The sequence below is a fragment of the Ascaphus truei genome, chromosome 8 (assembly GCF_040206685.1).
Source record: "Ascaphus truei isolate aAscTru1 chromosome 8, aAscTru1.hap1, whole genome shotgun sequence".
Classification (NCBI taxonomy): Eukaryota; Metazoa; Chordata; class Amphibia; order Anura; family Ascaphidae; genus Ascaphus; species Ascaphus truei.
In genome coordinates, this window is record NC_134490.1 from 73,418,683 (window position 1) to 73,490,607 (window position 71,925).

At 51.5% G+C, this 71,925-nt stretch overlaps 3 protein-coding genes across 4 annotated transcripts in view; all 3 read right to left on the reverse strand.

Annotated features, from left to right (window-relative positions):
* Positions 1–5,877: 5,877 nt before the first annotated feature.
* P3H3 (prolyl 3-hydroxylase 3) lies at positions 5,878–27,687 on the reverse strand. 2 transcript variants are annotated; one of them, XM_075612643.1, is made up of 15 exons: positions 27,286–27,687; positions 24,438–24,590; positions 24,170–24,347; positions 23,756–23,887; positions 23,414–23,541; positions 22,825–22,914; positions 16,612–16,664; positions 11,582–11,613; positions 11,175–11,299; positions 10,737–10,826; positions 8,738–8,885; positions 8,445–8,562; positions 8,251–8,326; positions 7,939–8,079; positions 5,878–7,058 (listed from the first exon to the last, which is right to left on the reverse strand). In XM_075612643.1, the coding sequence occupies exons 1-15, from the start codon at positions 27,670–27,672 to the stop codon at positions 6,852–6,854; spliced, it is 2,058 nt and encodes a 685-aa protein (XP_075468758.1). In that variant the 5' UTR covers positions 27,673–27,687; the 3' UTR covers positions 5,878–6,851. The 2 variants fall into 2 exon arrangements, with proteins under 2 accessions (XP_075468758.1, XP_075468759.1); XM_075612644.1 differs by lacking the exon at positions 10,737–10,826.
* Positions 27,688–29,958: 2,271 nt separating this feature from the next.
* Positions 29,959–47,049, reverse strand: LOC142501977 (tumor protein p63-regulated gene 1-like protein). The gene is made up of 5 exons (XM_075612645.1): positions 46,125–47,049; positions 44,522–44,613; positions 33,715–33,891; positions 32,145–32,301; positions 29,959–31,996 (listed from the first exon to the last, which is right to left on the reverse strand). The coding sequence occupies exons 1-5, from the start codon at positions 46,302–46,304 to the stop codon at positions 31,802–31,804; spliced, it is 801 nt and encodes a 266-aa protein (XP_075468760.1). The 5' UTR covers positions 46,305–47,049; the 3' UTR covers positions 29,959–31,801.
* A 7,716-nt stretch (positions 47,050–54,765) lies between these two features.
* GPR162 (G protein-coupled receptor 162) overlaps positions 54,766–71,925 on the reverse strand; it is a 30,894-nt gene continuing 13,734 nt past the window's right edge. Inside the window, exons 3-5 of the mRNA XM_075613061.1 lie at positions 67,940–68,129; positions 66,538–66,722; positions 54,766–55,579 (exon numbers count right to left, since the gene is read on the reverse strand). Of these exons, the coding sequence (XP_075469176.1) occupies positions 55,064–55,579; positions 66,538–66,722; positions 67,940–68,129 (891 nt within the window). The 3' untranslated portion in view covers positions 54,766–55,063. The remainder of the gene's footprint in view (positions 55,580–66,537; positions 66,723–67,939; positions 68,130–71,925) is intronic.

Below are 71,925 nucleotides of genomic sequence, written 5' to 3' on the forward strand. Positions count from 1 at the left end.
CTTATGGTTTGACTCCCACTTAACATTCGGGATGCACATTGATACCCTGACAACCAAGACCTATGCCAAACTAGGGGTACTTTACAGGAACAAATCCTCCCTAAGTCTCCTGGTCAGAAAGCGTATTGCACAGCAGATGCTAATGCCAATTATTGACTATGGAGACATAGTATATGGCTCGGCTCCTCAAACCCACCTTAGCAAACTTGACACCCTCTACAATTCAATTTGTCGTTTTGTTCTCCAATGCAACTACAACACACATCACTGCGAAATGCTCAAAGAACTAGATTGGTCATCACTAGAGTCTAGGCGCAAAGTTCACCTTTCCTGTCTCACCCTCAAATACTTTCTGGGCAAGCTACCCAGCTACCTGAACAAGCTCCTCACCCCTACCACATGCAGTACCTATCACCTGAGATCAGACTCCAAAAGACTATTCATGGTCCCAAGACTCAACAAAGTATCCGGACGTTCCTCCTTCTCCTTCCGTGCACCCCAAAACTGGAACAACCTACCAGAGACTCTCACATCCACCACCAGCTTAAGTTCTTTCAAATCTAAGGCTGTCTCACACTTTAATCTGGTCTGTAACTGTTTCATAAGCTCATAATATATATTTTCTTTAACTGTGCATGCAATGTCTTGTATATAAATGTATACCTTGTTCATTTATGTAACTGTATTTGTAACCATGTATTATTTGTTTTACTCTGTGCCCAGGACATACTTGAAAACGAGAGGTAACTCTCAATGTATTACTTCCTGGTAAAATATTTTATAAATAAAATAAATAAATAAATTTCAAGACAGCAACACCGATCCCTAAGCTGCCGTCTGTAGCCCCGCCCCCTCCCCTCCTGAAAAAGTCTGCATGGAGCATGTGCATGCTCAGTATGGGCGACAAAACTACAACTCCCAGCATGCCTGGCAGCCCGTGTCTCTCTCTCTCTGTGCCCCCGTGTCTCTCTCTCTCTGGCACTCTGCGCCCCGTGTCTCTCTCTGGCACTCTGTGCCCCCGTGTCTCTTTCTCTGGCACTCTGCGCCCCCGTGTCTCTCTCTCTGGCACTCTGTGCCCCCGTGTCTCTCTCTCTGGCACTCTGTGCCCCCGTGTCTCTCTCTGGCACTCTGCGCCCCGTGTCTCTCTCTGGCACTCTGCGCCCCCGTGTCTTTCTCTCTGGCACTCTGTGCCCGTGTGTCCCTCTCTCTGGCACACTGCGCCCTGTGTCTCTCTCTCTGGCACTCTATGCCCCCGTGTCTCTCTCAGGCACTCTGCGCCCCCGTGTCTTTCTCTCTGGCACTCTGTGCCCGTGTGTCCCTGTCTCTGGCACTCTGTGCCCGCGTGTCTCTCTCTCTGGCACACTGCGCCCCGTGTCTCTCTCTCTGGCACTCTGTGCCCGCGTGTCTCTCTCTCTGGCACACTGCGCCCCGTGTCTCTCTCTCTGGCACACTGCGCCCCGTGTCTCTCTCTCTGGCACACTGCGCCCCCGTGTCTCTCTCAGGCACTCTGCGCCCTCGTGTCTCTCTCAGGCACTCTGCGCCCCCGTGTCTCTCTCTGGCACTCTGCGCCCCCGTGTGTCTCTCTCTGGCACTCTGCGCCCCCGTGTGTCTCTCTGCGCCCCCGTCTCTCTCTCTGGCACTCTTTGCCCCGTGTGTCTCTCTCTGGCACTCTGCGCCCCCGTCTCTCTCTCTGGCAGTCTTTGCCCCCGTGTGTCTCTCTCTGGCACTCTGCGCCCCCGTCTCTCTCTCTGGCACTCTGCGCCCCCGTGTCTCTCTCTCTGGCACTCTTTGCCCCGTGTGTCTCTCTCTGGCACTTTGCGCCCCCGTCTCTCTCTCTGGCACTCTGCGCCCCCGTGTGTTTCTTTGGCACTCGGTGGGTGAGACTGCCCCCCGCCATCCCCTCGGTGGGTGAGACTGCCCCTAGTGGGTGAGACTGCCCTTGCTTTCCCTCACGCTCTCTAAGACACTCTGATCCAGCACTAAGGCCTCGTTCAGGCTGCTGGCTTCGGAGGGAGGGTGCGCTTACGTGCTGGCGGCCATCGGAAACAATGTATTAAAGTGACTTGCGGTTGTCAGGGTAGCAGCTGCCCTGTCTCCGAAGCCCGGAGTTGACGCTGGCTGCAGTTTCAATAAACAGCCCAAGTTGTTTTTTGAACCTGCAGCAGCGTCACTGGGACCTCGGCAGCCAATGAAATCATTCTTGAGAATGATTTCAAGACAGCAACACCGATCCCTAAGCTGCCGTCTGTAGCCCCGCCCCCTCCCCTCCTGAAAAAGTCTGCATGGAGCATGTGCATGCTCAGTATGGGCGACAAAACTACAACTCCCAGCATGCCTGGCAGCCCGTGTCTCTCTCTCTCTGTGCCCCCGTGTCTCTCTCTCTCTGGCACTCTGCGCCCCGTGTCTCTCTCTGGCACTCTGTGCCCCCGTGTCTCTCTCTCTGGCACTCTGCGCCCCCGTGTCTCTCTCTCTGGCACTCTGTGCCCCCGTGTCTCTCTCTCTGGCACTCTGTGCCCCCGTGTCTCTCTCTGGCACTCTGCGCCCCGTGTCTCTCTCTGGCACTCTGCGCCCCCGTGTCTTTCTCTCTGGCACTCTGTGCCCGTGTGTCCCTCTCTCTGGCACACTGCGCCCTGTGTCTCTCTCTCTGGCACTCTATGCCCCCGTGTCTCTCTCAGGCACTCTGCGCCCCCGTGTCTTTCTCTCTGGCACTCTGTGCCCGTGTGTCCCTGTCTCTGGCACTCTGTGCCCGCGTGTCTCTCTCTCTGGCACACTGCGCCCCGTGTCTCTCTCTCTGGCACTCTGTGCCCGCGTGTCTCTCTCTCTGGCACACTGCGCCCCGTGTCTCTCTCTCTGGCACACTGCGCCCCGTGTCTCTCTCTCTGGCACACTGCGCCCCCGTGTCTCTCTCAGGCACTCTGCGCCCTCGTGTCTCTCTCAGGCACTCTGCGCCCCCGTGTCTCTCTCAGGCACTCTGCACCCCCGTGTGTCTCTCTCTGGCACTCTGCGCCCCCGTGTGTCTCTCTGCGCCCCCGTCTCTCTCTCTGGCACTCTTTGCCCCGTGTGTCTCTCTCTGGCACTCTGCGCCCCCGTCTCTCTCTCTGGCAGTCTTTGCCCCCGTGTGTCTCTCTCTGGCACTTTGCGCCCCCGTCTCTCTCTCTCTCTGTGCCCCCGTGTCTCTCTCTCTCTGTGCCCCCGTGTCTCTCTCTCTCTGGCACTCTGCGCCCCCGTGTCTCTCTCTGGCACTCTGCGCCCCCGTGTCTCTCTCTCTGGCACTCTGTGCCCCCCTGTCTCTCTCTCTGGCACTCTGCGCCCCCGTGTCTCTCTCTCTGGCACTCTGTGCCCCCGTGTCTCTCTCTCTGGCACTCTGTGCCCCCGTGTCTCTCTCTGGCACTCTGCGCCCCCGTGTCTCTCTCTGGCACTCTGTGCCCCCGTGTCTCTCTCTGGCACTCTTTGCCCCCGTGTGTCTCTCTCTGGCACTTTGCGCCCCCGTCTCTCTCTCTGGCACTCTGTGCCCCCGTATCTCTCTCTCTGGCACTCTGCGCCCCCGTGTGTTTCTTTGGCACTCGGTGGGTGAGACTGCCCCCCGCCATCCCCTCGGTGGGTGAGACTGCCCCTAGTGGGTGAGACTGCCCTTGCTTTCCCTCACGCTCTCTAAGACACTCTGATCCAGCACTAAGGCCTCGTTCAGGCTGCTGGCTTCGGAGGGAGGGTGCGCTTACGTGCTGGCGGCCATCGGAAACAATGTATTAAAGTGACTTGCGGTTGTCGGGGTAGCAGCTGCCCTGTCTCCGAAGCCCGGAGTTGACGCTGGCTGCAGTTTCAATAAACAGCCCAAGTCGTTTTTTGAACCTGCCGCAGAGTCACTGGGACCTCGGCAGCCAATCAAATCATTCTTGAGAATGATTTCAAGACAGCAACACCGATCCCTAAGCTGCCGTCTGTAATCCCGCCCCCTCCCCTCCTGAAAAAGTCTGCTGGGAGGATGTGCATGCTCAGTATGGGCGACAAAACTACAACTCCCAGCATGCCTGGCAGCCCGTGTCTCTCTCTCTGTGCCCCCGTGTCTCTCTCTCTCTGGCACTCTGCGCCCCCGTGTCTCTCTCTGGCACTCTGCGCCCCCGTGTCTCTCTCTCTGGCACTCTGTGCCCCCTTGTCTCTCTCTCTGGCACTCTGTGCCCCCGTGTCTCTCTCTGGCACTCTGTGCCCCGTGTCTCTCTGGCACTCTGTGCCCCCGTGTCTCTCTCTGGCACTCTGCGCCCCAGTGTCTCTCTCTGGCACTCTGCGCCCCCGTGTCTCTCTCTCTGGCACTCTGTGCCCCCGTGTCTCTCTCTGGCACTCTGTGCCGCCGTGTCTCTCTCTCTGGCACTCTGTGTCCCCTGTGTCTCCCTCTGGCACTCTGCGCCCCAGTGTCTCTCTCTCTGGCACTCTGTGCCCCCGTGTGTCTCTCTCAGGCACTCTGCGCCCCGTGTCTCTCTCTGGCACCGTGCCCCCGTGTCTCTCTCTTTGGCACTCTGTGCCCCCGTGTCTCTCTCTCTGGCACTCTGTGCCCCCGTGTGTCTCTCTCAGGCACTCTGCGCCCCCGTGTCTCTCTCTCTGGCACTCTGTGCCCCCGTGTCTCTCTCTCTGGCACCGTGCCCCCGTGTCTCTCTCTCTGGCACTCTGCGCCCCGTGTCTCTCTGGCACCGTGCCCCGTGTCTCTCTCTGGCACTCTGCTCCCCCGTGTCTCTCTCTCTGGCACTCTGCGCCCCCGTGTCTCTCTCTCTGGCACTCTGTGCCCCCGTGTCTCTCTCTGGCACTCTGTGCCCCCGTGTCTCTCTCTGGCACTCTGTGCCCCCGTGTGTCTCTCTCTCTGGCACTCTGTGCCCCCGTGTCTCTCTCTCTGGCACTCTGCGCCCCCGTGTCTCTCTCTGGCTCTGTGCCCTCGTGTCTCTCTCTCTGGCACTCTGTGCCCCCGTGTCTCTCTCTCTGGCACTCTGTGCCCCCGTGTCTCTCTCTGGCACCGTGCCCCCGTGTCTCTCTCTGGCACTGTGCCCCGTGTCTCTCTCTCTGGCACTCTGTGCCCCCGTGTCTCTCTCTGGCACTCTGTGCCCCCGTGTCTCTCTCTGGCACTCTGTGCCCCCGTGTCTCTCTCTGGCACTCTGTGCCCCCGTGTCTCTCTCTGGCACTCTGCGCCCCCGTGTCTCTCTCTGGCACTCTGCGCCCCCGTGTCTCTCTCTGGCACTCTGCGCCACCGTGTCTCTCTCTGGCACTCTGCGCCCCCGTGTCTCTCTCTGGCACTTTGCGCCCCGTGTCTCTCTCTGGCACTCTGCGCCCCCGTGTCTCTCTCTGGCACCGTGCCCCCGTGTCTCTCTCTGGCACTCTGCGCCCCCGTGTCTCTCTCTGGCACTCTGCGCCACCGTGTCTCTCTCTGGCACTCTGCGCCCCCGTGTCTCTCTCTCTGGCACCGTGCCCCCGTGTCTCTCTCTGGCACTCTGCGCCCCCGTGTCTCTCTCTGGCACCGTGCCCCGTGTCTCTCTCTGGCACTCTGTGCCCCCGTGTCTCTCTCTGGCACTCTGCGCCCCCGTGTCTCTCTCTGGCACTCTGCGCCCCCGTGTCTCTCTCTGGCACTCTGCGCCCCCGTGTCTCTCTCTGGCACCGTGCCCCCGTGTCTCTCTCTGGCACTCTGCGCCCCCGTGTCTCTCTGGCACCGTGCCCCCGTGTCTCTCTCTGGCATGCTGATTATTCCCTAATATAGACGTTTGTGGCGCTACCTTCTCACTCCCGCAGGCTTCTCGCAGACAAAACGCTCATTGTGTGTAGTACAGAACCTGAGCTTTCGCAGACACGGCTGCACTGCAAGAGTTGAGTTACCTTCACATGATACCTCCAGGGCACATACACAAAAGAGCAGCATTTTATTGTCGAAGCCAAGCAGATAAAATTACACCGGACCATTAACCCCGTCACTGCCAGGGACCTCCAGAGCATTATTCCATTAACCCCGCAACTGCCAGAGACCTCCAGAGCATTATTCCATTAACCCCGCAACTGCCAAAGACCTCCAGAGCATTATTCCATTAACCCTGCCACTGCCAGAGACCTCCAGAGCATTGTTCCATTAACCCCGCAACTGCCAGAGACCTCCAGCGCATTGTTCCATTAACCCTGCCACTGCCAGAGACCTCCAGAGCATTGTTCCATTAACCCCGCTACTACCAGAGACCTCCAGAGCATTGCTCCATTAACCCCGCCACTGCCAGACCTCCAGAGCATTATTCCATTAACCCCGCTACTACCAGAGACCTCCAGAGCATTGTTCCATTAACCCCGCTACTACCAGAGACCTCCAGTCCAGAGCATTGTTCCATTAACCCCGCCACTGCCAGAGACCTCCAGAGCATTGTTCCATTAACCCCGCCACTGCCAGAGACCTCCAGAGCATTGTTCCATTAACCCCGCCACTGCCAGAGACCTCCAGAGCATTGTTCCATTAACCCCGCCACTGCCAGAGACCTCCAGAGCATTGTTCCATTAACCCCGCCACTGCCAGAGACCTCCAGAGCATTATTCCATTAACCCCGCTACTACCAGAGACCTCCAGAGCATTGTTACATTAACCCCGCCACTGCCAGAGACCTCCAGAGCATTGTTCCATTAACCCCGCCACTGCCAGAGACCTCCAGAGCATTATTCCATTAACCCCACCACTGCCAGAGACCTGCAGAGCATTATTCCATTAACCCATACCAGGGCTCTGCAGAGAGTCGTTCCATTAACCCCTTTACTTCCAACATCCCGCAGTTAGCACCGCCGGCAGGGGCTGCCTCTGGCACTCACACCCTAAGCAGTCACTGAACATCATAAGCTGTCTCTTAAAGTTCATCTTCAAACTTCCTGGATGCTCTCTTTTTCTGTCTCCGACCTGATGTCTCTTCCCCTGTTGCAGAGGTCTCTCTCCCGCTCCTTGTGGTCTCTCTCCCGCTCCTTGTGGTCTCTCTCCCGCCCTCGGCTGCATCCTTCTCTGTATTCTCCTTGTTACTGTCACTTTCTCCCATTAGAATCTTTGCCTGTGAGCGCTCCTATCAGCGAGAGAGCAAAGACGCACAATGAGACAGCCGCGAGAGCAGAGACGCACAATGAGACAGCCGCGAGAGAGCAGACGCACAATGAGACAGACGCACAATGAGACAGCCGCGAGAGAGCAGACGCACAATGAGACAGCCACGAGAGAGCAGAGACGCACAATGAGACAGCCAAGAGAGCAGAGACGCACAATGAGACAGCCGCGAGAGAGCAGAGACGCACAATGAGACAGCCGCGAGAGAGCAGACGCACAACGAGACAGCCACGAGAGAGCAGAGACGCACAACGAGACAGCCGCGAGAGAGCAGAGACGCACAATGAGACAGCCGCGAGAGCAGAGACGCACAATGAGACAGCCGCGAGAGAGCAGAGACGCACAATGAGACAGCCGCGTGAGAGCAGACTCACAATGAGACAGCCGCGACAGAGCAGAGACGCACAATGAGACAGCTGCGAGAGAGCAGAGACGCACGAGACAAAAACGAGAGAACAGAGACGCAAAATGAGACAGCCGGCGAGAGAGCAGAGACGCACAATGAGACAGCAGCGAGAGCAGAGACGCACAATGAAACAGCATCGAGAGAGCAGAGATGCACAAGACAGCAGCAAGAGAGAGCAGAGACGTGCAATGAGAGAGCAGAGACGCACAAGAGCAGAGACACATAATGAGACGGCAGCGAGAGCAGAGACGCATAATGAGACGGCAGCGAGAGCAGAGACGCACATCGAGACATCAGCAAGAGAGACATCATACACAGACAGCACAGTGACAAACGTGACAAAAGTTTGGCAATGCCGACTGGGAGCCTGTGCTCGCAGCTGGAGAAGCTATGTAATTCTCCCATGTCAAAGGCCAGTCCCCCCACTCAGTGTTACCTGCTCCGCGTGCTCCGCTGACTCCGTGAACCACAGCACGATGGCGTATCCCCTCCCCCGCGTCACTGCGCGCACTCCGTAAGCGTTCTCTCCCCCCGCGCTGAACAGCACCAAGCGGCCACAACGAGGACGCAGCTCAGCCTGCGCGGACAGGAAGTGAGGTCAGTGTCACCACAATCAAGGAAGCGAGGCCACACAATCATCATAACAGAAAGTGACGTCCCAATAGAACAGGAAATGAGGTCACAGTCTGTACAAGACAGGAAATCGGGAAGTGATGTCATGCTCATCAGGAAGTGATGTCACACTCACGGTGACTGTTGTGCCGTCAAGCTCTGTGAAGAAGAGATCTCCGCCCTGGAAATCGTCATTTAGGTACAGGATCCCACTATGGAGGGAGGACAGGTTATACAGAGACCCCACCGAGCACCTCACCCGAGAGCAGCCCGCTCACCCGAGGGCTACACATCACTCTGACACACGCCCCCCCTCCCCCCCCCCCATACCTGTAGTCCCTGTGCACATATGCGGGGGGCTCTTTCCAGCACTCCTTCTCCTCAGTGTCTAGCACACAGTTATCAGCATGGACGGGGTGACTCAGATCCACACGCTCCTCCTGCTCCCCTAAAATATCGGGGTACAGAGGAGAGGCAGAGAGAGGCAGGGAGGGGGAGAGAGAGAACAGCAAAGTGATATAGAGACGGTGAATTATTATATCGCTCTTTGTATGTTGCTATAAACAAAGTGACACAGAGTTGCACAGAGACAGTCAGAAAGAGCAGCAGAGAGCTGGCATTACCTTCGATGGCGGAGCGACACACGAGATGCGTGTCGGAGAAGTGCAGGGTCTTCGTGTCAAAGTAAGACTGCGCCAGCACACGGGAGCGCTCACTGGCGTGATAATACAGACGCGCGTGCGAGGGATCCACAGTCCCTGAGGAGGCCATCTGTGCATAGAGACACAATGTGATAGTGACAACACGCGGGGGCACACGCAGCGCGACGCCACACGCAGTGTGACAACACAGTGATGTCACCATGTATTTGCGCCCAGTGTTAGGCGGGGACAAAGTCACTGCAGGCGAGACGCGCCCTACATACCACTGTGTGATCTGTGTGACATCCCGAATACACGTGTGTGCAGGTTTAGAATGATCCTGTGACAGTGGAAATTCAGGGAATGCCCTGACGAAGTTCGCGGTCGCGGACGAAACACGTAGGGCTGACGTCACCGATACGCCAGTCACAGGCTCGCGCCAGTCACAGGCTCGCGCCAGTCACAGACTCGCGCCAGTCACAGGCTCGCGCCAGTCAGACTCGCGCCAGTCACATACTCGCGCCAGTCACATACTCGCGCCAGTCACAGGCTCGCGCCAGTCACAGGCTCGCGCCAGTCACAGGCTCGCGCCAGTCACAGGCTCGCGCCAGTCACAGGCTCGCGCCAGTCAGGCTCGCGCCAGTCACAGGCTCGCGCCAGTCACAGACTCGCGCCAGTCACAGGCTCGCGCCAGTCACAGGCTCGCGCCAGTCACAGGCTCGCGCCAGTCACAGGCTCGCGCCAGTCACAGGCTCGCGCCAGTCACAGGCTCGCGCCAGTCACAGACTCGCGCCAGTCACAGACTCGCGCCAGTCACAGACTCGCGCCAGTCACAGACTCGCGCCAGTCACTTGATAAATGACAGAATTATTTTGGTGCAGCCCCGCTGTGCCCTGGATCACCTTCTTTTTGCAGTATACAGGATCTCTCCAGATAGGTTTTTCCCTGAACTAGGTGCACCGGTACCAAACACCGGTACCAAACACCGGTACCAAACACCGGTACCAAACACAAGTATTATACGGCTGTCTCTGTGTATTTCATTGGTGTGCAGCACTACTCTCTTTTTGCAGTGGGGAAGACAAGACAGGCTTTTGGATATAGAGCTCTCATCCCGTTCTGGGTGCAGCGCCTCCGTTCCCAGCAGGCCCCATCAGTGCCGGGTGCAGTCCCTGCAGGAAAACCATCTTGCAGTCCCCCTGATAAACTGCAGTCACAGGCAGGAGTATAAAAGCAGCAACGGGTCTTTATTGAGTACAGCCGTACACATCAGCACTGCCTTTTCTTCTGGTCCCTGGACTCAACCCCAAGGGCTTGAGGCCCCAAAGGTCTATCCCTGGCTCCCATGCTCCCTGGTGGAGTATGGGGTAGTTGTTCCCACTCCCCTGCGGGAGGGATTCCTCTCGCTTTCCCTGAGGAAGGAGAACGCCATAAATGTGAATCTGCAGCCCCTTTTGTACCCAGGGGAGGGTCCTAGGTCTGAGCTCCTGATAGGGGGTGGGGCTAAGGCTTGTGTACTGCCCTGTCACTCAAGGGTGTTGTTTACTGCTACAGCAGCAAGGGCATAGATATGAACCCAACACTGCCTGCGCTGGTACCAGGGCTTTGGTGTTAGGTAGGGCAGATTAGTAACCCAGGGGATACATGGCTACATATAACATTTGTTTTTTCAGCCGCACACACTTTGCTCCTGTTACATAATGTCAAGTTAGAGCAAGTGCTCACAAGATGCATTATGTGTGTGAGTAGTTGTGTGTCTTTGTGTAGTTATGTACCTGAAGCACACTCTGCACACAGCGAGAGTGGATTCAGTGCCCGAGTGTGCAGAGTTGTGTAATGGTGTCGCGTGTAGTTGTGTACTTGCAGGGATCTCTGCACGCTAGGCTATGGATACTCTCTTGGATGTGTGTAGTTTTGTGTAGCGATGCACAATTGTGTGCAGAGGAGTTTTGTGTAATGGTGCCTGTGTGTAGTTGTGTACCTGCAGGGCTCGCAGCACGCCCAGGACCTGGATCCTCTCTCGGGGGGTGTTAGGTGACCGTCTCCCTTTGTATCCATCCCCTCCAGCCGCCTGGGGGAGCAGAAGGGACACCGTAACATTCCCCCTCTCACCTGTGCCAGTCTTAACAGGTCCCCACACTCCTCTCTCTCTCTCTCCCCCCCTGCCCCCTCCCTCTAACAGATGCCAGTCGTAGCAAGTCCATACACTCCTCTCTTAATTTCTCCCTCTATCTTTTCTGTACAAATCTCAGCAGGTACTCTCTCCTCCTTCCCCCCCCCCTCCTCACACACTCCATCTCTCCCCTCTCTCTTGCTCCGTCACTCCCCCCCCTCACCTGTGCCAGTCTCAGCAGCTCCTCACACTACTTTCTCTCTTCTCTCTTGCCCCTCTCTTCCCTCTACCCCGCCCCTCTCTCACCTGTGCCAGTCTCAGTAGATCCTCACACTCCTCCTCAGTCATCACTCCATCCAGTGTTACTCTACTCGTCCCGTTCATCTGTTTAGGGGTCAGTGTCACTGTCACTTCCTCGTAGGGCAGGTCACCTGCGGAGCAATAAGTGGAGGGGCAGAGGCATGGAGGGTTACTGCACTTGCTCACCATGCAGAGCACCTCCTATTTTCCATGGGAATTCAACGGCTGTGATTACGGGCAATGTCCCAAATTATCCCACCGCGCCAGCGGCTGCAAGAAACCCTGCTACACCTGTATCTTCCTGACCCTGCCCACTATTGGCCGAACCCACCATCTGCTCCCCTTTCACAGGCCGCACCCGGACTCATTAACAGGGACATTGGTCACAAGGTCACACAGCGAGTCAGACTTACCCCCATTCTGCCCCTCTGCCTCTTTCTCCATGCTGGGGGAGGGGAAGAAAAAAACCTTGTATTATCATCATTTATTGGTATGGCGCCAACATATTGCCCAGCGCAGTACAATGTGGGAGGGGGGACAATAGCAGTGTATGGCAAGAGTACATGTATGTTAAGACAAACCGAGACAAGAGGAGGGATGTCCCTAGCCCGAGAAGCTTACAATGTAGAAGGAGAGGAAACACCAGGAATGGCGCGCGGGCGTCTCCGCGAGCGTCTCCGCGAGCGTCTCCGCGAGGCCGCCTTGCAAAGGTGTATTTACGGAACATTTAAATATACATACGGTGAGGGAGAGTTGGATTGGACGTGGTAGAGTCACAGGGTTGGGCGGCAGCACGGGGAAAGCCGTGGAGACGGGGAGTGAGAGGAGGGAACAAGGGAGGGGCAGAGGCATTGATCAAAAGCAGAACGTAGACTGCGTGTGGGAGAGTACTTGGTAAATGGGTGGGATGTGGAAGGGGAGGGATGTGTAAGGGGAGGGATGTGGAAGGGGAGGGATGTGGAAGGGGAGGGATGTGGAAGGGGTGGGATGTGGAAGGGGAGGGATGTGGAAGGGGAGGGATGTGGAAGCGGAGGGATGTGGAAGCGGAGGGACGTGGAAGCGGAGGGACGTGGAAGCGGAGGGACGTGGAAGCGGAGGGACGTGGAAGCGGTGGGATGTGGAAGCGGAGGGATGTGGAAGCGGTGGGACGTGGAAGCGGTGGGATGTGGAAGGGGAGGGACGTGGAAGCGGAGGGATGTGGAAGGGGAGGGATGTGGAAGCGGTGGGACGTGGAAGGGGAGGGACGTGGAAGGGGTGGGACGTGGAAGGACGTGGAAGGGGTGGGACGTGGAAGGGGAGGGATGTGGAAGGGGAGGGATGTGGAAGGGGAGGGATGTGGAAGCGGTGGGATGTGGAAGGACGTGGAAGGGGTGGGACGTGGAAGGGGAGGGACGTGGAAGGACGTGGAAGGGGTGGGACGTGGAAGGGGTGGGATGTGGAAGGGGAGGGATGTGGAAGCGGAGGGATGTGGAAGCGGTGGGATGTGGAAGGGGAGGGATGTGGAAGGGGAGGGATGTGGAAGCGGTGGGATGTGGAAGCGGAGGGACGTGGAAGCGGTGGGACGTGGAAGGGGAGGGACGTGGAAGGGGTGGGACGTGGAAGGACGTGGAAGGGGTGGGACGTGGAAGGGGAGGGATGTGGAAGGGGTGGGATGTGGAAGGGGAGGGATGTGGAAGCGGTGGGATGTGGAAGGGGAGGGACGTGGAAGGGGAGGGACGTGGAAGGGGAGGGACGTGGAAGGACGTGGAAGGGGTGGGACGTGGAAGGGGAGGGATGTGGAAGGGGAGGGATGTGGAAGGGGAGGGATGTGGAAGCGGTGGGATGTGGAAGGGGAGGGACGTGGAAGGGGTTGGACGTGGAAGGACGTGGAAGGGGTGGGACGTGGAAGGGGAGGGACGTGGAAGGGGAGGGATGTGGAAGGGGAGGGATGTGGAAGCGGTGGGATGTGGAAGCGGAGGGACGTGGAAGCGGTGGGACGTGGAAGGGGAGGGACGTGGAAGGACGTGGAAGGGGTGGGACGTGGAAGGGGAGGGATGTGGAAGGGGTGGGATGTGGAAGCGGTGGGATGTGGAAGGGGTGGGACGTGGAAGGGGAGGGATGTGGAAGCGGTGGGACGTGGAAGGGGCGGGATGTGGAAGTGGAGGGATGTGGAAGTGGAGGGACGTGGAAGCGGTGGGACGTGGAAGGGGAGGGACGTGGAAGGACGTGGAAGGGGTGGGACGTGGAAGGGGAGGGATGTGGAAGGGGTGGGATGTGGAAGGGGAGGGATGTGGAAGCGGAGGGATGTGGAAGGGGAGGGATGTGGAAGGGGAGGGATGTGGAAGCGGTGGGATGTGGAAGGGGAGGGATGTGGAAGGGGAGGGACGTGGAAGCGGAGGGATGTGGAAGGGGAGGGATGTGGAAGGGGAGGGATGTGGAAGGGGAGGGATGTGGAAGGGGAGGGATGTGGAAGGGGAGGGATGTGGAAGGGGAGGGATGTGGAAGGGGAGGGATGTGGAAGGGGAGGGATGTGGAAGCGGTGGGATGTGGAAGGGGAGGGATGTGGAAGCGGTGGGATGTGGAAGGGGAGGGATGTGGAAGGGGAGGGATGTGGAAGCGGTGGGATGTGGAAGGGGAGGGATGTGGAAGGGGAGGGATGTGGAAGGGGAGGGACGTGGAAGTGGAGGGATGTGGAAGGGGAGGGACGTGGAAGTGGAGGGATGTGGAAGGGGAGGGATGTGGAAGGGGAGGGATGTGGAAGCGGTGGGATGTGGAAGGGGAGGGATGTGGAAGGGGAGGGATGTGGAAGCGGTGGGATGTGGAAGGGGAGGGATGTGGAAGCGGTGGGATGTGGAAGGGGAGGGATGTGGAAGGGGAGGGATGTGGAAGGGGAGGGATGTGGAAGGGGAGGGATGTGGAAGGGGAGGGATGTGGAAGGGGAGGGATGTGGAAGGGGAGGGATGTGGAAGGGGAGGGATGTGGAAGCGGTGGGATGTGGAAGGGGAGGGATGTGGAAGCGGTGGGATGTGGAAGGGGAGGGATGTGGAAGGGGAGGGATGTGGAAGCGGTGGGATGTGGAAGGGGAGGGATGTGGAAGGGGAGGGATGTGGAAGGGGAGGGATGTGGAAGGGGAGGGATGTGGAAGCGGTGGGATGTGGAAGGGGAGGGATGTGGAAGGGGAGGGATGTGGAAGGGGAGGGATGTGGAAGGGGAGGGATGTGGAAGGGGAGGGATGTGGAAGGGGAGGGATGTGGAAGCGGTGGGATGTGGAAGGGGAGGGATGTGGAAGGGGAGGGATGTGGAAGGGGAGGGATGTGGAAGGGGAGGGATGTGGAAGCGGTGGGATGTGGAAGGGGAGGGACGTGGAAGGGGAGGGACGTGTAAGCGGAGGGACGTGGAAGGGGAGGGACGTGGAAGGGGAGGGATGTGGAAGCGGTGGGATGTGGAAGGGGAGGGACGTGGAAGGGGAGGGACGTGTAAGCGGAGGGACGTGGAAGGGGAGGGACGTGGAAGGGGAGGGACGTGGAAGCGGTGGGACGTGGAAGGGGAGGGACGTGGAAGCGGTGGGATGTGGAAGGGGAGGGATGTGGAAGGGGAGGGATGTGGAAGCGGTGGGATGTGGAAGGGGAGGGATGTGGAAGGGGAGGGATGTGGAAGGGGAGGGATGTGGAAGTGGAGGGATGTGGAAGGGGAGGGACGTGGAAGTGGAGGGATGTGGAAGGGGAGGGACGTGGAAGCGGTGGGACGTGGAAGGGGAGGGATGTGGAAGGGGAGGGATGTGGAAGGGGAGGGATGTGGAAGCGGTGGGATGTGGAAGGGGAGGGACGTGGAAGGGGAGGGACGTGTAAGCGGAGGGACGTGGAAGGGGAGGGACGTGGAAGGGGAGGGACGTGGAAGGGGAGGGATGTGGAAGGGGAGGGATGTGGAAGCGGTGGGATGTGGAAGGGGAGGGACGTGGAAGGGGAGGGACGTGTAAGCGGAGGGACGTGGAAGGGGAGGGATGTGGAAGCGGTGGGATGTGGAAGGGGAGGGACGTGGAAGGGGAGGGACGTGTAAGCGGAGGGATGTGGAAGCGGTGGGATGTGGAAGGGGAGGGATGTGGAAGGGGAGGGATGTGGAAGTGGAGGGATGTGGAAGGGGAGGGACGTGGAAGCGGTGGGACGTGGAAGGGGAGGGATGTGGAAGGGGAGGGATGTGGAAGGGGAGGGATGTGGAAGGGGAGGGACGTGGAAGCGGTGGGACGTGGAAGGGGAGGGATGTGGAAGGGGAGGGATGTGGAAGGGGAGGGATGTGGAAGGGGAGGGATGTGGAAGTGGAGGGATGTGGAAGGGGAGGGACGTGGAAGCGGTGGGACGTGGAAGGGGAGGGATGTGGAAGGGGAGGGATGTGGAAGGGGAGGGATGTGGAAGGGGAGGGATGTGGAAGCGGTGGGATGTGGAAGGGGAGGGACGTGGAAGGGGAGGGACGTGTAAGCGGAGGGACGTGGAAGGGGAGGGACGTGGAAGGGGAGGGACGTGGAAGCGGTGGGACGTGGAAGGGGAGGGACGTGGAAGGGGAGGGACGTGGAAGGGGAGGGACGTGGAAGGGGAGGGACGTGGAAGGGGAGGGACGTGGAAGGGGAGGGACGTGGAAGCGGAGGGACGTGGAAGGGGAGGGACGTGGAAGGGGAGGGACGTGGAAGGGGAGGGACGTGGAAGGGGAGGGACGTGGAAGCGGAGGGACGTGGAAGCGGTGGGACGTGGAAGCGGAGGGACGTGGAAGGGGAGGGACGTGGAAGGGGAGGGATGTGGAAGCGGAGGGATGTGGAAGGGGAGGGATGTGGAAGGGGAGGGATGTGGAAGAGGAGGGATGTGGAAGGGGAGGGATGTGGAAGCGGAGGGATGTGGAAGGGGAGGGATGTGGAAGGGGAGGGATGTGGAAGAGGAGGGATGTGGAAGGGGAGGGATGTGGAAGCGGAGGGATGTGGAAGAGGAGGGATGTGGAAGGGGAGGGATGTGGAAGGGGAGGGATGTGGAAGGGGAGGGATGTGGAAGCGGAGGGATGTGGAAGAGGAGGGATGTGGAAGGGGAGGGATGTGGAAGTGAGGGACGTGGAAGCGGAGGGATGTGGAAGTGAGGGACGTCACCTTGTAGCTGAGCACGAGTGTCTTGAATTGGACTCTGTAGGGCAGAGGTGACCAGCTCCAGTCCACAAGGACACCCACAGGTCAGTTCCCTGCTCCAGCAGTGGTGGCTCAATCAAGTCAGACTGAACCACTTGTGCTGAAGCAGGGATATCCAGTTTTGGGGTGCATAATGGCGCAGCAGAGGAGGAGCGGCCAGTGAGGTAAATGAGACCGGCCATAACATTTAGAATGGAATGTAATAGCCATATGGAGCAACACAGGGGCGTAACTCTCCCACCCTCGGAGCCGCACAGAGGGGTCACTTCCCACCCCCAGGGGGGCAGTACATGGGTTATTCACCTTATTTTCTCTCTCAGACTCTCTGGGATAACTTCTTCAGGTGTCCAAGAGTCCTAAGAGACAGAGATATATATTACCACACATATTATATACACATCCATACTAACACACACATATACACATACAGTGAGGACTGTGTATAGATAGACAGACACACACATATACACATACAGTGAGGACTGTGTATAGACAGACACACACATATACACATACAGTGAGGACTGTGTATAGATAGACACACACATTCACATACAGTGAGGACTGTGTATAGACAGACACACACATACACATACAGTGAGGACTGTGTATAGACAGACACACACATATACACATACAGTGAGGACTGTGTATAGATAGACAGACACGCACATATACACATACAGTGAGGACTGTGTATAGATAGACACACACACACATATACACATACAGTGAGGACAGTATATAGATAGACACACATATACACACAGTGAGGACTGTGTATAGATAGATAAACACACACATATACACACAATGAGGACTGTGTATAGATAGACACACACATATACACATACAGTGAGGACTGTGTATAGATAGACAGAGACACACATATACATACAGTGAGGACTGTGTATAGATAGACAGACACACACATTCACATACAGTGAGGACTGTGTATAGATAGACACACATATACAGTGAGGACTGTGTATAGATAGACACACACACATATACATACACACACACACACACACACACAGTGAGGACTGTGTATAGACAGACACACACATATACACATACAGTGAGGACTGTGTATAGATAGACACACACATACACATACAGTGAGGACAGTGTATAGATAGACACACACATACAGTGAGGACTGTGTATAGATAGACACACACACACACACACAGTGAGGACTGTGTATAGATAGACACACACACATACAGTGAGGACTGTGTATAGACAGACACACACATATACACATACAGTGAGGACAGTGTATAGATAGACAGACACACACATATACACATACAGTGAGGACAGTATATAGATAGACACACACATATACACACAGTGAGGACTGTGTATAGATAGACACACACACACACACACACAGTGAGGACTGTGTATAGATAGACACACACATATACACATACAGTGAGGACTGTGTATAGATAGACAGACACACACATTCACATACAGTGAGGACTGTGTATAGATAGACACACACACACACACACACACACACACACACACACACACATACAGTGAGGACTGTGTATAGACAGACACACACATATACACATACAGTGAGGACAGTGTATAGATAGACACACACACACACACATACAGTGAGGACTGTGTATAGACAGACACACACACACAGTGAGGACTGTGTATAGATAGACACACACACATACAGTGAGGACTGTGTATAGACAGACACACACATATACACATACAGTGAGGACAGTGTATAGATAGACAGACACACACATATACACATACAGTGAGGACAGTATAGATAGACACACACATATACACACAGTGAGGACTGTGTATAGATAGACACACACACACACACACACACACACACACACAGTGAGGACTGTGTATAGATAGACACACACACATACACATACAGTGAGGACTGTGTATAGACAGACACACACATATACACATACAGTGAGGACTGTGTATAGACAGACACACACATACACATACAGTGAGGACTGTGTATAGACAGACACACACATATACACATACAGTGAGGACTGTGTATAGATAGACAGACACACACATTCACATACAGTGAGGACTGTGTATAGACAGACACACACATACACATACAGTGAGGACTGTGTATAGACAGACACACACATATACACATACAGTGAGGACTGTGTATAGATAGACAGACACGCACATATACACATACAGTGAGGACTGTGTATAGACAGACACACACATATACACATACAGTGAGGACAGTGTATAGATAGACAGACACACACATATACACATACAGTGAGGACAGTATATAGATAGACACACATATACACACAGTGAGGACTGTGTATAGATAGATAAACACACACATATACACACAATGAGGACTGTGTATAGATAGACACACACATATACACATACAGTGAGGACTGTGTATAGATAGACAGAGACACACATATACATACAGTGAGGACTGTGTATAGATAGACAGACACACACATTCACATACAGTGAGGACTGTGTATAGATAGACACACATATACAGTGAGGACTGTGTATAGATAGACACACACACACACACACACACACACACACACACACACACACACACACACACACACACACAGTGAGGACTGTGTATAGATAGACACACACACATACAGTGAGGACTGTGTATAGACAGACACACACATATACACATACAGTGAGGACTGTGTATAGACAGACACACACATACACATACAGTGAGGACAGTGTATAGATAGACACACACATACAGTGAGGACTGTGTATAGATAGACACACACACACACACACACACACACACACACACAGTGAGGACTGTGTATAGATAGACACACACACATACAGTGAGGACTGTGTATAGACAGACACACACATATACACATACAGTGAGGACAGTGTATAGATAGACAGACACACACATATACACATACAGTGAGGACAGTATATAGATAGACACACACATATACACACAGTGAGGACTGTGTATAGATACACACACACACACACACACACACACACAGTGAGGACTGTGTATAGATAGACACACACATATACACATACAGTGAGGACTGTGTATAGATAGACATACACACACATTCACATACAGTGAGGACTGTGTATAGATAGACACACACACACACACACACACAAACAGTGAGGACTGTGTATAGATAGACACACACACACACACACACACACACACACACACAGTGAGGACTGTGTATAGATAGACACACACACATACACATACAGTGAGGACTGTGTATAGACAGACACACACATATACACATACAGTGAGGACTGTGTATAGACAGACACACACATACACATACAGTGAGGACTGTGTATAGACAGACACACGCATACACATACAGTGAGGACTGTGTATAGACAGACAAACACATACAGTGAGGATTGTGTATAGACAGACACACACATACACATACAGTGAGGACTGTGTATAGATAGACACACACATATACACATACACTGAGGACTGTGTATAGATACACACACATACACATACAGTGAGGACTGTGTATAGACAGACACACACATATACACATACACTGAGGACTGTGTATAGATACACACACATACACATACAGCGAGGACTGTGTATAGATAGACAGACACACACACACACACATATACACATACAGTGAGGACTGTGTATAGATAGACAGACACACACATATACACAGTGAGGACTGTGTATAGATAGACAGACACACACACACACACACACACACATACAGTGAGGACTGTGTATAGACAGACACACACATATACACATACAGTGAGGACTGTGTATAGATAGACAGACACACACATATACACACAGTGAGGACTGTGTATAGATAGACAGACACACACACACACACATATACACATACAGTGAGGACTGTGTATAGACAGACACACATATACACATACAGTGAGGACTGTGTATAGATAGATAGACACACACATATACACACAGTGAGGACTGTGTATAGATAGACAGACAGACACACACACACACACACACACACATACACATACAGTGAGGACTGTGTATAGACAGACACACACATATACACATACAGTGAGGACTGTGTATAGATAGACAGACACACACATATACACACAGTGAGGACTGTGTATAGATAGACAGACACACACACACACACACACACATATACACATACAGTGAGGACTGTGTATAGACAGACACACATATACACATACAGTGAGGACTGTGTATAGATAGACAGACACACACATACACATACAGTGAGGACTGTGTATAGACAGACACACACATATACACATACAGTGAGGACTGTGTATAGATAGACAGACACACACATTCACATACAGTGAGGACTGTGTATAGACAGACACACACATATACACATACAGTGAGGACTGTGTATAGATAGACAGACACGCACATATACACATACAGTGAGGACTGTGTATAGATAGACAGACACGCACATATACACATACAGTGAGGACTGTGTATAGACAGACACACACATATAGACATACAGTGAGGACTGTGTATAGATACACACACATACACATACAGTGAGGACTGTGTATAGACAGACAAACACATACACATACAGTGAGGACTGTGTATAGACAGACACACACATACACATACAGTGAGGACTGTGTATAGACAGACAAACACATACAGTGAGGACTGTGTATAGACAGACACACACATATACACATACAGTGAGGATGTGTATAGATAGACACACACATATACACATACACTGAGGACTGTGTATAGATACACACACATACACATACAGTGAGGACTGTGTATTGACAGACACACACATATACACATACACTGAGGACTGTGTATAGATACACACACATACACATACAGTGAGGACTGTGTATAGATAGACAGACACACACACACACATATATACACATACAGTGAGGACTGTGTATAGTCAGACAAACACATACACATACAGTGAGGACTGTGTATAGACAGACACACACATATACACATACAGTGAGGACTGTGTATAGATAGACAGACACACACATGTACACATACAGTGAGGACTGTGTATAGACAGACACACACATATACACATACAGTGAGGACTGTGTATAGATAGACAGACACACACATATACACACAGTGAGGACTGTGTATAGATAGACAGACAGACACACACACACACACATATACACATACAGTGAGGACTGTGTATAGACAGACACACATATACACATACAGTGAGGACTGTGTAAAGATAGACACACACATATACACATACAGTGAGGACTGTGTATAGATAGACACACACATATACACATACACTGAGGACTGTGTATAGATACACACACATACACATACACATACAGTGAGGACTGTGTATAGATAGACACTCACACACATACAGTGAGGACTGTGTATAGATAGACAGACACACACATATACACATACAGTGAGGACTGTGTATAGACAGACACACACATACACATACAGTGAGGACTGTGTATAGACAGACACACACATACACATACAGTGAGGACTGTGTATAGACAGACAAACACATACACATACAGTGAGGACTGTGTATAGATACACACACATACACATACAGTGAGGACTGTGTATAGACAGACACACACATATACACATACAGTGAAGACTGTGTAAAGATAGACACACACATATACACATACAGTGAGGACTGTGTATAGATAGACAGACACACACACACACACACACACATATACACATACAGTGAGGACTGTGTATAGATAGACAGACACACACACACATATACACATACAGTGAGGACTGTGTATAGACAGACATACACATACAGTGAGGACTGTGTATAGACAGACAAACACATACACATATAGTGAGGACTGTGTATAGATACACACACACACACACATACACATACAGTGAGGACTGTGTATAGACAGACAAACACATACACATATAGTGAGGACTGTGTATAGACAGACACACACATATACACATACAGTGAGGACTGTATAGACAGACACACACATATACACATACAGTGAGGACTGTGTATAGATAGACACACACATATACACACATACAGTGAGGACTGTGTATAGATAGACAAACACATATACATATACAGTGAGGACTGTGTATAGATAGACAAACACATACACATACAGTGAGGACTGTGTATAGACAGACACACACATATACACATAAAGTGAGGACTGTGTATAGACAGACACACACATACACATACAGTGAGGACTGTGTATAGACAGACACACACACATACACATACAGTGAGGACTGTATAGACAGACACACACATATACACATACAGTGAGGACTGTGTATAGATAGACACACACACACACAGATTGAAACAGACAGATAGCAGACCGAGACATAGACACAAAGACAAAGAGCGACAGAAAGCGACAGCCAGGCAAAATAAGACTCACACGATCGTGAAATGAGATGCCAAGATTCTCCATGGCGTAATAAAGCAGTCTCTTCTCTGAGACCGCTCGGCGCACGTACGAGATGATGCTCTGCAGAGTGACAGAGAAACAAGAGTGTGGAGACAACACGAGACAGCTCCGATCCTTCAGAGCTGAGACAGACAGAACAGACAGAGGGAGAAAGAGACAGACATTCAGAAATCCCTCTACAAAGAGAAGCTTTAGCTTCTAAAGAGCGAGAGGGGGCGGGAGAAAGGGAGAGCACGAGAAAAGGGGGAGAGCGTGATAGAGGGGGAGAGAGGAAGAGCGAGAGGGGGGAGAAAGAGCATCGAGGGGCAAGGCAGTAAGGGCATGGGGGCGGGAGGTAGACAGAGAAACGCGTGGGGTGGGAGTGGGGGTTGGAGAAAGAGAGCGTGTGGGGGCGTCAGAGAAAGAGAGCGCCCGGAAGAGACGGAGGTGGAGGAGAGTCAGCTGAGGGATGTGCACTGGTGTTAGTTTGAAATATTTCCAGACTAATTATTCCCCCTTTAAAAGAAAGAGACACCCTCTCATGCCAGGAGGGGCACTCGGGCAGGGCTGGGGCAGTTACCTCCCGCGGTTTGCTCCTGTCCTGCAGTTTCCCCTCGTACTCCTGCAGCCTCTCTCGCATGGTCTCGTTCTGCGGATGGAAGAGCAGGAGGCACCGGGCGATCTGAGCAGCGGCTTCCCAGTCTCCGACTACAGAGAGAAATACCCCACGGGGCAGTTACAGGCATGCTATACACCCCCACCCACCTCCCTCCCTTCCAGTGTACATAGATGATTGTTACCCTTTGTCTACATGATGGGGGCAGCAGAGGGAAACGTGTTACCCCTGGAAGGGCAGTATCAGGCAATACTGGGAGTCTCATGGCAGCAAGAGGAGGTTCTTGCCCCGGTGGGGGTGACTCACGTCTGGCGTAGCCGTCTTGTAGCAGGGAGAGGCGAGACTCGATTATATCCTCTTCTGCGCGTTTCTGTCCCGGCCTCACGGAATCCTCTAGGACACAGCGCTGCTTACACTGCAAGACTTGTACGTAATACTCTAATAGAGAGGGGGGGGGGGGAGAGAAATGACGGAGTAAGAGAGATGGGAGAGGACCAAGATAGAGAAGAAGGGCAAGAGGAGAGAGGGAGGACGAGGAAGTGAGAGAGGACGAGTTTTTGGGAGAGAGGGGGAGATAAGAGATAAAGGAGGGGGAAATAAGAGATAAAGGAGGGGGAGAGAGTGGGAGGGGAGAAGGAGAGAGATGAGCGTGAGATACGGGAGTAAGGCAGGGGAGGCAGTCTCTTGCCCCCTGGGGTATCTGTGCTGTTGGACATATACCTGCGATCACCTCTGATAAATCCCTGTGCGTCTCGTTTTCACTCTCTCGTGTCCCCTCGCACAGAGTGCGACACTCTTCCAGTGCAGAGAGCGCGAGGGACAGTGACTCCTCCAACCGTGAGACCGCAGGGCCAAACTTGCCCTCAGAGAGTAGCGAGACCGCTTGAGAGTAGAGAACCTGGGGAGAGAGACACCCTGGATGAGAGAATCCAAAGAGACAGCCCCCTTAACTAATCAGAGAGACCACAGCGTCTGTATGTTGTGTTACCCGGTGTGACGGCTCCTCCAGGTCCCGGAAACTCTGCGCTCTGACCCGCTCCATTCCGCGGTATCGCTGGACATCCTGCGTGATCTGCTCGTGCCACGGGTTCCTCACGTAGAAAGTGAACGCAGCCGCGGCAGCTTCATCCAACTCTTCCAACTGGGAGGGGGAAGCAGCCTGTCAGCACCCGCTGCTTCCTGCACGTGTCACCTGTCAGGACCCGCTGCTTCCTGCACGTGTCACCTGTCAGCACCCGCTGCTTCCTGCACATGCCACCTACCAGCGCCAGCTACTTCCTGCACGTGCCACTTACTAGCAACAGCTGCTTCCTGCACGTGCCACCTACCAGCGCCAGCTACTTCCTGCTCGTGCCACTTACTAGCACCAGCTGCTTCCTGCACGTGCCACCTACCAGCGCCAGCTACTTCCTGCACGTGCCACTTACTAGCACCAGCTGCTTCCTGCACGTGCCACCTACCAGCGCCAGCTTCCTGCACGTGCCACTTACTAGCGCCAGCTGCTTCCTGCACGTGTCACCTACCAGCTCCAGCTACTTCCTGCACGTGCCACTTACTAGCACCAGCTACTTCCTGCACGTGCCACTTACTAGCACCCGCTGCTTCCTGCACGTGCCACCTACCAGCGCCAGCTACTTCTTGCGTGTGCCACTTACTAGCACCAGTTACTTCCTGCACGTGTCACCTACTAGCACCAGTTACTTCCTGCACATGCCACCTACCAGCGCCAGCTGCTTCCTGCATGTGCCACCTACCAGCGCCAGCTGCTTCCTGCACGTGCCACCTACCAGCGCCAGCTACTTCCTGCACGTGCCACCTACTAGCGCCAGTTGCTTCCTGCACGTGTCACCTACTAGCGCCAGCTACTTCCTGCACGTGCCAGCTACCAGCTGCTTCCTGCGTGTGCCACTTACTATCGCCAGCTGATTCCTGCATGCGCCACCTACCAGCTCCAGCTGCTTCCTGCGCGTGCCACCTACTAGCGCCAGCTACTTCCTGCACGTGCCACTTACCAGCGCTAGCTACTTCCTGCGCGTGCCACCTACTAGCGTCAGCTGCTTCCTGCGCGTGCCACTTACTAGCGCCAGCTACTTACTGCGCGTGCCACTTACTAGCGCCAGCTACTTACTGCGCGTGCCACTTACTAGCACTTACTAACTCTTTGAAAAAGTCCTGGCTTGGACGAAACGCATAAGAGTGTTCATGCTCTTGTACATTGCTGGTTACTAATAAACTTTTTTATATTCATACAACTGGCTGAGTGAAGGTGCTGTGAACCTCGGAAGCAATCTCCATTTTTTTCACTTACTAGCACCAGCTGCTTCCTGCGCGTGCCACCTACCAGCGCCAGCTGCTTCCTGCGCGTGCCACCTACCAGCGCCAGCTGCTTCCTGCGCGTGCCACCTACTAGCGCCAGCTACTTCCTGCACGTGCCACCTACTAGCGCCAGCTACTTCCTGCACGTGCCACCTACTAGCGCCAGCTACTTCCTGCATGTGCCACCTAGCGCCAGCTACTTCCTGCACGTGCCACCTACCAGCGCCAGCTGCTTCCTGCGCGTGCCACCTACTAGCGCCAGCTACTTCCTGCACGTGCCACCTACTAGCGCCAGCTACTTCCTGCACGTGCCACCTACTAGCGCCAGCTACTTCCTGCACGTGCCACCTACTAGCGCCAGCTACTTCCTGCATGTGCCACCTAGCGCCAGCTACTTCCTGCACGTGCCACCTACCAGCGCCAGCTACTTCCTGCACATGCCACCTACTAGCGCCAGCTACTTCCTGCATGTGCCACCTACCAGCGCCAGCAACTTCCTGCATGTGCCACATAGCGCCAGCTACTTCCTGCACGTGCCACCTACCAGCGCCAGCTACTTCCTGCACATGCCACCTAATAGCGCCAGCTACTTCCTGCATGTGCTACCTACAAGCGCCCACTGCTTCCTGCACGTGCCACCTATTAGCGCCAGCAACTTCCTGCACGTGCCACCTACTAGCGCCAGCAACTTCCTGCATGTGCCACCTATTAGCGCCAGCTGCTTCCTGCACGTGCCACATACTAGTTAAGTATACGCCCAGAAGGTGGGCTAATGCTGTGTTTTAATAAAGGGAATTTAGGATATAAACCCTGCATTTGGAATATGAAATTAGAATTTAACAGAGGGGTGTCTTATGCCAACCAGACACGTGAATCCTCTTCTTTCATGCTCCAACGGGCTCTTTGGGAGGAATCCGATACATGTTCTGTGGTGACGTGCAGGATTTCTGTTTGTTTATCTTTTTATTTTAAGAAACTGTCTGCATGTATTGTACTGTATGTTTTTTGCAATAATCTTTTTCTGTAACCCAAGCACTGCACTATTTTGTATATTAAATCTAAAATTGAATAATAATGACTTTGGGTTCTGGGTGAAGTTTGCATGTTTTGAAGAGATTCATTACATTTTTAGACAAATTTTGCTCCAAAAGATGTGTGCTAATTATATATTTTGTTTAGTTACAGGAAACAGGGACCAAACCCCCGGACCTCTTTGGTGGTTGCAGTGATTTAAGATCTATTTGTGACAGGTTAAGGGGAGATATTGCTCTCCCCTCTCTCCCTGCAGATTATTGCTCCCCTTCTCCCTGCAGATCATTGCTCTCCCCTATCTCCCTGCAGATTATTGCTCCCCTTCTCCCTGCAGATCATTGCTCCCCCTCTCTCTCTCGCTGCAGATCATTTCTCCCCCCCCCCCCTCCCTTCAGATCATTGCTCCGCTTCTCTCTCCCTGGAGATGATTGCTTCCCCCTTCTGCAGATCATTGCTCCCCCCTCCTGCAGATCATTGCTCCTCCTCACCTTGTAGTGTATGATCTGCAGGTAGTTGTATGGCGCCCCCCTCTGGAAGCCCCTCTCAGTCTCCTCTGTGAGCCGGTGCAGGGAGGGTTCTCCCAGCTCCAGCCTCTCGCAGAGCCGCAGACAGTCTGCCCGGGTCAGCACTGCCTCCTCCAGCCGCCCCGGGGCCCCCAGGAGCCCGCAGCTCGCCCCGCAGCGCAGCTTCACCCCCCGCACCTCCGCCAGGCTCCGCAGCGCCCCCTGCAGCCGGCCCCGGGCCCCCGGCCAGTCCCCCCGGGAGAAGAGACGGATCCCGTCGGACAGCAGGAGGTCCGGGGGGAGCAGAGAGAGAGACTGGCCCGGGGGAGGCAGAGCCAGGCAGAGACACAGGAGGAGCCGGGGCAGAGACATATTGTGTGTGTGGGGGGGGGGTAGGGGGCGGGGTGTCTGGGGGGGGGGGGGGTAGTGTGTGTGTGGGGGGGGGGTAGGGGGCGGGGTGTCTGGGGGGGGGGGGGGTAGTGTGTGTGTGTGTGTGTGTGTGTGTGTGTGTGTGTGTGTGTGTGGGGGGGGGGTGTGTGTTTGTGTGGGGGTGGGGGTGTGGGGGGGGGGGGGGGAAGGGGGTGAGGACCGGAAGAAATAAAGGGAGAGGGGGAGAGAAACGAAGGGGTTGAGGACCGGGAGGGGGGGAGAAATAAAGGGGGAGGAGAACCGAAAGGGGGGTATGGAAACGAAAGGTGGGGGAGAGAGAAACGATGGGGGGGGGGGGGGGGGAGAGAAACGATGGGGGGGGGGGGGGGAGAGAGAAACGATGGGGGGGGGGAGGGGAGAGAAACGATGGGGGGGGGGGGGTAGAGAGAAACGATGGGGGGGAGAGAAACGATGGGGGGGGAGAGAAACGATGGGGGGGGAGAGAAACGACGGGGGGGGAGAGAAACGACGGGGGGGTAGAGAGAAACGACGGGGGGGGAGAGAGAAACGATGGGGGGGGGGGAGAGAGAAACGATGGGGGGGGGGGAGCGAGATAAACGAAAAGGGGAGGAGGGAGAAACGAAAGGGGAATGGGGGGGTGGGGGACGTAGGAAGGGGGAGAGAAGTTAGTAAAAAGAGGGGGACGAGAGAGGAGTGTGAGGGGGGGGGAGAAAGAGAGGAGTGCGGGGGAGGGGGAGAGAAAGAGATCACTTCATGAAGAGGGAATTTCAAAGACTGTGCCTGAGAGACAGAAAGGAAACTGCCAGCGAGACACTCCGGGGTCTGCAGAGAGTGCAGGAGGGAGAGAGACAGCCTCCGAGGGAGGGGAAATATTTGGGGAATGGCAAGTCTCAGCCCTCCCACCCCGAGACCTCCATTAACCCCTCACATGCTCACCAATCGCTACCTTGTTGGAACCCTGCAAAGGCTCAATTAACCCTTCCCCTGCCAGACACCCCCAGGTCATCACTACATTAACCCTTCCCCTGCCAGACACCCCCAGGTCATCACTACATTAACCCTTCCCCTGCCAGACACCCCCAGGTCATCACTACATTAACCCTTCCCCTGCCAGATCCCCAGAGCATCACTCCATTAACCCTTCCCCTGCCAGAGACTCACAGGGCATCGCTCCATTAACCATTCCCCTGCCAGAGACCCCCCAGAGCATCACTCCATTAACCCTTCCCCTGCCAGAGACCCACAGGGCATCACTCCATTAACCCTTCCCCTGCCAGACACCCCCCGAGCATCACTACATTAACCCTTCCCCTGGCAGAGAGAGACCCACAGGGCATCGCTCCATTAACCCTTCCCCTGCCAGAGACCCCCCCGAGCATCACTCCATTAACCCTTCCCCTGCCAGATCCCCAGAGCATAACTCCATTAACCCTTCCCCTGCCAGAGACCCACAGAGCATCGCTCCATTAACCATCCCCCTGCCAGAGCGTCACTCCATTAACCATTCCCCTGCCAGAGCATCACGCCATTAAACCCTTCCCCTGCCAGTGTCGCTCCATTAACCCTTCCCCTGCCAGAGCATCGCTCCATTAACCCTTCCCCTGCCAGTGTCACTGAATTAACCATTCCCCTGCCAGAGCGTAGCTCCATTAACCCTTCCCCTGCCAGTGTCGTTCCATTAACCCTTCCCCCGCCAGAGCATAGCGCCATTAACCCTTCCCCATTCCACATCGTCACTGCATTAACCATCCCACTGCCAGAGCATCACTCCATTAACCCTTCCCCTGCCAGAGCATCACGCCATTAAACCCTTCCCCTGCCAGTGTCGCTCCATTAACCCTTCCCCTGCCAGAGCATCACTCCATTAACCCTTCCACTGCCAGTCACTCCCTTAACTACCCCCTGCCAGAGCATCGCTCCATTAACCCTTCCCTTGCCAGAGCATCACTGCATTAACCATTCCCCTGCCAGTGACCTAGAGCATTGCTCTATTAACCCTTTACATGCAGAGCATCATTTCATTAACTCTTTCCCCACACAGTGCCCCCCAGATCTCTGACACGGTTTGTTTTGGGGTTCTCCGCAGAGCGTCACAAGATCCGGACGCCTCACATTCCTCCCCCTTCTGAGCTCCAGGGAGAGGATCCTAAACCGGCTCTGCTGTCAGGGGCGCTCAGGAGTTGGGTTACCATCTTAGTGATCATCACATACAGAAAACATTACCCCGACAGTGGGATCGCCCTATAAAAAAATCACTTTATAACCATGTCATTTGTTCATAAAGATTTTATTAGGATAACCCGCTTACACTGGGCAGTTTCCCCCACAGACCCATTTAGGGTCACCCTCCTAATAACTACAACTTCTACGTGCTACGTGAAGAGACGGGCTGGAGATAAGAGATTCGGGAACTTTTATATGGGAGAAAAATCCTGGTGTTTGGTCGTAATGGTTCGGTCCCATGCTATTTATTTTATTTATTTATAATATGTGTTACCGGGAAGTAATACATTGAGTTATCTCTCGTTTTCAAGTATGTCCTGGGCTCGTCATGTAGAAAAAACAACTTATCCCTGTGATCCGCTTCCTTCAAAAATCCCGGAAAATAACATTGTGTAAAAATGAGTCAGTTTCTATTTTCTTTGGGTCTGTTTAATTATAATAATAATAATATAATTGGCATGTGCTCAGGCAATTCTGGTTCTTCCCCCTTAAAGCAGCATAACGTCAAAAAACCACCCCCTAGGTGTGATCAGGGGGTCTCTGGAGCTGACCGCGTGTTAATGTCAGCTTGGGGAAGCCCCTGCTTCCCGAGACACCGCCATGCAGGTTTAAATCGCCCGCGTCACACAGGCCAATAGGAAGCCACGATATATAACGTTGTGGCTGCTTATTGGCTCCCGTCCCTTGGGAGAGTTAAGCCTCCATATTTATCTGGCAGCAATTACAAAAGAAAGTACCTCGGGAAGCAGGGGGTCCTCAGAGCCGAAGCTGACGCAGTTCAGCGCCAGAGACCCCCGCTTCCCACCTTCCCACAGATAGTGCAGAGTACAGACAGTCTGATCACAGGACACATTACACTGTATAAATATTCCAGAGCGTTTGGGTATTATGGACATATTACAAATTTAGCAACTTATTGAAATATACTTATACCGATACGTCACTGCACAACATGCCACTGCCATTAGGCCACTTTGGCCCTAGAAAGGGACTGTCCCTTTATTTGTCCCGCAAACAATGTTAATAGCTGGCACTGCAGAGGACTTGGTGAAAAATGGAAGAATTTATTAAGTTATCGGATATCAGTTATCCCTGTGGAGGACACAGATCCCAAACAGGAACCGAATCGTTGATCTCATAACTAAATACATTGGTCAATTTTTCACCAAGTCCTCTGGAGTGCCGGCTATTAGTATTATTCCTGATTGAATGCTGCGTCCTGTGGCAGTCTGAGCACCGTGGGGCAGCTGACCACCTGGATACATGGGACAGGTCCTTTCAAATACAACCTTTATCTATCCCAGAAATGAGACACCGATAAGGCAGAGAATTGGAGGCGTTGAGTGTGGTGGTGAAGCTTCTTAGATACCTGTCCAAGGTGTGGCAGCCAGGAGCTGCCGTGGCCACCGGATGATGACGTGGACACTGGCATATGTCGTGGGGTCCAGATGATGGCGTGGATCCAGGATGATAACATGGACTCTGGGATATGTCGTGGACCCCAGATCATGACGTGGACACTGGGATATGTCGTGGACCCCCGATGATGATGACGTGGACACTGGGATATGTCGTGGACCCCCGATGATGAGGACGTGGACACTGGGATATGTCGTGGACCCCAGATGATGACGTGGACACTGGGATATGTCGTGGACCCCAGATGATGACGTGGACACTGAGATATGTCGTGGACCCCAGATGATGACGCGGACACTGGGATATGTTGTGGACCCCCGATGATGATGACGTGGACACTGGGATATGTCGTGGACCCCAGATGATGATGACGTGGACACTGGGATATGTTGTGGACCCCAGATGATGCCGTGCACCCCCAGGAGAGGCCTCCTCCGGGGCTCTGACTCGGTGTGTATATTGGGGCAGTTCAGAACCCAAAGCCCCCCCTGGACTTGGCGTATCCCAGCTGACCGCTGCTACTGACCATGGAAAGGAGCCCTAGGAAAGTCTCCATGCAGATGGGTCTCTGCAGTATCAGGGGCCCGTTGGCACGGCCGGGGAGCGGGCTGCGATCATGTGCCCGTCTCACCAACTCCACCAGATGCTCCTTGAACGGCTCCAGCTGCAGACATGGGGGACAGTCTCTTAGTCTGTCTCTCTCCCTCCTTCCGTCTGTCTCTCCTCTCTTGCTTACTTTGTCTCCTTTCCTGTTTCCCTCTCTTCTCCCCCTTCTCTTCCTCTCTCCCCCTCCCCGCCCCCCCCCTTCTTACCTGGCACTTGTCCTGCAGGCCACTCAGGGAGGTGGCCCCTGGGTGCTGGGTCAGGATGATATAGGGAAGGTCATCTGCCCAGGGGTTCCAACGGGACAGGAAGGAGGGGGGCGCACGTAGCTTGTCCCACTGCACCTGGAGTGCAGGCCCTGCCCGCCTGAGGGGGGAGAGAGGAGAAGGAAATGAGTGGGGAGAATCAGAGTTTAAGGGGGAGGGGGCGGTGTGGAGAGGGGGGGCACAGATAAGACACAGAGTGTAAGGGGGAGGGGCCGGTGTGGAGGGGGGGGGGCACAGATAAGACACAGAGTGTAAGGGGGAGGGGGCGGTGTGGAGGGGGGGGGCACAGATAAGACACAGAGTGTAAGGGGGAGGGGGCGGTGTGGAGGGGGGGGCACAGATAAGACAGAGTGTAAGGGGGAGGGGCACAGATAAGACACAGAGTGTAAGGGGGAGGGGCCGGTGTGGAGGGGGGGGGACACAGATAAGACACAGAGTGTAAGGGGGAGGGGCCGGTGTGGAGGGGGGGGCACAGATAAGACACAGAGTGTAAGGGGGAGGGGCCGGTGTGGAGGGGGGGGGGCACAGATAAGACACAGAGTGTAAGGGGGAGGGGCCGGTGTGGAGGGGGGGGCACAGATAAGACACAGAGTGTAAGGGGGAGGGGCCGGTGTGGAGGGGGGGGGGCACAGATAAGACACAGAGTGTAAGGGGGAGGGGCCGGTGTGGAGGGGGGGGGCACAGATAAGACACAGAGTGTAAGGGGGAGGGGCCGGTGTGGAGGGGGGGGGGCACAGATAAGACACAGAGTGTAAGGGGGAGGGGCCGGTGTGGAGGGGGGGGGGCACAGATAAGACACAGAGTGTAAGGGGGAGGGGCCGGTGTGGAGGGGGGGGGCACAGATAAGACACAGAGTGTAAGGGGGAGGGGCCGGTGTGGAGGGGGGGGGCACAGATAAGACACAGAGTGTAAGGGGGAGGGGCCGGTGTGGAGGGGGGGGCACAGATAAGACACAGAGTGTAAGGGGGAGGGGGCGGTGTGGAGGGGGGGGCACAGATAAGACACAGAGTGTAAGGGGGAGGGGGCGGTGTGGAGGGGGGGGCACAGATAAGACACAGAGTGTAAGGGGGAGGGGGGCGGTGTGGAGGGGGGGGCACAGATAAGACACAGAGTGTAAGGGGGAGGGGGCGGTGTGGAGGGGGGGGCACAGATAAGACACAGAGTGTAAGGGGGAGGGGGCGGTGTGGAGGGGGGGGCACAGATAAGACACAGAGTGTAAGGGGGAGGGGCCGGTGTGGAGGGGGGGGCACAGATAAGACACAGAGTGTAAGGGGGAGGGGCCGGTGTGGAGGGGGGGGGCACAGATAAGACACAGAGTGTAAGGGGGAGGGGCCGGTGTGGAGGGGGGGGGGGGGCACAGATAAGACACAGAGTGTAAGGGGGAGGGGCCGGTGTGGAGGGCACAGATAAGACACAGAGTGTAAGGGGGAGGGGCCGGTGTGGAGGGGGGGGGGCACAGATAAGACACAGAGTGCTATCTTACACGGGTCCCAGATCGCTCACACTCACTCACTTTTTGAGTGCAGTTCTCGGGTAGGACAGAGGTCCCCATGTCACCGTATCAATGTAATTCAGGGGGACACGGAAGAGACGGGAGCTGCTGAGACCAACAAAGTCGTAATAACAGAGCACGAGCGAGCGTTCGCATAGGAAGGCCAGGAGCTCACACTCCGTGTTCCAGTGACTGACCCTGTGGGGGAGAGAGATGAAGGGGTGAGAGGGCGATAACACGCAGGGCAAAATAATAACACGCATGGCAAAATAATAACACGCAGGGCAAAATAATAACACGCAGGGCAAAATAATAACACGCAGGGCAAAATAATAACACGCAGGGCAAAATAATAACACGCAGGGCAAAATAATAACACGCAGGGCAAAATAATAACACGCAGGGCAAAATAATAACACGCAGGGCAAAATAATAACACGCAGGGCAAAATAATAACACGCAGGGCAAAATAATAACACGCAGGGCAAAATAATAACACGCAGGCAAAATAATAACACACATAGCTCAATAATAACACGCAGGGCAAAATAATAACACGCAGGCAAAATAATAACACGCATGGCAAAATAATAACACACAGGGCAAAATAATAACACGCAGGGCAAAATAATAACACGCAGGGCAAAATAATAACACGCAGGGCAAAATAATAACACGCAGGGCAAAATAATAACACGCAGGCAAAATAATAACACACATAGCTCAATAATAACACGCAGGGCAAAATAATAACACGCAGGCAAAATAATAACACGTATGGCAAAATAATAACACGTATGGCAAAATAATAACACACAGGGCAAAATAATAACACGCAGGGCAAAATAATAACACGCAGGGCAAAATATTAACACGCAGGGCAAAATAATAACACGCAGGCAAAATAATAACACACATAGCTCAATAATAACACGCAGGGCAAAATAATAACACGCAGGCAAAATAATAACACGCAGGGCAAAATAATATCACGCAGGCAAAATAATAACACGCAGGCAAAATAATAACACACATAGCTCAATAATAACACGCAGGGCAAAATAATAACACGCATGGCAAAATAATAACACGCAGGGCAAAATAATAACACGCAGGGCAAAATAATAACACGCAGGGCAAAATAATAACACGCAGGGCAAAATAATAACACGCAGGGCAAAATAATAACACGCAGGGCAAAATAATAACACACATAGCTCAATAATAACACGCAGGGCAAAATAATAACACGCATGGCAAAATAATAACACGCATGGCAAAATAATAACACACAGGGCAAAATAATAACACACAGGGCAAAATAATAACACACATAGCTCAATAATAACACACAGGGCAAAATAATAACACACAGGGCAAAATAATAACACACATAGCTCAATAATAACACGCAGGGCAAAATAATAACACGCATGGCAAAATAATAACACGCATGGCAAAATAATAACACGCAGGCAAAATAATAACACGCAGGGCAAAATAATAACACACATAGCTCAATAATAACACGCAGGGCAAAATAATAACACGCATGGCAAAATAATAACACGCATGGCAAAATAATAACACGCAGGGCAAAATAATAACACACATAGCTCAATAATAACACGCAGGGCAAAATAATAACACGCATGGCAAAATAATAACACGCATGGCAAAATAATAACACGCAGGGCAAAATAATAACACACATAGCTCAATAATAACACACAGGGCAAAATAATAACACGCAGGGCAAAATAATAACACGCAGGGCAAAATAATAACACACATAGCTCAATAATAACACGCAGGGCAAAATAATAACACGCATGGCAAAATAATAACACGCATGGCAAAATAATAACACACAGGGCAAAATAATAACACACAGGGCAAAATAATAACACACATAGCTCAATAATAACACACAGGGCAAAATAATAACACACAGGGCAAAATAATAACACACATAGCTCAATAATAACACGCAGGGCAAAATAATAACACGCAGGGCAAAATAATAACACGCAGGGCAAAATAATAACACGCAGGGCAAAATAATAACACGCAGGGCAAAATAATAACACGCAGGGCAAAATAATAACACGCAGGCAAAATAATAACACACATAGCTCAATAATAACACGCAGGGCAAAATAATAACACACAGGCAAAATAATAACACGCATGGCAAAATAATAACACACAGGGCAAAATAATAACACGCAGGGCAAAATAATAACACGCAGGGCAAAATAATAACACGCAGGGCAAAATAATAACACGCAGGCAAAATAATAACACACATAGCTCAATAATAACACGCAGGGCAAAATAATAACACGCAGGCAAAATAATAACACGCAGGGCAAAATAATAACACGCAGGCAAAATAATAACACGCAGGCAAAATAATAACACACATAGCTCAATAATAACACACATAGCTCAATAATAACACGCAGGGCAAAATAATAACACGCATGGCAAAATAATAACACGCATGGCAAAATAATAACACGCAGGGCAAAATAATAACACACATAGCTCAATAATAACACGCAGGGCAAAATAACAACACGCATGGCAAAATAATAACACGCATGGCAAAATAATAACACGCAGGGCAAAATAATAACACACATAGCTCAATAATAACACACAGGGCAAAATAATAACACGCAGGGCAAAATAATAACACGCAGGGCAAAATAATAACACACATAGCTCAATAATAACACGCAGGGCAAAATAATAACACGCATGGCAAAATAATAACACGCATGGCAAAATAATAACACACAGGGCAAAATAATAACACACAGGGCAAAATAATAACACACATAGCTCAATAATAACACACAGGGCAAAATAATAACACACAGGGCAAAATAATAACACACATAGCTCAATAATAACACACAGGGCAAAATAATAACACACAGGGCAAAATAATAACACACATAGCTCAATAATAACACGCAGGGCAAAATAATAACACGCAGGGCAAAATAATAACACGCAGGGCAAAATAATAACACGCAGGGCAAAATAATAACACGCAGGGCAAAATAATAACACGCAGGCAAAATAATAACACACATAGCTCAATAATAACACGCAGGGCAAAATAATAACACGCAGGCAAAATAATAACACGCATGGCAAAATAATAACACACAGGGCAAAATAATAACACGCAGGGCAAAATAATAACACGCAGGGCAAAATAATAACACGCAGGGCAAAATAATAACACGCAGGCAAAATAATAACACACATAGCTCAATAATAACACGCAGGGCAAAATAATAACACGCAGGCAAAATAATAACACGCAGGGCAAAATAATAACACGCAGGCAAAATAATAACACGCAGGCAAAATAATAACACACATAGCTCAATAATAACACACATAGCTCAATAATAACACGCAGGGCAAAATAATAACACGCATGGCAAAATAATAACACGCATGGCAAAATAATAACACGCAGGGCAAAATAATAACACACATAGCTCAATAATAACACGCAGGGCAAAATAACAACACGCATGGCAAAATAATAACACGCATGGCAAAATAATAACACGCAGGGCAAAATAATAACACACATAGCTCAATAATAACACACAGGGCAAAATAATAACACGCAGGGCAAAATAATAACACGCAGGGCAAAATAATAACACACATAGCTCAATAATAACACGCAGGGCAAAATAATAACACGCATGGCAAAATAATAACACGCATGGCAAAATAATAACACACAGGGCAAAATAATAACACACAGGGCAAAATAATAACACACATAGCTCAATAATAACACACAGGGCAAAATAATAACACACAGGGCAAAATAATAACACACATAGCTCAATAATAACACGCAGGGCAAAATAATAACACGCATGGCAAAATAATAACACGCATGGCAAAATAATAACACGCAGGCAAAATAATAACACGCAGGGCAAAATAATAACACACATAGCTCAATAATAACACGCAGGGCAAAATAATAACACGCATGGCAAAATAATAACACGCATGGCAAAATAATAACACGCAGGCAAAATAATAACACGCAGGGCAAAATAATAACACGCATGGCAAAATAATAACACGCAGGGCAAAATAATAACACGCAGGGCAAAATAATAACACGCAGGGCAAAATAATAACACGCAGGGCAAAATAATAACACGCAGGGCAAAATAATAACACGCAGGGCAAAATAATAACACGCAGGGCAAAATAATAACACAGGGCAAAATAATAAAATGCAGGGCAAAATAATAACACACAGGGCAAAATAATAACACACATAGCTCAATAATAACACGCAGGGCAAAATAATAACACGCATGGCAAAATAATAACACGCATGGCAAAATAATAACACGCAGGGCAAAATAATAACACGCAGGGCAAAATAATAACACGCAGGGCAAAATAATAACACGCAGGGCAAAATAATAACACAGGGCAAAATAATAAAATGCAGGGCAAAATAATAACGCGCAGAGCTCAATAATAACATGCAGAGCTCAATAATAACGCGCAGAGCTCAATAATAACATGCAGAGCTCAATAATAACGCGCAGAGCTCAATAATAACATGCAGAGCTCAATAATAACGCGCAGAGCTCAATAATAACGCGCAGAGCTCAATAATAACGCACAGAGCTCAATAATAACGCGCAGAGCTCAATAATAACATGCAGAGCTCAATAATAACGCGCAGAGCTCAATAATAACGCGCAGAGCTCAATAATAACGCGCAGAGCTCAATAATAACGCGCAGAGCTCAATAATAACGCGCAGAGCTCAATAATAACGCGCAGAGCTCAATAATAACGCACAGAGCTCAATAATAACGCACAGAGCTCAATAATAAAGCGCAGAGATAAATAATAATGTGCAAAGCTCAATAATAACGCGCAGAGCTCAATAATAACACGCAGAGATAAATAATAATGTGCAAAGCTCAATAATAACGCGCAGAGCTCAATAATAACACACAGAGATAAATAATAATGTGCAAAGCTCAATAATAACGCGCAGAGCTCAATAATAACGCGCAGAGATAAATAATAATGTGCAAAGCTCAATAACGCGCAGAGCTCAATAATAACACAGAGATAAATAATAACATGCAGAGTCGTATAATGACACGCAGAGAAAACTTTCTCACTGACTGCCCCACACCTCTGGAATACGCTTCCCCTCAATAACCGACTAGCTCCCTCTCTATCCACATTAAGACACACGTGCTTAAAGAAGAATATGAATAGCACCGTGGCTAATACTATACACATGATACATAAACCTTAGCGCCTGCAGACGCACTTACCAGAACGCCATCCTACTGTCTCTGTACCATCTCCCTACCAATTAGATTGTAAGCTCTTCAGAGCAGGGACTCCTTTTCCTAAATGTTACTTTTATGTCTGAAGCCCTTATTCACATGACCTGTTATTTGTATTATTTGTTATTTAGATGAGGGGAGTGCAAACTTTTTTAGCTGCGCCCCCCTGTCTGCTCCACCTTGCTCTCGCGCCCCCCTCACCCGTTGCCATGGAGATGGACGTGTGACGGTACTCTGCATGGCAACACGTCCCTGCAGCTCTGCAGAATCCTGGTTGAGGTTGCAGAGGTCTCACACGATCCCACGGCATTTAATTTAAATGCCTGGGGAAGAGCGCGGGACCTCTGCAACCGCCCGAGCCCCCCCCAGACAAATCTCCCGCCCCCCAGTTTGCGCACCGCTGATTTAGATGATTGTCACGTGTATGTATTACTACTGTAAAGCGCGATGTACATTAATGGCGCTATATAAATAAAGACATACATACAATAACGTAAAGCGTGATATATTAACACGGAGAGCGATATAATAACACACAGAGCGATATAATAACATGCAGAGCTATATATTAACGCGCAGAGTTATATAATAACACGCAGAGTGATATAAAAACGATATAATACCATGCAGAGCTGTATAATAACACGCAGATCGATATAATAATGTGCAGAGCGATATAACACGTCTAGCTATATTTTAACGCTCAGAGCAATATAACAACACGCAGCACGATATATTAAGACGCAGAGTGATATAATAACACACAGGGGCCTATTCTAGTAGCTTCGATAACTTTGCTACTACAGCGCACGGTTTGGCGTGTTCCCACTGAACTGTTTGTCATTTGAGTTATCACGGTATTCAGAAAACCAACCGCTAAGGCAATGAATGGGTAAAACCTGAATAGCCTGTTTATTGGGGGCAGAGGGAGTGGATGAAGGGGGTAGTTGCCGCAGGGTGGGTGATTAGGCCTGCCAGAAAGGCTGCGGGAGTGGATAACCCCTTCACTACCATAGCGGTGGGTAATAGCTATATACAGTAATAACACACAGAGTGATATAACACGTAGGGGCCTATGCAGAGAGCAGCGCTATTTCGAAATTCGCCATTTTTTGGAGAAAATCGCGCAGAAAGCAGCAGAAAATGGCGAGTTCCGAAAAACGCGCCAATTTTTCTTTTCTATTTGTAAAACTCGCCTCGCGGCTGGCGAGAACCTCAATCTCGCCAGTTTTAAAAATATCCGTATGCAGAGAGGCGCGAACGGCATCTAGCGGCTGTTCGAGCCAATAAAATGGCGCGATTGTCTCCGTTTTGCCTCGCCAAAAAAAACTGCCGCTCGCGGCCATTGCAAAGGGAAAAAAAAAGGCGCGAATTTGTTTTAACACAATTCTGAAGCGCGCATCTCGCCAATTTAAACTCGCCACACGCATCCATGTTAAACATAGCAGAATTCGCACTTTTCTGCATATGGAGATTAAAACTCTCCAAAAAAGCTACTTTTTAATAAATTCGCCAATTTTAAAATTCGCAGCTCTCTGCATAGGCCCCACAGAGTGATAATATAACACGCAGAGTGATATAATAGCACACAGTGTTATAACACGCAGAGTGATAATATAACACGCAGAGTGATAATATAACACGCAGAGTGATATAACACACAGTGATAGAACACGCAGAGTGATAATATAACACGCAGAGTGATAATATAACACGCAGAGTGATATAACACACAGTGATAGAACACGCAGAGTGATAATATAACACGCAGAGTGATATAATAACACACAGTGATATAACACGCAGAGTGATAATATAACACGCAGAGTGACATAATAACACACAGTGATATAGCACGCAGAGCTATATAATAACACGCCGAGTGATATAATAACACATAGGGATATAATAGCACACAGAGTGATATAATAACACACAGAGTGATATAATAACACACAGAGTGATATAATAACACGCAGAGTGATATAATAACACGCAGAGCGATATAATAACACGCAGAGCGATATAATAACACGCAGTGCGATATAATAACAAGCAGAGCGATATAATAACACACAGGGATATAATAACACACCGGGATATAATAACACACCGGGATATAATAACACACAGGGATATAATAACATGCAGTGTGATATAATAACACACAGGGATATAATAACACACCGGGATATAATAACACACAGAGTGATATAATAACACATAGGGATATAATAACACACAGGGATATAATAACACACAGGGATATAATAACACACAGAGAGATATAATAACACGCAGAGTGATAACACACAGGGATATAATAACACACAGAGTGATATTCACACAGGGATATAATAACACACAGGGATATAATAACACACAGGGATATAATAACACGCAGAGTGATATAATAACACGCAGAGCGATATAATAACACGCAGAGCGATATAATAACACGCAGTGCGATATAATAACAAGCAGAGCGATATAATAACACACAGGGATATAATAACACACCGGGATATAATAACACACAGGGATATACTAACATGCAGTGTGATATAATAACACACAGGGATATAATAACACACCGGGATATAATAACACACAGAGTGATATAATAACACACAGGGATATAATAACATGCAGAGTGATGTAATAATACACAGGGATATAATAACATGCAGAGTGATATAATAACACACAGAGTGATATAATAACACGCAGAGTGATATAATAACACGCTGAGTGAGATAATAACATGCAGAGTGATATAATAACATGCAGAGCGATATAATAACATGCAGAGTGATATAATAACATGCAGAGTGATATAATAACACGCTGAGTGAGATAATAACATGCAGAGTGATATAATAACATGCAGAGCGATATAATAACATGCAGAGTGATATAATAACATGCAGAGTGATATAATAACACGCAGAGTGATATAATAACACGCAGAGTGATATAATAACACGCAGAGTGATATAATAACACGCAGAGTGATATAATAACACGCAGAGAGATATAATAACACGCAGAGCGATATAATAACACGCAGAGTGATATAATAACACGCAGAGTGATATAATAACACGCAGAGTGATATAATAACACGCAGAGAGATATAATAACACGCAGAGTGAGTGATATAATAACACGCAGAGAGATATAATAACACGCAGAGTGATATAATAACATGCAGAGTGATATAATAACACACAGAGAGATATAATAACACGCAGAGTGATATAATAACACGCAGGGATATAATAACACGCAGAGTGATATAATAACACGCAGGGATATAATAACACGCAGAGTGATATAATAACACGCAGGGATATAATAACACGCAGAGTGATATAATAACATGCAGAGTGATATAATAACACGCAGAGTGATAACACACAGGGATATAATAACACGCAGAGTGATATAATAACACACAGAGAGATATAATAACATGCAGAGCGATATAATAACATGCAGTGTGATATAATAACACGCAGAGCGATATAATAACATGCAGTGTGATATAATAACACGCAGAGAGATATAATAACATGCAGAGAGATATAATAACATGCAGTGTGATATAATAACACGCAGTGTGATATAATAACACGCAGTGTGATATAATAACACGCAGAGCGATATAATAACACGCAGAGTGATATAATAACACGCAGAGTGATATAATAACACGCAGAGTGATATAATAACACGCAGAGTGATATAATAACACGCAGAGAGATATAATAACACGCAGAGTGAGTGATATAATAACACGCAGAGAGATATAATAACACGCAGAGTGATATAATAACATGCAGAGTGATATAATAACACACAGAGAGATATAATAACACGCAGAGTGATATAATAACACGCAGGGATATAATAACACGCAGAGTGATATAATAACACACAGGGATATAATAACACGCAGAGTGATATAATAACACGCAGAGTGATATAATAACACGCAGAGTGATATAATAACACGCAGAGTGATATAATAACACACAGGGATATAATAACACACAGAGTGATATAATAACACACAGAGTGATATAATAACACACAGGGATATAATAACATGCAGAGTGATATAATAACACACAGAGCGATATAATAACACACAGAGCGATATAATAACACACAGAGCGATATAATAACATGCAGAGTGATATAATAACACGCAGAGTGATATAATAACATGCAGAGTGATATAATAACATGCAGAGTGATATAATAACACGCAGAGTGATATAATAACACGCAGAGTGATATAATAACATGCAGAGTGATATAATAACATGCAGAGTGATATAATAACATGCAGAGTGATATAATAACATGCAGAGTGATATAATAACATGCAGAGCGATATAATAACATGCAGAGTGATATAATAACACACATTTCAGGCCCTGGATATTTTTGCACACAGGCACAAACAGGATTCAAACACACACTGTTGCTACGTTGTCGCACACAGACACACAAAAGGCAGTTACTGTGTCAGGATCCAGTTGCTCTGCAGTTTCCCGTCCTCATCCGGGGAGAGGCGACACTGCACCTCTTCTATAGCTTGCTGCAGGAGAGGGGGCTGGGGCAGGAGAGAGAGCAAAGGGGGGGGGGGGGGGGCAGGAGAGAGAGCAAAGGGGGGGGGCAGGAGAGAGCAAAGGGTGGGGGGCAGGAGATAGCAAAGGGGGTGGTGGCAGGAGAGAGAGCAAAGGGGGGGGAGAGAGCAAAGGGAGGGGAGAGAGCAAAGGGGGGGGGGCAGGAGAGAGCAAAGGGGGGGGGCAGGAGAGAGAGCAAAGGGGGGGCAGGAGAGAGAGCAAAGGGGGGGGGCAGGGCAGAGAGCAAAGGGGGGGGGCAGGAGAGAGCAAAGGGTGGGGGGCAGGAGAGAGCAAAGGGGGTGGTGGCAGGAGAGAGAGCAAAGGGGGGGGAGAGAGCAAAGGGGGGGGGGCAGGAGAGAGCAAAGGGGGGGGGGCAGGAGAGAGCAAAGGGGGGGGGGGTCAGGAGAGAGAGCAAAGGGGGGGGGCAGGAGAGAGAGAGCAAAGGGGGGGGGGCAGGAGAGAGCAAAGGGGGGTCAGGAGAGAGAGCAAAGGGGGGGGCAGGAGAGAGAGCAAAGGGGGGGGCAGGAGAGAGAGCAAAGGGGGGGGGGCAGGAGAGAGAGCAAAGGGGGGGGGCAGGAGAGAGAGCAAAGGGGGGGGCAGGAGAGAGAGCAAAGGGGGGCAGGAGAGAGAGCAAAGGAGGGCGATATAATAACACACAGAGCGATATAACACACAGAGCGATATAATAACATGCAGAGTGATATAATAACACACATTTCAGGCCCTGGATATTTTTGCACACAGGCACAAACAGGATTCAAACACACACTGTTGCTACGTTGTCGCACACAGACACACAAAAGGCAGTTACTGTGTCAGGATCCAGTTGCTCTGCAGTTTCCCGTCCTCATCCGGGGAGAGGCGACACTGCACCTCTTCTATAGCTTGCTGCAGGAGAGGGGGCTGGGGCAGGAGAGAGAGCAAAGGGGGGGGGGGGGGCAGGAGAGAGAGCAAAGGGGGGGGCAGGAGAGAGCAAAGGGTGGGGGGCAGGAGAGAGCAAAGGGGGTGGTGGCAGGAGAGAGAGCAAAGGGGGGGGAGAGAGCAAAGGGAGGGGAGAGAGCAAAGGGGGGGGGGGCAGGAGAGAGCAAAGGGGGGGCAGGAGAGAGAGCAAAGGGGGGGGGGGCAGGACAGAGAGCAAAGGGGGGGCAGGAGAGAGCAAAGGGTGGGGGGCAGGAGAGAGCAAAGGGGGTGGTGGCAGGAGAGAGAGCAAAGGGGGGGAGAGAGCAAAGGGGGGGCAGGAGAGAGCAAAGGGGGGGGGGCAGGAGAGAGCAAAGGGGGGGGGGTCAGGAGAGAGAGCAAAGGGGGGGGGCAGGAGAGAGCAAAGGGGGGGCAGGAGAGAGAGCAAAGGGGGGGGGCAGGAGAGAGAGCAAAGGGGGGGGCAGGAGAGAGAGCAAAGGGGGGGGGCAGGAGAGAGAGCAAAGGGGGGCAGGAGAGAGAGCAAAGGAGGGACAGGAGAGAGAACAAAGGGGGGGGGCAGGAGAGAGAGCAAAGTGGGGGGGCAGGAGAGAGCAAAGGGGGGGGGGCAAGAGAGAGAGCAAAGGGGGGGCAGGAGAGAGAGCAAAGGGGGGGGGGGGCAGGAGAGAGAGCAAAGGGGGGGGGCAGGAGAGAGAGCAAAGGGGGGGGCAGGAGAGAGCAAAGGGGGGGCAGGAGAGAGAGAGCAAAGGGGGGGGGGCAGGAGAGAGAGCAAAGGGGGGGGCAGGAGAGAGAGCAAAGGGGGGGGCAGGAGAGAGAGCAAAGGGGGGGACAGGAGAGAGAGCAAAGGGGGGGGGGGCAGGAGAGAGCAAAGGGGGGCAGGAGAGAGAGCAAAGGGGGGGCAGGAGAGAGAACAAAGGGGGGGGGGGCAGGAGAGAGAGCAAGGGGGGGGCAGGAGAGAGAGCAAGGGGGAGGGGCAGGAGAGAGAGCAAAGGGGGGGGCAGGAGAGAGAGCAAAGGGTGGGGCAGGAGAGAGAGCAAGGGGGGGGGGCAGGGAGAACAAAGGGGGGCAGGAGAGAGCAAGGGGGGAAGGAGAGAGCAAAGGGGGGTCAGGTGAAAGAGCAAAAGGGGGCAGGGGATACAGGGAGGGCATGAGAGACAGCAAATGGGGGGGGGGGTCCAGGAGAGAGTGGGGGGCAGAAGCAGGTGAAGAAGAAAAGAAAGGAGGGATGGGACAAAGGATGTAGGGGGCAGGATATCAAGGTGTGGGATAGAGGGGGGGGGGGTTGAAGAGGGCGGTGGAGACAGGGGGAGGTTAAATAGACATGATTACCTGGCTTATAGTATTTGTATAAAGGCAGAAAATATCACCCACCCCTCACCCTATTCTACACCCAGCTGCCCTCTTTTCTGCCCTAGTGTCCCTCCTCCAGACAGTTGCCCCCGCTCCCCCCCCCTTCTTCCCTTGCCCTCTATCCCTCCCAGTTGCCCCTGTGTTATTACCCTGAGGATGAAGAACTCCTCGCTGGGTTTCTCCCCCTGAGTTGGGGGGCCGGGGTTGATGTATTTTGGGGCAAAGGCTGCTCGTGGCTGCTGGGTATACATGGGGTGAGCTGCTATTTTGGGGTCTCTCGTCTCATCCTCTGGCGATGTCTCTGGAGGAGGACTCTGCTCTCTGTCCATGACTGACCTCAAACGGGCTGTCACTTTAGCAGTCTGTCTGTGAGGTCCCTGACTGTCCCCTCTCCTCTATCACTGCTGTCCCCTCTCCTCTGTCACTGCTGTCCCTGACTGTCCCCTCTCCTCTGTCACTGCTGTCTCTGACTATGCCCTCTCCTCTGTCACTGCTGTCACTGACTGTCCCCTCTCCTCTGTCACTGACTGTCCCCTCTCCTCTGTCACTGCTGTCCCCTCTCCTCTGTCACTGCTGTCCCATCTCCTCTGTCACTGCTATCCCCTCTCCTCTGTCACTGCTGTCCCATCTCCTCTGTCACTGCTGTCCCCTCTCCTCTGTCACTGCTGTCCCCTGTCACTGCTGTCCCCTCTCCTCTGTCACTGCTCTCCCTGACTGTCCCCTCTCCTCTGTCACTGCTGTCTCTGACTGTACCCTCTCCTCTGAGGTCCCTGCTGTCCCCTCTCCTCTGTCAATGCTGTCCCCTTTGCCACTGCTGTCCCCTCTCCTCTGTCACTGCTGTCCCCTCTGTCACTGCTTTCCCCTCTCCTCTGTCACTGCTGTCCCCTCTCCTCTGTCACTGCTGTCCCCTCTCCTCTGAGGTCCCTGCTGTCCCCTCTGTCACTGCTTTCCCCTCTCCTCTGTCACTGCTGTCCCCTCTCCTCTGTCACTGCTGTCCCCTCTCTGTCACTGCTGTCCCCTCTCCTCTGTCCCTGCTGTCCCCTCTCCTCTGAGGTCCCTGCTGTCCCCTCTGTCACTGCTTTCCCCTCTCCTCTGAGGTCCCTGCTGTCCCCTCTCCTCTGTCACTGCTGTCCCCTCTCCTCTGTCACTGCTGTCCCCTCTCCTCTGTCACTGCTGTCCCCTCTCCTCTGTCACTGCTTGCACAGAAAGCAGGAAGTTGTTTTTAAGAAACAAATACTTTGTGTTCAGGTTTCCAACTGTCTGAAATCTCTGTCACTCCCCTTCTCCTCCCTCTCCCCTTCTATCTCCTCCCCTCCTCTTTCTCTTTCCTCTCTCTCACTCCTCCCTCCTCTCCTCTTTCTTATCTCCCTCTACCTCTCCTCCCCACTTTCTCACCTTTTTCTCACCCCTCTCCTCTTTTTCACCTCCCCTCTCCATCATCCCGCCTCTCCTCACCCCCCTTTCCTCTTTTTCACTCCTCACTTTCTCTCTCTCACTCCACCCTCCTGTCCCTGTCACCCCTTCCATCCTGTCTAACTTTTCCCTTCGCTCCCTTTCTAACTCCCCCTTTTTTTTCACTTGCTACTTCTCCCTCCTCTCTCACTTCTCCGTTCTCTCTTCTCCTTTACCTGCTATTCTCCTCTACCATTTGTACTCCCTCCTTTCACTGACTAACCTTGCCCTCCTCTTTTTTTCATCCCCCCTCCACTCCTCTCTATTTATCCCTCCTCCATTCTCTCCTCTTTTTCTCATCCCGCATCTCCTCTTTCTCTCTCCCCCTTCCTCTCTCTGTCACTCCCCTTCTTCTCCCTGTCGCCCCTCATCTCCTCTCTTCCTCACCCCCTTCTTCTCCCTGTCGCCCCTCATCTCCTCTCTCACTCCCCTTCCTCTCCCTGTCACCCCTCATTCCCTCTCTTTCTCCCCCTTCCTCTCCCTGTCACCCCTCCTTCCTTTCTCTTTCTAACTTTCCCCTCCTCTCCATTTCTTATTCCCTCTTCCCCTTTTTCTCACTCCCTCTCTTTTCTTTTTCCCCCCCACTCTACCCCTCCTTTTCTCTCTCTTCCCCTCTGCTCTCCTGCCTTTATCACTATTCTCTCTGCCACTCCCCTCTTCTCTCCTCCTTTTTCACCCCTCACCCCTCCTTTCTCTTTGAAACTCTTCCTCCTCTCCTCTCTCTTTCTCAACCCTGCCCTCTCTGTTTCTCACCTCTCCCCCCTTCTCTCACCTATCTCTGCATCTATAACATGTTATCACTATCTCTCTCCCCCCTCTTCCCTTCCCCTCCTCCCCGCTTCCCGCGTCCCCCCCCCCCCCCCCACACACACCTCACAGGCCTGCAGTAAGCAATAATTCGAGCCCAAGGCACTGTCACGGATCGGAATCTATTTTGTTATTCGGTTAAATTTGTTATAAGGTTGATATGTGTTTTGCTCTTCCGGGGATGCATCCCCGCCCCCACCCCTCACCCCCCCCTCCCTTTTTCCTCCCCCTATCCCCCTTATCCCCCTTTTTTCCCCATTCCCCTCCCACTCCCCTCCTGGCCTCCCACAGTTCCTATGGATAATAGAATCGCTCCTTCAGCAGAACCGCTATCTGAGATTCTCTCCTCGAGTTAAAAGTTTATTAAGAAAAGGTTGAAATGTTATGTTTGGGTTTATCACATCCACAATTATGCTTTATATGTATGTAATTGGGTGTCTGGGTCTGACCAGACTATATGGAAGAGGGGGCCCGGCTTCCCCCGTGGGGGTGACATTTTTTATGGGTTTAAGGGGCGCGGGCGATCCGACTAAGGCTTTCATAGTGAGGGGGGCAGTAGCAGGTTTGAAGAGGGCATCAGCAGTCCGACACCAGGAAGCCGGTGGTCACTCTGCCAGTGCGTGGGGGTCTGGTTCAGGCGACCAGGAGACTTTGTTTTCCTCAGTTTGAGGTGAAGCTGTTTAATGCAGCACTTGCACTGGCATTTTGGGGGGCATGGCGCGGAAGCGAATTCGTTGTGCAACAAAGAGGTGGGGACGGGGGGGCCTGTCGGTCGAGAGTGTGGTGCAGGGGCCTGGATCACTCAAGCACCTGGTGCGGGAGTCTAAGACAGACCAGCGAGCCCAGGGCGCTTGGGTTTCTCTAAGGGGGTTGGGGGAGAGTGCGATTTGCCCGGTAATGAGGCTATGCGTCTACATGGAGGTTCGTCCTCCTATCCCAGGCCCATTGCTGGTGCATGCAGATGGTGGGCCGGTATCAAGATTTCAATACCAGCGGGTTTTCCAATTATGATTTGGGGATAGATGGTACCGGGTTCGGGTCAGCCTAGGAGCGGAGGTGATCAAAAGGATTGGCCGTTGGAAATCCAGCCGGTATCGAATCAATGTTAGGCCTGGGTTGAGTTAAGGGGCGTTGGGTTGATTTTGTTTTGAAAAATGACTTTTTTTGCCTTGATTTTCGATGTTGGATCATTGGGGATTCTTTTCTGCACTGGGCGGAGAAGCGTGCAGTTGTCCGTCCATATGGGAGGAATTTGGGCGTGAGTGGAAAGCAGGGAAACGTGTTCTGCTGGGCGGGTGAGGTTTGAGGTTGGAATACGCTGTTGGTCTTGGCGAGGGATAGGAGGCCTGTGACAGGACATTAACCCCTGTCTAAAAGGCTCCAATTTGAAAGCCTGTATCTGGCTGATGAGTCCAGCAGGGAGCTGGGTAATTGCAGCTACAGACAATTAGCCAGTCTCCACCTGGCTCATCAGTCAGGTAGAAAACCCCCCTACTTAAACTGCAGGGGATCTCTCTTGCACATGGGAGGTGTATGCTCACAGAGTGGGGTCCTAAGAAACCAGACCCTCTATTCCAGAATGCAGCGGACCCTGGAACCTCAGAGGAATCATCCCAGGAACACCAACCAAGATCCTACTGGAAAGAGCACCCCGATAATGGTACCTCTTTGGACTTTGGGGTTAGAGGCTGGACAGAGGCCTATCCTCCCAGCCCTGCAGATAGGGACTGGGAAGTGTGTCAGCCCTTACCGAGGGACAGGCCTGTTTTTCTTTATTTGTGTGCTGCCTTAAAGCTGTGTTGTTTTTGAAGCTACGGCCTAAATAAATGTTTATTTCCCCCATATCTACATCTCCCTGGTTATACCTCTGCACTCGTCTCCTACAAGGCCCCCACAAATGTTGATTATTCACGTGGAGGGCAATGACGTGGGGGCGGTGACATCATTGCACTTAGTTAGGTCGATGAGGAAAGATGTATCTCAGATCCAGGTGTGTTGGGGGGCGGTCCAGGTGGTGTGGTCAGACATTGTCCACAGGAAGCCGTGGAGAGGTTCATGGCGAGCTGGGGCGGTGGAGTGAACGAGAAACAAAATGAGGCAGGTGGGGAATCTCTGCCGCAGGTAGGAGGCTGGGTGATAAGTCCCCCGAGTTCCATTCAGCAAATGGCGGATTCTTCCGCACAGACGGGGGACATTTATCTGAAATAGGGTTACATCTGTTTAACATAACACTTCAGGAGGGGCTTGAAAGGGTCCTTGCGGGGCTAGTTTAAGGAGGGTAAATAGCCTCGTGGGTGACAACTGTTGAGGGGGGGGGGGGTAAGTACACGTTAACCGGGGGCTCTATGGTGCAGAAAAGCCCTATGGTGGCTGGGGTGACGAGTGAACAGGGCTCATTTGTGTGTGGGTCCTGGAGCCCGGTATCGCTAAGCGGCCGGGCCGGTGGGGTGGCTGGCTTGGTGGGTCTTGCGGGACATGGTTTGGGTACCATCGGCTTTTACCGGTGGGGCGAGCATGCTGGCGGGGTTGGCACGTACCAGGGTTTATTATTTGTGTAAATAAAGTCGTGCCCATTGTACCTCAGACCTTCGTTGTGTGTTCATTTATTTATATGTAAGTTGCAGGGAGGGAGGGGGGAGCTTCCTCGTAGTTCCAAGGTCAAGGGTCAATTGGACAGGTCATCTTCAGGACCAGGTTGTCTGAAACCCTCCAAATCATACCACACGTGAAACTTTTGTTAGGTTGGGACACCTGAGGGCCCTCAACATGTGACGTGGACCTGAGGTCACCCTCCATTCTCCTTTCAGAAACCCTCAGCCTCTCACTGTGTGTCCCGCTCCCCCTGTGTGTCCCGCTCCCCCCGTGTGTCCCGCTCCCCCCCGGTGTCCCGCTCCCCCCCGTGTGTCCCGCTCCCCCCGTGTGTCCCGCTCCCCCCGTGTGTCCCGCTCCCCCCGTGTGTCCCGCTCCCGCCGTGTGTCCCGCTCTCGCCGTGTGTCCCTGTGTCCCACTCCCGCCGTGTGTCCCGCTCCCCCCGTGTGTCCCGCTCCCCCCGTGTGTCCCGCTCCCCCCGTGTGTCCCGCTCTCGCCGTGTGTCCCGCTCCCCCCGTGTGTCCCGCTCTCGCCGTGTGTCCCGCTCCCCCCGTGTCCCTGTGTCCCGCTCCCCCCGTGTGTCCCTGTGTCCCGCTCCCCCCGTGTCCCGCTCCCCCCGTGTGTCCCGCTCCCCCCGTGTGCCCCGCTCCCCCGTGTGTCCCTGTGTCCCGCTCTCCCCGTGTGTCCTGCTCCCCCCGTGTGTCCCGCTCTCGCCGTGTGTCCCACTCCCCTGTGTGTCCCTGTGTCCCGCTCCCCCCGTGTGTCCCTGTGTCCCGCTCCCCCCGTGTCCCGCTCCCCCCGTGTGTCCCGCTCTCGCCGTGTGTCCCGCTCCCGCCGTGTGTCCCGCTCTCCCCGTGTGTCCCGCTCCCCCCCGTGTGTCCCGCTCCCCCCGTGTGTCCCGCTCCCCCCGTGTGTCCCGCTCTCGCCGTGTGTCCCGCTCCCCCCTGTGTCCCGCTCCCCCCGTGTGTCCCTGTGTGTCCCGCTCCCCCCGTGTCCCGCTCTCGCCGTGTGTCCCGCTCTCGCTGTGTGTCCCGCTCCCCCGTGTGTCCCGCTCCCCCCGTGTGTCCCGCTCCCCCCGTGTGTCCCGCTCTCGCCGTTTGTCCCGCTCTCGCCGTGTGTCCCACTCCCCCGTGTGTCCCTGTGTCCCGCTCCCCCCGTGTGTCCCGCTCTCGCTGTGTGTCCCGCTCCCCCCGTGTGTCCGGTGCTGTCCCTGTGTGTCCCGCTCTCGCCGTGTGTCCCGCTTTGTCCCGCTCTCGCTGTGTGTCCCGCTCTCGCCGTGTGTCCCGCTTTGTGTCCCGCTCTCGCCGTGTGTCCCGCTCTCGCCGTGTGTCCCGCTCTCGTCGTGTGTCCCGCTCTCGCCGTGTGTCCCGCTCTCGCCGTGTGTCCCGCTCTCGCCGTGTGTCCCGCTGTGTCCCGCTGTGTGTCCCGCTCTCGCTGTGTGTCCCGCTCTCGCCGTGTGTCCCGCTGTGTGTCCCGCTGTGTGTCCCGCTCTCGCTGTGTGTCCCGCTCTCGCCGTGTCCCGCTCTCGCTGTGTGTCCCGCTGTGTGTCCCGCTCTCGCCGTGTGTCCCGCTCTCGCCGTGTGTCCCGCTTTGTCCCGCTCTCGCTGTGTGTCCCGCTCTCGCCGTGTGTCCCGCTGTGTGTCCCGCTCTCGCTGTGTGTCCCGCTGTGTGTCCCGCTCTCGCCGTGTGTCCCGCTGTGTGTCCCGCTCTCGCTGTGTGTCCCGCTCTCGCTGTGTGTCCCGCTCTCGCTGTGTGTCCCGCTCTCGCTGTGTGTCCCGCTCTCGCCGTGTGTCCCGCTGTGTGTCCCGCTCTCGCCGTGTGTCCCGCTGTGTGTCCCGCTCTCGCTGTGTGTCCCGCTCTCGCCGTGTGTCCCGCTGTGTGTCCCGCTGTGTGTCCCGCTCTCGCTGTGTGTCCCGCTCTCGCCGTGTCCCGCTCTCGCTGTGTGTCCTGCTGTGTGTCCCGCTCTCGCCGTGTGTCCCGCTCTCGCCGTGTGTCCCGCTTTGTCCCGCTCTCGCTGTGTGTCCCGCTCTCGCCGTGTGTCCCGCTGTGTGTCCCGCTCTCGCTGTGTGTCCCGCTGTGTGTCCCGCTCTCGCCGTGTGTCCCGCTGTGTGTCCCGCTCTCGCTGTGTGTTCCGCTCTCGCTGTGTGTCCCGCTCTCGCTGTGTGTCCCGCTCTCGCCGTGTGTCCCGCTGTGTGTCCCGCTCTCGCTGTGTGTCCCGCTCTCGCCGTGTGTCCCGCTGTGTGTCCCGCTGTGTGTCCCGCTCTCGCTGTGTGTCCCGCTGTGTGTCCCGCTCTCGCCGTGTGTCCCGCTCTCGCCGTGTGTCCCGCTCCCGCTGTGTGTCTCGCTGTGTGTCCCGCTCTCGCCGTGTGTCCCGCTCTCGCTGTGTGTCCCGCTCTCGCTGTGTGTCCCGCTGTGTGTCCCGCTCCTGCTGTGTCCCGCTGTGTCCCGCTCTCGCTGTGTGTCCCGCTGTGTCCCGCTGTGTCCCGCTCTCGCTGTGTGTCCCGCTCCCCCGTGTGTCCCGCTCTCACTGTGTCCCCCCCCGTGTGTCCCGCTCTCGCCGTGTGTCCCGCTCTCGCCGTGTGTCCCGCTCTCGCCGTGTGTCCCGCTCTCGCCGTGTGTCCCGCTCTCGCTGTGTGTCCCGCTGTGTGTCCCGCTGTGTGTCCCGCTCTCGCTGTGTGTCCCGCTCTCGCTGTGTGTCCCGCTCTCGCTGTGTGTCCCGCTCCCCCCGTGTGTCCCGCTCTCACTGTGTGTCCCGCTCTCACTGTGTGTCCCGCTCTCGCCGTGTGTCCCGCTCTCGCCGTGTGTCCCGCTCCCCCCGTGTGTCCCGCTCCCCCCGTGTGTCCCGCTGTGTGTCCCGCTCCCCCCGTGTGTTCCGCTCTCGCTGTGTGTCCCGCTGTGTCCCTCTGTGTGTCCCGCTCCCCCCGTGTGTCCTGCTCCCCCCGTGTGTCCCGCTCCCCCCGTGTGTCCCACTCTCGCTGTGTGTCCCGCTGTGTGTCCCCCTGTGTGTCCCACTCTCGCTGTGTGTCCCGCTCTCGCTGTGTGTCCCGCTCTCGCTGTGTCCCGCTGTGTGTCCCGCTCTCGCTGTGTGTCCTGCTGTGTGTCCCGCTCTCGCTGTGTGTCCCGCTCTTGCTGTGTGTCCCGCTGTGTGTCCCGCTCTCGCCGTGTGTCCCGCTGTGTGTCCCGCTCTCGCCGTGTGTCCCCCCGTGTGTCCCGCTCCCCCCGTGTGTCCCTGTGTCCCGCTCCCCCCGTGTGTCCCTGTGTGTCCCGCTCTCCCCGTGTGTCCCGCTCCCCCCGTGTCCGTGTGTCCCGCTCCCCCCGTGTGTCCCTGTGTCCCACTCCCCCCGTGTGTCCCTGTGTCCCGCTCCCCCCGTGTGTCCCGCTCCCCCCGTGTGTCCCGCTCCCCCCGTGTGTCCCTGTGTCCCGCTCCCCCCGTGTGTCCCTGTGTCCCGCTCCCCCCGTGTCCCTGTGTGTCCCGCTGTCCCTGTGTGTCCCGCTGTCCCTGTGTGTCCTGCTCTCCCCGTGTCCCTGTGTGTCCCGCTGTCCCCGTGTGTCCCGCTCCCCCCGTGTGTCCCTGTGTCCCGCTCCCCCCGTGTGTCCCTGTGTGTCCCGCTCTCCCCGTGTGTCCCGCTCCCCCCGTGTCCGTGTGTCCCGCTCCCCCCGTGTGTCCCTGTGTCCCACTCCCCCCGTGTGTCCCTGTGTCCCGCTCCCCCCGTGTGTCCCGCTCCCCCCGTGTGTCCCGCTCCCCCCGTGTGTCCCGCTCCCCCCGTGTGTCCCTGTGTCCCGCTCCCCCCGTGTGTCCCTGTGTCCCGCTCCCCCCGTGTCCCTGTGTGTCCCGCTGTCCCTGTGTGTCCCGCTGTCCCTGTGTGTCCTGCTCTCCCCGTGTCCCTGTGTGTCCCGCTGTCCCCGTGTGTCCCTGTTGTGATCTGACTTCAACACAAAGACTTTCTATTCAAATCACAATTTATTTTGTCGTCTTTTGGCTCGTTTTCCAGTGTATTTGTTGTGTGTGGGGGGGGCAGAGAGGTGACAGAGGGGCGGGAGGTGGCAAATGCAGTGTCAGGTAAGAGCCCCCAGGTCACCCCTCCGCCCCTCTCAAACAGCAGGTTTGCCTGAGAACAAAGAAATTCTTGCATGGGGGGCTATCTCTGCATGGCCCCTTCCTCCAGTGTGGGTGATAACCTGACATTTAGGGGGGTACTTGGACTTGACCCCCATCCCCACAGACTCCTCCCCCCCCCCCTCATGAAGCTCCCCCTCTACACCCCCTTTCAGACAGGGATGCCCTGCGAGGCGAGGCTGCTCCAAGAGGGGGGCTGCAAAGGGACAGACGCCGTTCCCCCCCACCCCCAAAAGCTCCACCCTCCTCCACCACCCTCCTTGGGAGGGGGGAGGGCCGAGGTATGGGTCGGCCCCTGTGGGGGGATCCGGCGGGGGACGGGCAGGGGGTGTCGTCGATAAACGATGTGATCTCGTCCCGAAAGAAGGAGCTGGGGAGACCCCCCCCTGTCCCCACCGACCCACCAGACAAAAACTGCCGCAAGGAGCTCAGCCCCTCCTCCCCCTCGCCTCGGGAGGGCCGCCGGCGACCCCAGGGCTGCATGTCGTGACTGCGGCGGGGGGTGGAGGGGCTACCCCCCCACGTCGACTCTGTACCCCCCCGAACATCGTCCGAGGAAGACCACCTGAGCAGGAGAGGGGAGGAGCGGGGTGGAAACAGGTCCATCTCGTCATTTGACATCCGGCGCGATAGGGTGGGCTGCACAAAGATAAGAACGGTGGGGAGTTAATAACATGGCCGCCATGGGTTCTACACCCTCCTCGCCTCTTCATAGACTGGGGAAATGCGTGTGTGGGGGGGGGGGGGGGGGAGGGGGAGGGCAGGATGAGGGGTGTATGTACGGGTGGGGGGTGAGGGGTGCACGGGGCAAACATGATGAAGGTTATATGTGTATGGGGGGGCTGGATGAGGTGTGTATGTATGTGTGGGGGGGGCAGTATGAGAGGAGTATGGGTGTGAGGTGGGAAGATGAGGGGTGTATGTGTGGGGGTGTATGTGTGTGGGGGGTGGATGATGAGGTGTATGTGTGGGGGGTGGATGATGAGGTGTATGTGTGTGGGGGAGTGGGATGATGAGGGGTGTATGTGGGGGGTGGATGATGAGAGGTGTATGTGTGTGGGGGAGTGGGATGATGAGGGGTGTATGTGGGGGGTGGATGATGAGAGGTGTATGTGTGTGGGGGTGGATGATGAGACGTGTATGTGTGTGGGGGTGGATAATGAGGGGTGTATGTGTGTGGGGTGTGGATGATGAGAGGTGTATGTGTGTGGGGTGTGGATTATGAGAGGTGTATGTGTGTGGGGGAGTGGGATGATGAGGGGTGTATGTGTGTGTGGTGTGGATGATGATGGGTGTATGTGTGTGGGGTGGATGATGAGGGGTGTATGTGTGGGGGTTGGATGATGAGGGGTGTATGTGTGGGGGTTGGATGATGAGGGGTGTATGTGTGGGGGTTGGATGATGAGGGGTGTATGTGTGTGTGGGGTGGATGATGAGAGGTGTATGTGTGGGGGTTGGATGATGAGGTGTATGTGTGGGGGTTGGATGATGAGGGGTGTATGTGGGGGGTGGATGATGAGGGGTGTATGTGGGGGTGGATGATGAGAGGCGTATGTGTGTGGGGGGTGGGTGATGAGGGGTGTATGTGAGAGGGTGGGATGATGAGTGGTGTATGTGGGGGGGGGGGTGGATGATGAGGGGTGTATGTGTGGGGGTGGATGGTGAGAGGTGTATGTGTGGGGGGTGGATGATGAGGGGTGTATGTGGAGGGGGTGTGGATGATGAGGTGTATGTGTGGGGTGTGGATGATGAGGTGTATGTGTGGGGGGTGGATGATGAGGGGTGTATGTGGGGGGGGGGTAGATGATGAGGTTGTGGATGATGAGGGGTGTATGCATAAGGGGTGTATGTGTGGGGGGTGGATGATGAGAGGTGTATGTGTAAGGGGTGTGTGTGGGGGGTGGATGATGAGAGGTGTATGTGTGGGGGGTGGATGATGAGGGGTGTATGTGTGGGGGGTGGGATGATGAGGGGTGTATGTGGAGGTGGGAGGGATGATGAGGGGTGTATGTGTAAGGGGTGTAGATGATGAGAGGTGTATGTGTGGGGGGTGGGATGATGAGGGGTGTATGTGGGGTGGGAGGGATGATAAGGGGTGTATGTGTAAGGGGTGTAGATGATGAGAGGTGTATGTGTGGGGGGTGGGATGATGAGGGGTGTATGTGGGGGGGTGGGATGATGAGGGGTGTATGTGGGGGGTGTAGATGATGAGAGGTGTATGTGTGGGGGGTGGGATGATGAGGGGTGTATGTGGAGGTGGGAGGGATGATGAGGGGTGTATGTGTAAGGGGTGTAGATGATGAGAGGTGTATGTGTGGGGGGTGGGATGATGAGGGGTGTATGTGGGGTGGGAGGGATGATAAGGGGTGTATGTGTAAGGGGTGTAGATGATGAGAGGTGTATGTGTGGGGGGGTGGGATGATGAGGGGTGTATGTGGGGGGGTGGGATGATGAGGGGTGTATGTGGGGGTGGGAGGGATGATGAGGGGTGTATGTGGGAGGGTAGGCTAAGAGGCGTATGTTGGGATAGGGAGGGCTAATCTGCACAAGGTAAATAATAGGTACATGCTGAGCTCTCAGCAGAGTTGGTGCATTTTCTGCTTATTTTCAGAGTGGACACAAGAGGGCGACATCTCCCCAGCAACTAACTGTTACTGGGAATCACTCACAAATCTGTCCCGTATTTCCAGGCCGCCTGTGTGATTAATCCAGTCCTGGTTTTCTGGCTCTATTTGTTATTTAGTATTGTAGTGTCATATGGAACAGACCGGCCTGGATCTCTATCTCACATGTAACCTGGAGTAGATGGCTAGTGTCACCCCCAAGGACACAAATCTGAGAGATTCGGGGCTGCTGGGCCAAAACCTGGCATTTTAATTGAGAGAAGTACAGAAGTGAGAGTCAACACCTGGGGAGGTCAATTAGTGACAATCATTAGCTGTATCTAGAGCTGAGTAATGAGCAGTTTCACTAATGAAGTGATCAGTGCAACAGAGATAAAGAAGTGATCAGTGCAACAGAGATAACAAAGTGATCAGTGCAACAGAGATAACAAAGTGATCAGTGCAACAGAGATAACAAAGTGATCGGTGCAACAGAGATAACAAAGTGATCGGTGCAACAGAGATAACAAAGTGATCGGTGCAACAGAGATAAAGAAGTGATCAGTGCAACAGAGATAACAAGGTGATCAGTGCAACAGAGATAAAGAAGTGATCAGTGCAACAGAGATAACAAGGTGATCAGTGCAACAGAGATAACAAAGTGATCGGTGCAACAGAGATAACAAAGTGATCAGTGCAACAGAGATAAAGAAGTGATCAGTGCAACAGAGATAACAAGGTGATCAGTGCAACAGAGATAAAGAAGTGATCAGTGCAACAGAGATAACAAAGTGATCGGTGCAACAGAGATAAAGAAGTGATCAGTGCAACAGAGATAACAAGGTGATCAGTGCAACAGAGATAAAGAAGTGATCAGTGCAACAGAGATAACAAGGTGATCAGTGCAACAGAGATAACAAAGTGATCGGTGCAACAGAGATAACAAAGTGATCAGTGCAACAGAGATAAAGAAGTGATCAGTGCAACAGAGATAACAAAGTGATCAGTGCAACAGAGATAACAAAGTGATCGGTGCAACAGAGATAACAAAGTGATCGGTGCAACAGAGATAAAGAAGTGATCAGTGCAACAGAGATAACAAGGTGATCAGTGCAACAGAGATAAAGATGTGATCAGTGCAACAGAGATAACAAAGTGATCAGTGCAACAGAGATAACAAAGTGATCGGTGCAACAGAGATAACAAAGTGATCAGTGCAACAGAGATAACAAGGTGATCAGTGCAACAGAGATAAAGAAGTGATCAGTGCAACAGAGATAACAAGGTGATCAGTGCAACAGAGATAACAAAGTGATCAGTGCAACAGAGATAACAAGGTGATCAGTGCAACAGAGATAAAGAAGTGATCGGTGCAACAGAGATAACAAAGTGATCAGTGCAACAGAGATAAAGAAGTGATCAGTGCAACAGAGATAACAAGGTGATCAGTGCAACAGAGATAACAAAGTGATCGGTGCAACAGAGATAACAAAGTGATCGGTGCAACAGAGATAACAAAGTGATCAGTGCAACAGAGATAACAAAGTGATCGGTGCAACAGAGATAACAAAGTGATCGGTGCAACAGAGATAACAAAGTGATCGGTGCAACAGAGATAACAAAGTGATCAGTGCAACAGAGATAAAGAAGTGATCAGTGCAACAGAGATAAAGAAGTGATCAGTGCAACAGAGATAACAAAGTGATCGGTGCAACAGAGATAACAAAGTGATCAGTGCAACAGAGATAAAGAAGTGATCAGTGCAACAGAGATAACAAGGTGATCAGTGCAACAGAGATAACAAAGTGATCGGTGCAACAGAGATAACAAAGTGATCGGTGCAACAGAGATAACAAAGTGATCAGTGCAACAGAGATAACAAAGTGATCGGTGCAACAGAGATAACAAAGTGATCGTGCAACAGAGATAACAAAGTGATCGGTGCAACAGAGATAACAAAGTGATCGGTGCAACAGAGATAAAGATGTGATCAGTGCAACAGAGATAACAAAGTGATCGGTGCAACAGAGATAACAAAGTGATCAGTGCAACAGAGATAAAGAAGTGATCAGTGCAACAGAGATAACAAAGTGATCGGTGCAACAGAGATAACAAAGTGATCGGTGCAACAGAGATAACAAAGTGATCAGTGCAACAGAGATAAAGATGTGATCAGTGCAACAGAGATAACAAAGTGATCGGTGCAACAGAGATAACAAAGTGATCGGTGCAACAGAGATAACAAAGTGATCGGTGCAACAGAGATAACAAAGTGATCGGTGCAACAGAGATAAAGAAGTGATCAGTGCAACAGAGATAACAAAGTGATCGGTGCAACAGAGATAACAAAGTGATCGGTGCAACAGAGATAACAAAGTGATTAGTGCAATAGAGATAACAAAGTGATCGGTGCAACAGAGATAACAAAGTGATCGGTGCAACAGAGATAACAAAGTGATCAGTGCAACAGACATAACAAAGTGATCGGTGCAACAGAGATAACAAAGTGATCGGTGCAACAGAGATAACAAAGTGATCGGTGCAAGAGAGATAACAAAGTGATCTGTGCAACAGAGATAACAAAGTGATCAGTGCAAGAGAGATAACAAAGTGATCTGTGCAACAGATAAAGAAGTGATCAGTGCAACAGAGATAACAAAGTGATCGGTGCAACAGAGATAACAAAGTGATCGGTGCAACAGAGATAACAAAGTGATCAGTGCAAGAGAGATAAAGAAGTGATCAGTGCAACAGAGATAACAAAGTGATCGGTGCAACAGAGATAACAAAGTGATCAGTGCAAGAGAGATAAAGAAGTGATCGGTGCAACAGAGATAACAAAGTGATCAGTGCAACAGAGATAAAGAAGTGATCAGTGCAACAGAGATAACAAGGTGATCAGTGCAACAGAGATAAAGAAGTGATCAGTGCAACAGAGATAACAAGGTGATCAGTGCAACAGAGATAACAAAGTGATCGGTGCAACAGAGATAACAAAGTGATCTGTGCAACAGAGATAACAAAGTGATCGGTGCAACAGAGATAACAAAGTGATCGGTGCAACAGAGATAACAAAGTGATCGGTGCAACAGAGATAACAAAGTGATCGGTGCAACAGAGATAACAAAGTGATCGGTGCAACAGAGATAACAAAGTGATCGGTGCAACAGAGATAACAAAGTGATCAGTGCAACAGAGATAAAGAAGTGATCAGTGCAACAGAGATAACAAAGTGATCGGTGCAACAGAGATAACAAAGTGATCGGTGCAACAGAGATAACAAGGTGATCAGTGCAACAGAGATAACAAAGTGATCGGTGCAACAGAGATAACAAAGTGATCGGTGCAACAGAGATAACAAGGTGATCGGTGCAACAGAGATAACAAAGTGATCAGTGCAACAGAGATAAAGAAGTGATCAGTGCAACAGAGATAACAAAGTGATCGGTGCAACAGAGATAACAAAGTGATCGGTGCAACAGAGATAAAGAAGTGATCGGTGCAACAGAGATAACAAGGTGATCGGTGCAACAGAGATAACAAAGTGATCGGTGCAACAGAGATAACAAGGTGATCAGTGCAACAGAGATAACAAAGTGATCGGTGCAACAGAGATAACAAAGTGATCGGTGCAACAGAGATAACAAGGTGATCAGTGCAACAGAGATAACAAAGTGATCGGTGCAACAGAGATAACAAAGTGATCGGTGCAACAGAGATAACAAGGTGATCAGTGCAACAGAGATAACAAAGTGATCGGTGCAACAGAGATAACAAAGTGATCAGTGCAACAGAGATAAAGAAGTGATCAGTGCAACAGAGATAACAAAGTGATCGGTGCAACAGAGATAACAAAGTGATCAGTGCAACAGAGATAAAGAAGTGATCGGTGCAACAGAGATAACAAGGTGATCAGTGCAACAGAGATAACAAAGTGATCGGTGCAACAGAGATAACAAGGTGATCAGTGCAACAGAGATAACAAAGTGATCGGTGCAACAGAGATAACAAAGTGATCGGTGCAACAGAGATAACAAGGTGATCAGTGCAACAGAGATAACAAAGTGATCGGTGCAACAGAGATAACAAAGTGATCAGTGCAACAGAGATAAAGAAGTGATCAGTGCAACAGAGATAACAAAGTGATCAGTGCAACAGACATAACAAAGTGATCGGTGCAACAGAGATAACAAAGTGATCGGTGCAAGAGAGATAACAAAGTGATCGGTGCAACAGAGATAACAAAGTGATCTGTGCAACAGAGATAACAAAGTGATCGGTGCAAGAGAGATAACAAAGTGATCGGTGCAACAGAGATAACAAAGTGATCAGTGCAAGAGAGATAACAAAGTGATCTGTGCAACAGATAAAGAAGTGATCAGTGCAACAGAGATAACAAAGTGATCGGTGCAACAGAGATAACAAAGTGATCGGTGCAACAGAGATAAAGAAGTGATCAGTGCAACAGAGATAACAAAGTGATCGGTGCAACAGAGATAACAAAGTGATCGGTGCAACAGAGATAACAAAGTGATTAGTGCAATAGAGATAACAAAGTGATCGGTGCAACAGAGATAACAAAGTGATCGGTGCAACAGAGATAACAAAGTGATCAGTGCAACAGACATAACAAAGTGATCGGTGCAACAGAGATAACAAAGTGATCGGTGCAACAGAGATAACAAAGTGATCGGTGCAAGAGAGATAACAAAGTGATCTGTGCAACAGAGATAACAAAGTGATCAGTGCAAGAGAGATAACAAAGTGATCTGTGCAACAGATAAAGAAGTGATCAGTGCAACAGAGATAACAAAGTGATCGATGCAACAGAGATAACAAAGTGATCAGTGCAAGAGAGATAAAGAAGTGATCAGTGCAACAGAGATAACAAAGTGATCGGTGCAACAGAGATAACAAAGTGATCAGTGCAAGAGAGATAAAGAAGTGATCGGTGCAACAGAGATAACAAAGTGATCAGTGCAACAGAGATAAAGAAGTGATCAGTGCAACAGAGATAACAAAGTGATCAGTGCAACAGAGATAAAGAAGTGATCAGTGCAACAGAGATAACAAGGTGATCAGTGCAACAGAGATAAAGAAGTGATCAGTGCAACAGAGATAACAAGGTGATCGGTGCAACAGAGATAACAAAGTGATCGGTGCAACAGAGATAACAAAGTGATCGGTGCAACAGAGATAACAAAGTGATCGGTGCAACAGAGATAACAAAGTGATCAGTGCAACAGAGATAACAAAGTGATCGGTGCAACAGAGATAACAAAGTGATCGGTGCAACAGAGATAACAAAGTGATCGGTGCAACAGAGATAACAAAGTGATCGGTGCAACAGAGATAACAAAGTGATCAGTGCAACAGAGATAAAGAAGTGATCAGTGCAACAGAGATAACAAAGTGATCGGTGCAACAGAGATAACAAAGTGATCGGTGCAACAGAGATAACAAGGTGATCAGTGCAACAGAGATAACAAAGTGATCGGTGCAACAGAGATAACAAAGTGATCGGTGCAACAGAGATAACAAGGTGATCAGTGCAACAGAGATAACAAAGTGATCGGTGCAACAGAGATAACAAAGTGATCAGTGCAACAGAGATAAAGAAGTGATCAGTGCAACAGAGATAACAAAGTGATCGGTGCAACAGAGATAACAAAGTGATCAGTGCAACAGAGATAAAGAAGTGATCGGTGCAACAGAGATAACAAGGTGATCAGTGCAACAGAGATAACAAAATGATCGGTGCAACAGAGATAACAAGGTGATCAGTGCAACAGAGATAACAAAGTGATCGGTGCAACAGAGATAACAAAGTGATCGGTGCAACAGAGATAACAAGGTGATCAGTGCAACAGAGATAACAAAGTGATCGGTGCAACAGAGATAACAAAGTGATCAGTGCAACAGAGATAAAGAAGTGATCAGTGCAACAGAGATAACAAAGTGATCAGTGCAACAGACATAACAAAGTGATCGGTGCAACAGAGATAACAAAGTGATCGGTGCAAGAGAGATAACAAAGTGATCGGTGCAACAGAGATAACAAAGTGATCTGTGCAACAGAGATAACAAAGTGATCGGTGCAAGAGAGATAACAAAGTGATCGGTGCAACAGAGATAACAAAGTGATCAGTGCAAGAGAGATAACAAAGTGATCTGTGCAACAGAGATAACAAAGTGATCGGTGCAACAGAGATAACAAAGTGATCGGTGCAACAGAGATAACAAAGTGATCGGTGCAACAGAGATAACAAAGTGATCGGTGCAACAGAGATAACAAAGTGATTGGTGCAACAGAGATAAAGAAGTGATCGGTGCAACAGAGATAACAAAGTGATCGGTGCAACAGAGATAAAGAAGTGATCGGTGCAACAGAGATAACAAAGTGATCGGTGCAACAGAGATAACAAAGTGATCGGTGCAACAGACATAACAAAGTGATCGGTGCAATAGAGATAACAAAGTGATCGGTGCAAGAGAGATAAAGAAGTGATCAGTGCAACAGAGATAACGAAGTGATCTGTGCAACAGAGATAAAGAAGTGATCAGTGCAACAGAGATAACAAAGTGATCGGTGCAACAGAGATAACAAAGTGATCGGTGCAACAGAGATAACAAAGTGATCAGTGCAACAGAGATAACGAAGTGATCGGTGCAACAGAGATAACAAAGTGATCAGTGCAACAGAGATAACGAAGTGATCGGTGCAACAGAGATAACGAAGTGATCAGTGCAACAGAGATAACGAAGTCATCGGTGCAACAGAGATAACGAAGTGATCGGTGCAACAGAGATAACGAAGTGATCTGTGCAACAGAGATAACGAAGTGATCAGTGCAACAGAGATAACGAAGTGATCAGTGCAACAGAGATAACAAAGTGATCGGTGCAACAGAGATAACGAAGTGATCGGTGCAACAGAGATAACGAAGTGATCAGTGCAACAGAGATAACAAAGTGATCGGTGCAACAGAGATAACAAAGTGATCGGTGCAACAGAGATAACAAAGTGATCAGTGCAACAGAGATAAAGAAGTGATCAGTGCAACAGAGATAAAGAAGTGATCAGTGCAACAGAGATAACAAAGTGATCGGTGCAACAGAGATAACAAAGTGATCAGTGCAACAGAGATAAAGAAGTGATCGGTGCAACAGAGATAACAAGGTGATCAGTGCAACAGAGATAACAAAGTGATCGGTGCAACAGAGATAACAAGGTGATCAGTGCAACAGAGATAACAAAGTGATCGGTGCAACAGAGATAACAAAGTGATCGGTGCAACAGAGATAACAAGGTGATCAGTGCAACAGAGATAACAAAGTGATCGGTGCAACAGAGATAACAAAGTGATCAGTGCAACAGAGATAAAGAAGTGATCAGTGCAACAGAGATAACAAAGTGATCAGTGCAACAGACATAACAAAGTGATCGGTGCAACAGAGATAACAAAGTGATCGGTGCAAGAGAGATAACAAAGTGATCGGTGCAACAGAGATAACAAAGTGATCTGTGCAACAGAGATAACAAAGTGATCGGTGCAAGAGAGATAACAAAGTGATCGGTGCAACAGAGATAACAAAGTGATCAGTGCAAGAGAGATAACAAAGTGATCTGTGCAACAGATAAAGAAGTGATCAGTGCAACAGAGATAACAAAGTGATCGGTGCAACAGAGATAACAAAGTGATCGGTGCAACAGAGATAACAAAGTGATCGGTGCAACAGAGATAAAGAAGTGATCGGTGCAACAGAGATAACAAAGTGATCGGTGCAACAGAGATAAAGAAGTGATCGGTGCAACAGAGATAACAAAGTGATCGGTGCAACAGATAACAAAGTGATCAGTGCAACAGAGATAACGAAGTGATCAGTGCAAGAGAGATAAAGAAGTGATCAGTGCAACAGAGATAAAGAAGTGATCAGTGCAACAGAGATAACAAAGTGATCGGTGCAACAGAGATAACAAAGTGATCGGTGCAATAGAGATAACAGAGTGATCAGTGCAAGAGAGATAAAGAAGTGATCAGTGCAAGAGAGATAAAGAAGTGATCAGTGCAACAGAGATAAAGAAGTGATCAGTGCAACAGAGATAACAAAGTGATCAGTGCAACAGAGATAACAAAGTGATCGGTGCAACAGAGATAACAAAGTGATCGGTGCAATAGAGATAACAGAGTGATCAGTGCAAGAGAGATAAAGAAGTGATCAGTGCAAGAGAGATAAAGAAGTGATCAGTGCAACAGAGATAAAGAAGTGATCAGTGCAACAGAGATAACAAAGTGATCGGTGCAACAGAGATAACAAAGTGATCGGTGCAACAGAGATAACAAAGTGATCAGTGCAACAGAGATAACGAAGTGATCGGTGCAACAGAGATAACGAAGTGATCAGTGCAACAGAGATAACGAAGTGATCGGTGCAACAGAGATAACGAAGTGATCAGTGCAACAGAGATAACGAAGTGACCGGTGCAACAGAGATAACGAAGTGATCAGTGCAACAGAGATAACAAAGTGAGCGGTGAGCAATTATGTATCTGCTGCTCCCACATAGATACTGCTCAGATTGGGCTATCGAGCACACTGCTCATTACCAACCACTGGCTGTGATACAGGACGGGGGGTTATACTGGTGGGTCCTTGTTATATTGGGGGGTATCCTGGCTGTGATACAGGAAGGGGGGTTATACTGGTGGGTCCTTGTTATATTGGGGGGTATCCTGGCTGTGATACAGGACGGGGGGTATCCTGGTGGGTCCTTGTTATATTGGGGGGTATCCTGGTTGTGACACTGGTTGTGATACAGGACGGGGGGTTATACTGGTGGGTCCTTGTTATATTGGGGGGTATCCTGGCTGTGATACTGGTTGTGATACAGGACGGGGGGGGGGGTTATACTGGTGGGTCCTTGTTATATTGGGGGGTATCCTGGCTGTGATACTGGTTGTGCAGCCCATTATACTGGTGTCACTAGCCTCACCGGGTGTCGGTTGACCTGCAGGTAGTGCCCACGGTCCGTGGGTAGCAGGACGTGTCTGACCGGCAGGAACTTTCCGTCCCTCAGGTCCCCCCCCAGGTAGTGGGGGGGTCTCTTCATGATGGCTCCGTTAGCATCAAAACGAACCTCGCACAAACGTCCGTCTGCAAAGTCCTCCCGGCCGCTGTCTGCAATGGGTTAATAGGGGACAGAGAGAGAGAGAGAGAGAGGGAGAAAAGGGGGCAGGAGGAGAGAGTGAACAGATGGAGGAGAATGACAAGAGGAACAGAGAAAGGAAGATGTAGGGGGGAGAGAGAACGAGAAAAAGAGAGGAGAAAATAGAGGAAGGGAGAGAGAAAAGTGAAAAGATAGAGGAAGAGAGAGAGAGGAGGAAGGGAGAGGAGCAAGAGAGAGAGAGAGGAGGAAGAGGTAGAGGAAGAGAGAGAGAGGAGGAAGAGAGAGAGGAGGAAGAGAGAGGAGGAAGAGAGAGGAGGAAGAGGTAGAGGAAGAGAGAGAGAGGAGGAAGAGAGAGAGGAGGAAGAGGGAGGAGGAAGAGAGAGGAGGAAGAGATAGAGGGAGAGAGAGAGGAGGAGGAAGAGACAGCGGAAGTGAGTTGGGAGATAGGGGGAGAGAGAGGAAGAAAGAATGAAGGGGAGAGAGAGGGGAACAGAGAGAGGGAAGAGATAGAGGAAGAAAGAGAGAGGATTGTGAAATAATGTTTAGATGGATCTGCAGTTACCTCCTCCGGCCCCCATTGTGCCTTTCCACCTCTCAGTCACTCTCTTGCACCCCCTCCCTCCCTCCCTCCCTCCCTCCCTATGTCTCTGTCTTCCCCCACTTCAACCCCACTGTCCATTTCCCCAACTTTCTCTTCCTAGCCCCCTTCTACCCCCCTGCTGTCTCACTCTTCTGCCCCACACTCTTTTAGGCCGCGCTTATCGTGCCGGCGACGCAACTGCGCTGCAAAACAACTGTATTGCCGCCGTCGCGCGCGCTTATAGTAGCAGCGGTGCGACGGCTTGGTCGCGATCGCTGGAAGTCAAGTGAATTAGGCTGCGCTTATAGTGCCGTCGACGCAACAGCACGCTGCGGTTGCTGGAAAAATCAAATAGAGATGACGTCCAGCGATCGCAACCAAGCCGTCTCTCCGTCGCGTCGCTCTTACTATAAGCGCATGCGAAGGCGGGAATGCGTTTGTTTTGACGCGACGTCGCGTCACTATAAGCGCAGCCGTAGCTTTTTCCAGTGACCACAGCGTGACGTCATCGTCGCCGGCACTATAAGCGCAGCCTTACCCTCCCTCACCCCCCACCCCCGTTTCTCCTTCTCATCTCCCAACCCCCCTTTTCCCTCTTGTCTCCCCTGCTGCCTGTCCTCTCTCTCTGTCTCACCCCCCCTCTCTCACCCTCGTCCACCCCGCTGTCAGACAGCATGGATGCGCAGTGCTCCCACACGGTGCGCAGGTCGGCACGGTAACGGGCGCAGGACCAGATGAATGACGGGAGCAGCAGAGTCTGCGCCATGGAGCACCAGAGGACACACAGCACCATCCAGGGGGGGGCGCTATCATACCGCAGGCTGACGAAGCTCACCACCTGCAACACACCGCATCATGTGACCAGATACCCCTGTCATGTGACCAGGTACCCCAACATGTGACAAGATACCTCTATTATGTGACCGGGTGTCCTGTCATGTGACCTAAATACTCTACCAAGTGACCTCCAAGTACCCACCAAGGGCACGTAGTTGTGGGTCCCAGTTGAAACACTGAGTATAAGAGTATATGCAGACTGCAGGATCTACACCTGACCCCACAGAATATAATCACCTGACCCCACAGAATGTAATCACCTGACCCCACAGAATGTAATCACCTGACCCCACAGAATGTAATCCCCTGACCCCACAGAATGTAATCATCTGACCCCACAGAATGTAATCACCTGACCCCACAGAATGTAATCCCCTGACCCCACAGAATGTAATCCCCTGACCCCACAGAATGTAATCCCCTGACCCCACAGAATGTAATCATCTGACCCCACAGAATATAATCACCTGACCCCACATAATTCCCCTGACCCCACAGAATATAATCACCTGACCCCACATAATTCCCCTGACCCCACAGAATGTAATCATCTGACCCCACAGAATATAATCACCTGACCCCACATAATTCCCCTGACCCCACAGAATATAATCACCTGACCCCACATAATTCCCCTGACCCCACATAAGTCACCCGACCCCATAGAATGTAGTCACCTGACCCCACAGAATTCCCCATGACCCCACAGAATTTACCTGACCCCACAGAGCGTCAGCCTCCCTGGTACCTTTTCTGGCGCTGATATAAGATATTGTGATGCGGGTCTCGCTGTCCAATGTTACTGGTCCACAAAAAATTATAAATAGAACTGTAATTTCCCTGTTTCTTATCCTGACCTCACACTTTATTACTAAATTCCCCCAAAACGGAAGAACAGAGGACAGACGGGACTTTTCACTGGGTTTAATCGCCCAATAGGCAAACGGCAGCTCGTGCATGCGCCTGTCAGCACGTCCTGATCAGCAATACCAGCTCCCTACCTGTACTGAAGCTGTGCGCAAGCGGGGAGACTATAGAGCCTGTTACACATGCGTTATTTACATCAGTTATGCACGTATATGACGATTGCAGTACAGTACATGCATCAATAAGTGGAAAAAGGTAGTGCTTCACTTTAAGTACATTTTCGCTTTACATACATGCTCCGGTCCCATTGCGTACGTTAATGCGGGGTATGCCTGTATACCATAAAAAACACTATTACATACATTGAAAACATTTAAAGTGATCATTTATGCCCCAACCATAACATTATTATTTTTCAAATCATCCATCAATACAATTGGCATCAGATTCGATCTATTTTTTTTATGGTTGGGCCAACGGGCCATTGGATTATTTTTTGTACTATAGATTATTTTTTGGTAAGAGGGGGGGGGAGTTTTTGTTTTATGTTTTGGCCACTGCTTACCTGTATGAATTTGTTCCTGGAGGTCATTGACCTTGCGTATTGGGGAGGACCTCTGCATGGATGGGGTAGCTGGCTGTGTTTTAGCGTTACCTCTTTGGTGCCGTTGAGGCTGCCTAGGCTCACCGTGTGAGTGTATGTTTTGAAATAAGTATGTTGTGATGGTTTTTGGAGTTTCACCTTCAGACAGCTTTGGCTATTAGGGCTGTACATCATTTCTGTAGGTGGGGAAGGGAGTTGTTATGTGTTGGGGTGGGGGTAGGATGGGGGTAGGGACCCCAGGGTGAGTGGTTAGGCCCCATAGGACTCCGTTGTATACCATACATGTTAGTAAGGCATTGCCAATCACTGGCTTACTTTTCTCTTTTGTAGCCCTTTGTGGCCAACTGCCCATGCATTACACAGGCTAAGAGGTCAATAAATGCAAAAGTGCATAAAAGTTACATTGTATAAACTTTGACGTACTATTTACAGTAGGTATTCACGTTGTCAGAAGGCACCTATCGCCAGGTTTAGGTGTGATTTAAATAATGTCCTGTTATTTTCCCACGGTAACCTGAACATAGCCAGGTGAATATGGCATGTTTATAGTAATGGCTCAATTGCATATAATTTGCATATCAGATTCACTAACGACCATTATAATTGATGGTATGCTTTTTACGGCATACACATTTAGTTAACGTCGCATTATTCACGTTAGTGGATACAGCGTTACTATAAACTAAGTTTACATAGCTTAACGAAGTACAGCGAGTCTGGGCTTAAGTGATTATTCATTAAGGAGCAGCTCTTCAACCCCACTGTACAGCTTCAACCCCACTGTACAGCTTCAACCCCACTGTACAGCTTCAACCCCACTGTACAGCTTCAACCCCACTGTACAGACAGCTGAACGGAACCCTAGTATCAGGCTCTCTGCAGCTCTGCACATGCCAAACTCAAGCAATGAACATGCCAGGCTCTGCACATGCCAGGCTCTGCACATGCCAAACTCAAGCAATGAACATGCCAGGCTCTGCACATGCCAGGCTCTGCACATGCCAAACTCAAGCAATGAACATGCCAGGCTCTGCACATGCCAAACTCAAGCAATGAACATGCCAGGCTCTGCACATGCCAAGCTCTGAACATGTCAGGCTCTGCACATGCCAAACTCAAGCTCTGAACATGCCAGGCTCTGAACATGCCAAGCTCTACACATGCCAGGTTCTGCACATGCCAAGCTCTGCACATGCCAAACTCAAGCTCTGCACATGCCAAGCTCTGCACATGCCAAACTCAAGCTCTGCACATGCCAAGCTCTGCACATGCCAAGCTCTGCACATGCCAAGCTCTGCACATGCCAAGCTCTGCACATGCCAGGCTCTGTGCCACATGTCCTAGAAGGGTGACCTCCTCTGTGTAACTGTGTCCACCTTCTGATCCAACCTTTCCTCGTGGTGACATAGGGCATAGGGTTTATTTTCTGAAACATTATAGCCCTAGAGGTACCAGTGGCACAGGCGGGGTTAATTGATACACAGCGGCAGCTGCTTCATAACAGCCAATTAACTGAAACAGATTATTACGTTAATTGTTAAAATAATTAAAATTGTTGTGAGGAGGAGGAAGACATACAGAGAGCAGAGAGAAAGGGAGAGAACAAGATAAACAGGATGAGAGCAATGTGGAGAGAGAGGGAGATAAAAGGAGAGAGGAGAGGGGGTTAAAAAAAGAGCGAGAGAGGAGAGGGAAAAGAGGGAGAAAGGGAGAGATAAAAAGGGAGAGAAAGAAGGAAACGGTGAGAGAATAATAGTGGAGAGAGTGATGGAGAGAGAGAGGGATGGAGAGAGAGAGAGAGAGAGAGAGAGAGAGAGAGAGAGAGAGAGAGAGAGAGAGAGAGAGAGAGAGAGAATCCAGATTGTGAGACAGTAGAGCAAAAGAGTATAGAACACAGAGAAAAATGGGGATAATATTGATGGAAAGAAGGCATGTAGGAGAGAGTGTGACAGATAGGGAGATTAGAAAGGAGATATATTATAGGGTAATGCTATATTAATTCAATCAAGGTGAATGTCGCTGCACCGCTACCTTTGTGTTACCTGCTTCTCACCTTATTGAGTCAGGAGGCAGGAGAGAGAAAGAGAGAGAAAGAGAGAGAGTGTGAATGGCAGAGACTGGTTGGTAAATTGAGTGAGAGGAGACAGGAGGATGAACGAGCTACACAGCTGTCATTATATTGACACATTGAAGTCTTTATCTCAATCTACAATGTGAATTTGCATTCATTTATCCAGTGAGTGAGATGGGGAGATGTTTAATGACACACGTATGGTGCTGACATGTGCCAGTTTCAGGTTGGGTTTATTATGTGTCGGTTAAATCC

What these genes read in the sequence shown, in the direction of transcription:
- P3H3 (XM_075612643.1), bottom strand. Translation starts at nt 27,672, where the DNA reads ATGTCTCTGCCCCGGCTCCTCCTGTGTCTCTGCCTGGCTCTGCCTCCC. An exon ending in TGCAGATCATACACTACAAG is followed by an intron (nt 24,591 to 27,285) that starts GTGAGGAGGAGC and finishes TCCCCCTCCCAG; the next exon opens with TTGGAAGAGTTGGATGAAGC. An exon ending in GCATCTCATTTCACGATCGT is followed by an intron (nt 16,665 to 22,824) that starts GTGAGTCTTATT and finishes TCTGTCTCTTAG; the next exon opens with GACTCTTGGACACCTGAAGA.
- LOC142501977 (XM_075612645.1), bottom strand. Translation starts at nt 46,304, where the DNA reads ATGGACAGAGAGCAGAGTCCTCCTCCAGAGACATCGCCAGAGGATGAG. An exon ending in CCGAGAACTGCACTCAAAAA is followed by an intron (nt 32,302 to 33,714) that starts GTGAGTGAGTGT and finishes CTCCCCCCTCAG; the next exon opens with GCGGGCAGGGCCTGCACTCC. An exon ending in GCCTGCAGGACAAGTGCCAG is followed by an intron (nt 31,997 to 32,144) that starts GTAAGAAGGGGG and finishes CCATGTCTGCAG; the next exon opens with CTGGAGCCGTTCAAGGAGCA.